This window comes from Bombina bombina, chromosome 3, assembly GCF_027579735.1.
Source record: "Bombina bombina isolate aBomBom1 chromosome 3, aBomBom1.pri, whole genome shotgun sequence".
NCBI lineage: Eukaryota > Metazoa > Chordata > Amphibia > Anura > Bombinatoridae > Bombina > Bombina bombina.
The window spans coordinates 468,221,857-468,293,945 of record NC_069501.1 but is presented as its reverse complement, the minus strand read 5'-3'; the positions used below and the strand labels follow the sequence as shown (position 1 = coordinate 468,293,945).

At 36.9% G+C, this 72,089-nt stretch overlaps 1 protein-coding gene across 1 annotated transcript; it reads right to left on the bottom strand.

Moving 5' to 3' along the window:
- Positions 1-31,331: 31,331 nt before the first annotated feature.
- Positions 31,332-51,939, bottom strand: LOC128651719 (gastricsin-like). The gene is made up of 9 exons (XM_053704705.1): positions 51,884-51,939; positions 49,613-49,769; positions 48,960-49,077; positions 48,407-48,525; positions 42,691-42,890; positions 41,281-41,388; positions 40,171-40,318; positions 37,955-38,053; positions 31,332-31,484 (listed from the first exon to the last, which is right to left on the bottom strand). The coding sequence occupies exons 1-9, from the start codon at positions 51,937-51,939 to the stop codon at positions 31,332-31,334; spliced, it is 1,158 nt and encodes a 385-aa protein (XP_053560680.1).
- Positions 51,940-72,089: the final 20,150 nt, after the last annotated feature.

Here is a 72,089-nt window from a genome sequence, read left to right as displayed (position 1 = left end):
TTATAACATTGAAAAAAAGATGACAAACCATAGTGTTCCAAAACATTTTTTGGAATGCCATAGACATAATCCTAGTTCCCTTAAGGTACAAGTTATAGATAGAGTTCCTATAACCAAACCAAATCGTCTTCTAGAATTGAGAAAGTTGGAAACAAAATGGATTTATAAACTAAAAACATTACAACCACATGGCCCAAATATAGACATAGATGTAGCTGCTTTTATATAAGTATCAACTTGGAGTAATTACATTTAGATCATTTATTAAACTGAACTAAATTAATTTTTAAATTTTTTAATTAATTAAATTTTTAATAGCATAGTATTAAAATGTTTTTAGTAAATTTTGTTTAGATCCGAACATTTTTATAAATTGAATATTTTTTAAGTTCTTATTAGAATTAGTTTAGCATAATTTCAATACCAGCATCAAATTTAGAATCAAATTCACAATCAATTTTATGACTTTATAAGATCAAGTTAATTTAAATACATTTTGCATCCTTTGAGAATACAATATGATATATACTGGACAGACATAGCACATATAGAATAAGGGATACAACCCAAGAGAGCATGTGTATACATATACATATAAAAGACAGCCAGTTTTAAAATGATGTAAGCTGCAAATATTAGCGACACTAAACCTATATTTCAATATATATGGTAATTTTAGGTATTAGAAAAATAATTGGTCACCTCCACTCTGTAAAAGAATTTTCTGTGCCCAGAGAGTAAATAGGAGATATGACATAGCTATAACGCAATTGGTTACCTTCACTCTGTAAAAGAATTGTAGTGCTCAAAGAGTTAATAAGGGATATAATATGGTTGCTAATGGAAATATAGCAATAACATGATCAATGTTTTTGTTGCAATAATATGTTTGTTCGTTTGTTTTTATAGTTAGATATATGTGCCAGAAATGTATCCCTTTTAAATATGTTGGTCGATACTACGTGATATTAAGCAAAGACATCAATAACGCTGTATGGTAAACAAACACAACGGACGGTGGCCATTGGTTCAAAATTTCACTCCCCTGATACAGGATTGGCCACCGGTCCTTAAGAATGCATAGGACACCTTGGAGTCTTTTGATAGGCCAAGTGAACACACCCACAAATATGATTGGTCATTTGCCCTTTAAAAGCAGAGGGCGGCAAGGAGAACCCAATTTATACCTTTGAAAAAGCCCAGCCGCTGACTGGGGGAAACGCGTCAGGTACCGGCTGACAGGTCTGACGCTCTGACTTCAACTTGAACAGCTCCTTCCCACTAGCAGACGGGCAGTTAACAAGGGCATCCGGAAAGCCCTGTTACAGACGCAGGTCTTGCAAACAAACACCTGGAGACACTGACTTCCTAGGCAGCAGTGTGGAGCGACTTTTCAAGCAGAGGAAAGGGAGTTGAACTCTGTCAGGGCACAGGTAAATACATATTTATATATATATATGTATGTCAATAGGACAGGGAAATATGTTTATGTATGAAACCATATTTGTATCAGATATTACTGGAATAAGGTTTAAATTCTGATGTCAGACAGAAACCTTCACAAATTAAATATACATCTCCAGGCTGAGCTACAGACAACAGGTCCCAAGAAACAAAGGAAAACATTTGCTTCTTAATTAGGAAGTGCAAATTTCATAGCACTCTGTACCCCATGTGGTGAGCAAAAGAAGAAGAGCCTGGATACACACTCATATATGAACTTCCTGCCAACAAAAGGAGCTGAAAATTGACAGCTGCCTGTTAAGTGTGTGGCTGATAACATCAGAATACACGTGACACAGACATTGTGTCTGGGGTTAGAATAACATAGAGAAGACACATGGCTTACATTATGATTTCAAAGCAACCGTAGTTAGATTTCAAATAAAATATACTAGGGAAATAAATACAAGACATGTATATTTTGAAGGCATGAATATCTTAGCCTCTGTGTGTTTAAGAACATGAATAGATGTTTATGGACCTGAAGAGAAGTGATTATTAACATTTATTTTTATTTCAGATCTACATAGACAGGATTCATGTATTAAGGAAGAAATGCACAGATATGTCACATACTATATCTGGGTGAATGCAGTATATCAGGAGTTTTAAATACTACCAATCTGGAGATATAAAAATAAGCTGTTATTTGCAAAGAAATGCCAGAATACTGATAAAATTATAATACATTTTAAGCTAATAATTAGCAGTATTAAATTACCTTAATATAATAAAATGTTAATAATATAACATATTTGGTATCATAATAATCAGAAAAAATAACCTAATATTAACCATCTGTAATTGGGGTTATATATGATTAATGCAGAGAGTGCGATCTGATTAAATAACCATTTTATGAAAAAAAAATCAACTTGCTTAAAAATGTTAGAAATAGTCTTGTTGTATTTGTTTGTACATCTGCTGCCACCTAGTGTTATGATGCGGAATTGCAACCATGAGATGATTGGTTGTTGCAAAGAATGCACTTCCTTGACAACACATTTACCAAATAAACCAATCCATGTTCAGTTGCAAAGAACCAATCCAAGACAAGGCCGTGGGCATTTCCAATATTCACCAATGACTGATAAATAATAAAAAAGGGGAGGGGTGAGATCAGATGATTTAAACCCCAGCATAGAGACTAAAAAAGGTTGTTGCTGGCTGACCCTGAAGGAAATAACTGCTGCAGTTATTATTAAAGCACACACCTACAATTGGACTCCATATGCTTTACCCCAATTTTGAATTTCTGAGGTGAATTGGACCTGTTAAGAAATATTGGAAACTGGATTGCTGTTTATTTGGTGAAGTATATTGTATTTTAAATTGGTAGTCATAAGCCTAGGTATTGTTTAAAGCTGTGTCTGATTGGCTAAGTAACTCATCTATGCAAGTTCTGATATTGTCAGTTAATTTGGTATTAGGATAAATTGCAGTTAAATAGCAGAATATATATATTATCCTATTGTTTTATAAACACTGTTTAGAATTGTATTGCTTGGATGTTAAAGGTTTTTAGTCCCATTGTGTTAAATAAATAAAAGGCTGAATTGTGAAGGTATATTTTTCTGGGTTTTGTAAGAAGGATAGCATATTTTAAGAGTTGGTTTTAACGCATATAAATTTTGTGTCATATTCTGATATTGCAAATATATTTCAATATGTTCATGGATATTAACTAAATACAAGAATTCAGGTATTTATATTAATTGTATGGTCTAGTAGATGCATGGTTGATTAGGGTTGCTATTTTTTTTATATTGTGTTTGTAACCCTGCCATAAACTGATATATTATTTGGATAGCACTACTAAGATTCTTATAAACATACTGACATAATAATTGGAGGCACTTTTCTGAGATTTATTAATATTCCATCATATTTGATATAATATATTTGTAAGTAAATATAAATTATTATAAGAAAAAAAAAAAAATAATCATTTTTCGATATTAATATTTTGAAGATATAATTTTTGAAAAGTTGAAATATTGATTTTCATATTTCAAGATTGATATTAATATCTTGAAATATTATTAAAGATTAATTTTTGAAAGATTAATAAAAATATTAATTTTTCATATTTAAAAATTAATCAAAAATATTAATTTTTCATATTTTCAAAGTTAATCAAAAATTACTTAGCTAGAGATTTTGATGAGGACTGCTCATTGGAATGGCTGATCAAAGAGAGTACAAAATTATACTCTATTCAGCAGTCCAGTGAGCAGGGGGTTAAAAAGGAATCAAAACCCAAAATTGTAGCAGAAACTAGGGTGTCACCTAAACCCCTCAATTTGGAGTCTAAAAACAGAACTTATGCAGAGGTGGCCAGTCAAAACAGGCCATCTCCACAGAGGTTTAATTCCGCCCCTCCCCCTACACAGGTTGAGGCGCAGGGAGACTATAACCAAAGTGGGGGACATAATCAGGTGAATAATTACTCACAAAGAGAATACCCACCAAATAATTGGTATCCGCGCAAGGGTAGATACAATAGACGGCGAAGATATTCTCAGGGTAACCAGACACCCCAGGTATATAATGCTCCCCAAAATACTAATGCTGAACAAGCTGAACCCCAGGGGCAACCACGCCAGAATAGAAATAACGGCCCTGATTCTGAGGGAACCCAATGGTCCAGGAATCAGTACAATGGGGCACCAGGAGGTAGGCCCAGGGGTAGAGGTAACTTGTACAATCAGGTAGATATGCTGTTTACCCAGTTAAATCGGTTGAGCGAACAAATCGCTAATATGAGTCAAAAATCTACGGCTCAGCAACCGAACAATACTTTTTTAGGGGTACAGCCAGTGGTCAGCAGTGGACCACAGGCACAGTCATAAATACTGCAGTATCACCTGAAGGGGAGGGGAGAAATATACAAAATGTAATAATAAATATCAATGATACTAATCATGTTCTCTCCCCACAGACCAAAAACGGACAATTTAACTGTGGTGACAAGCAACCTTATCCGGGAAAAGTTAACAAATCTCTTCCCTTGCAGCTCTCTCCTAACCTTATCTCCACAGATGCAGTACAAAAGAATCCAACCGACCCTGTCATAGAGGAAACAGGTAGGTATGAAGGTTCCTCTACATCGAATGACACGGCGAATTCAGGTAACACGTGGCGAAGCCCACAGATTTGTGAGAATGCCAATTTTATGTGTGAAATGGTAGAAACTGCAGGAAGATATTATGTATTAGTTGAGCTGCAAGATTCAGTCTCCAACCCTATCAGGGGATTAATTGACACTGGGTCACAGGCAACTATCTTATCCCACAGGTACTACACACAGCTAAATGAGCTAACACTCCACAAACCTAAAATAAGAGAATTTGACGGTTCTCTAATAGGTGTTGGGGGTGACTCCCTAAAAGTTTACGGTACTGCATGGTTAAAATTTAAATTGGGGAACAGGGTCATAAGACACCCTGTCATTATAGTGGATCTGCCAACTGATCGTTTAATTATTGGTAGTGATCTCCTGAAACGATTAAGCACCATAATTGATTGCATAAATAATGTAATTTGGTCACAAGTTAAACGGCCTATCAATTATGAAAAATCTGGTATATCTCACGCCCGACATAGCTGTCACGTGGTAGAAGAGAAACCAGATGCTGTGGAGATTCATTTCAGGAATAACTCTGTACCTGAAATCACTATTCTACAAATAGATGATCAGACTCCTTTTAGTGGCTCTGATGGTAATACTTTTAAAATTTCGCCTGGAAAGATAGCAAATATTTCCCTAGATGGTGATGTATTAACCATATCACTCCACAAGGGGGATCATAAAATCCCTAAGGGGGGAAGCCACACTCAATACCTCACAGGGATTGAGAGAGTTAAAGAGGATCTATTTATCCCTATACAAGTGCATGACCTTGGTAAAACCAAGTATGCTAAAATAAACTTAAAACAGGAAGCTAGCTATATAAGCGAAGGTTTATTAGCGCAAATAGCTGAACCTAAAGTGATTAAATATCTTTCTCCCCAAGACCACTGTGTCAACGGCCTGGATGACAGGTCTGAAAGCTATAACATCACAGCTAAGTGCTTATTATCTATCTCTATTGGTAATAAGTCAGTGAAGCACCTGTTTTTAGTCTTAAATACTCCCCATAATCAAATATACATTGGCAATGATATCTTACATAGATATGCCATACAAATAGATTTGATTAACTCTTGCCTCTGGAGCAGGTTAAAGGGGGACCCTGAAGTATTTCAGGATGAAAATGCAGCCCTGAAATCAAACCAGCAATTGCCATATGCTGTGAATATGCAGGTATCTAGCGATGTTATAATTCCTGCTGGGGCTGATAAATTTCTTTTACCCTTACAGGTAAAGAGAGGTCAGAAATTAAAAACTTCTGAAACACTGATTTGCCTCTCCCATAGAATACAAAATCTGGGTGTCACAGTAACCTACACTCATATGGTGAATATTGGAACTGTTCCAATACATATTGTTGTGCATAACATGACCCCACAGGATATAACATTATCCAAGGGAACTACCATAGGATATGCACTGGAATCAAGTTATTACACTTTTGGATTCCAGAATAATGTAATTGGGCTAATACCTGAAGGATACTTAACTGAAGAACAATTAATAGAACAATCCTTTGCATCTATGCCAGAGGGTCTATTTAATATTCAGTCCATTTATCCCTTCAGCTCAGAGGAAGGCATCTGTAAAATTGAAGAAGCCTCTCTAGTGTTTGATCAGCCAATCAAACAGCAAGATTACCCCAATACCCAGAGTCATGGGAGCAATGTAAATTATAATCAAGGGGATCTCACCTCTAGACTGGAAGAAGCCTATGAAATAGGACAGCCTGAAATCTTTCCAGGATTTCAGCAAATAGTCGAAGAGCAAATATCCTTAGCTAATGGCTGTTCCAGCGATGATGAACGCCAACAGCTGCGAGAACTCCTGATGGAATACAAGGATATTTTTGCTAAGGATTCTTATGACTGTGGTGCTACAGACTTGCACATTGCAAGAATACAAACAGATCCCAATGCACCACCTGTATTTGTCAAACAATACAGACTTCCCTTAGCCTCATATGATTCTCCTGCAGAGATCATAAGGAATTTGGAAGAAAGAGGTATTATCAGACAGGTGCACAGCTCTTATAATAATCCTATTCTAGGTGTCCTTAAGCCCAATGGACAATGGCGTTTGTGTGCTGACTTAAGACAGCTAAACAAACGAGTATACATGTCTGGCTGGCCTGTGCCATATATTGACCAATGCCTAGCACAAATGCAGGGATCCAAAATATTCACTGCCATTGATTGTGCGCAGGGATATTGGACCATAAAGGTACATGAAGAGGACCAATATAAGCTAGCATTCTCCTTCCAAAAGGTTCAGTATGCATTCCAGAGACTTCCATTTGGATACATAAATTCTGGACATGAATTTGCTGTATTCATGCATAAGGCTATGCCTGACGCACTGGAAAGGGGGACCTTATCTTATGTTGATGATGTTTTAATCAAAAGCACAGACTTTGGGCGGAGCTTGGCCACGTTGTGACATGGCTGCTTAAAAATTAGCTCCTATGCCCTGTGCCTGCTATATATAATATAATATGTTGGGACTTGCTTAATCCTACCCAAAAATCGGAGGGAGAGTGTACAACTGACCCCTGCACAGTATTCTTCACAGACAGAGGTTATTTGCCGTTGCTAGACGGCTCCGGAAAACTGCGGCCTAGGCGGCCCTGCAAGCCTGGACGGAGGTATATCCTACAGCCTCCGATATTTGCAACAACTAACCCTGAGAGAGGAACCCCCTCACGGACTGCCGGCGGCGGGGGCAACATACCAATACCACTAGTGTCTGGCAGCATCGGCAAATAACAGTAATACCCCGACCGCCGACGGTCGCCATACACCCACCTTACCGCGGCTGACCGGAGGAGCTGCAGGGGCTTCTGCTGTCTCACCGCTTCAAACCAGGTGACGCGTCACCCGGCGAACAGAACTACCACACGTAGGCTTGGATTACAGCTGACTCTGTGCGACCGGGGACCCTAGAAGGATAAATCAGGTAACTGCCTTCCCCCACGTGGGACACTCCCAATAGCGCTTCACCCCGGGCCTGCAGCCCCATACTAACTTTCAAGTGCCTCCCTAAATAACACAGAGGTGTTACGGCACAATAGTGATACTGTCTCACAGGTGTAATTTATGCCCCTGATATAGGGAAAACCTCTCACTCTGTTGCTTTTGACACCCCTGGGAATTAAACAGGGACCTGCATTTAGCTTGTGGAGGAAACATTTTTTGTTTAATAAAACATATCGTGCTCCAGTGTACAGAGGAACCTGAGAACACATCTGTCTGGTATTCAGCCACCTGCACTAACCAATATCCCCTAAAAGATATTAATTATGGCTAATAGGAAAAATACCAAAGGGGACAAAGGCCTTAAAAGCACCAGTATGACCAGTTTTTTAAAGCTGCCTCCCGTGGGCCCTGACCATTTAATTGCTGAGACAGCAACACTGGATCCTTTGCCACAACCCACTCCAGATTCCTTACATGACATACAACCTCAGGAACCCCTAACTAGGGATGATTTAAATGTCATATCTTCTAAGGCTGACATTAAAAATGTCTTAACAGAAATGAGGTCTTTGTTCAGTGATCTAAAGAGAGACTTTCAACAGATTAGCCAGCAGGTTAACAGCTTGGAAAAAAAACAGGATACCCTCCAGGCCCAAGTAAATTCCAATACACAGAGGGCTTATGAACAAGATGGGGACCTGCAATTTTTATTGTCCAAAGTAGAGGATCTGGATAATAGGGGGAGACGGAACAACCTACGTATCAGGGGAGTCCCAGAATCGGTGACCAACACAGCTATAGAAGGCTACCTGCAAGATTTGTTCCGCACCATCAAAGGGACGTCGAGCTCCCCTGATATCCCAATTGAACGAGCGCACCGGGCCTTGCGCCCTAAACCCTCTCCCAAGGCCCCCCCGAGAGATATCATCATCAAATTTTTGAACTATAAAGACAAGGACATTATTTCACAAAGAGCCCGTGCCATTAAGGACGTCACCCACGCGGGTATACCCATCCAGATCTTTTCTGACCTCAGTCACATAACCCTGTAGAAACGGAGAGACCTCAGGTTTATCACCAGTGTTCTCCAGCGGAATAAAATTCAATATAAATGGGGATTCCCTGTTTGCATCATTGCTTCACACAGGGGGAAACAAGCAATATACAGGTCACTAACGGATCTACAGGACTTTTGCAAAATATTGGAAGTGGACATTCCCATTCCTGATGAAGACTCTTCTCACTCAAACGCCCGCAACCCACAAGATCCAAACCTTGATAAATGACCTAGTTCCTCCTAACCGGCCTTGAGCCGCCCTTTGAACATTCCTAACGATGTCTGGACTGACTTCAGATGAGTATTATATCTGTAATCTTTAGCTATATTTGTTTCTGGTTGATATGTTTTTCCGCACACACATTATGCCAAATTTATGTTATCTGTCACTGTTAACATTGTTCATTGCCTATACATTTAGGTGTATTTGAGTTCTCCCATTTTTGACACTTATAGGGGAGGCCTACCCTACTTGATTCATATATAGTTTTGGATAGGAAAGAATTCTAACATTGTTTCAGTTGTAATTTCATACGCAATTGCCTCAGTACTCACCTATTAATTCAGTTGCAATGTGTTATATATGTGTTGCTTGTTAAAACTTGTGAGATGCCTATATACTCTCGTACAGCTTTATTCTTCCGCAGACACAAAGCTTCAAACCGCTTCTGAGCAGACTCTCAGCCCCTTTGAGAGGCCGCCTGGCCTTATGCCCCTACGGTTTGAACTACTTAAGTGAAGCCCATTCCCAGCTACCAATGTAGATTACCCTTGCTGCTGATGTCACCCTGGCTGTACTAACGCTGATTAATTGATAGCAAAACCTAACCAATTCGCCTCACAAAACTTTCCAAATTCAGTAATCCTTTTATCAATCAAGTTTATTATGTTACATTATATTATGTTATGATTGAATGTTCTAAGTTGAAATCAAGCTCTTTATCTGGACCTATTTGTTATTATGTTTGACAATTTTGATGTTCTTGCTGTTGCACTCTCTCTCCGTTAACCTTTTCTAACAGTGCTTTAATCCTCCTAACTAACCATCTCTTTCTAAGTACAACCATAGCAGGCATAGGGATACCTATCCCTCATTCTCTAGCACTCGCTTTATTTTCCTTTCTCTGATAGCGGTGTTAAATCAGATTGCACCCCAGAGTGCATCAATTCCTTCCATACCTTATCTAGACGTCTCCTAGTGATAGGATTTGGTGTCTGGATCACATCCTAAATTCTCTTTCTTTCCCTCTCATTGCCCCTTCTACCTTTCCCACTTCTGCTTGCCCATCTCACCCTCCCCTCTTACCTCTTTCTCCCCCCTCTTTCTCTTTTTTTTTTTTTTTTTTTTCTCTTCCCTCTTCTCTCCCCTTCCCACTCCACAATGCAATCACAAAGCGCACACACATTGACGCTGCTGACTATAAACACTAAAGGTCTGAATAAACCTGAAAAGAGATCACACCTGCTCAGAGACGCCATCAGAACCCATTGTAATGTTGTCTTTGTACAGGAAACACATTTTTGCAGGGGTAGAGAGCCAACCTGGGTAAACCCAAAGTTCCCGACTACATTTTTCGCGTCGGGGCCGACTAAAAAGAATGGGGTGGGAATTTTGTTTAAACACACCTCCCCTTTTTCCCCCACACACGTGGAGCGCGACCCAGACGGCAGGTTTTTGATCGTGGTGGGCCTATTACACAATAAGATGACTACCCTAGTAAACGCATATTTCCCGAATCAGGGACAGAATAAGTTCATGTCTATTCTCACCAATAAGATTCTAGACCTCCGCAAGGGGGCGCTAATACTGGGCGGTGACTTTAACCTTCCCCTGGACCCTGTCTTAGACTCGTCCAAAATGACAACATCTACTCCTAAAAAAGTAACCAGACAGTGCAACTCCAGGTTAGAGGAGCTTGCAGTTCATGACGTTTGGCGTACATTAAATCCTACCAAACGTGACTTCACCTTCTACTCCCACCCACATAGTGTGTATACCAGACTCGACTACTTTTTTACAGACCAGTCCACATTAGCGGGGGTCATGAGCTCTCAAATACTGCCCATGACGTGGTCCGATCACTCACCTGTTCTGTGCAAAATAAATTGGCCCTCTATACCAGATAGACCTTTTATCTGGAGATTTGATGATTTTCTCTTGAACAACCAACTACTTAAATCTCAAATTGAAACGAAGCTGATAGAATACTTTCGCCTTAACAACACGGAGGAGGTGTCGGACCAGGTTTTATGGGAGGCTCATAAAAGCGTAATGCGAGGTGAGTTAATAAAGCAAAAGGCGCTACACTCCAAGCAGCTTAGAATCCAGTACACTTCACTAATCATTAAGATTAGGGACCTAGAGAAAAAACACAAAGAATCACCCACAGATAAAACTATCGGCAGTGCCTTACAACAAGCTAGGAAAGAGTTACAAGACATTCACTCAATAGACCACCAGAAAAAAGCTTTACAATTACAACAAAAATACTTCGAGCTTGGTGATAAACCTGGTAGACTTCTGGCGCGGGCTCTGAGAAGAAAACAACTGAAAAGCCACATACATTCCATGATAAACCACCATAACCAAAACTGCGCTGATAGCCCTTCTATAGCCGCGCTACTTAAAACATACTACCAGAAACTATATAATTTGCACGAGATAGAAACCCCACGACATGGGTCAGAGGGTAACACTTCTCAAAACCTTATTAAGAAATACTTAGACTCCCTCTCGCTCCCCAAACTGTCAGATCAGGATAGGGAAGGGCTGGACACCCCCATATCGGTGGAAGAAGTAGCCAAAACAATAGATAACCTACAACCGGGCAAAAGCCCAGGCCCAGACGGCTTTAGCGTCAAATATTACAAGCTGTTCAAGGACGCTCTCTCACCACATTTGACAAACTTATTTAATAGCATAGGTCCCACACAAGAATTCCCTTCCACCATGCTATTAGCACACGTGGCCACCATCCCAAAACCCGGGAAATCCCCCGACCGCCCAGAAAACTTCCGACCTATATCCCTTCTTAATGTAGATCTAAAGATCTACGCAAAAATTCTAGCCACAAGAATGAACCTTTATCTCCCTCAACTGGTCTCCCCAGACCAAGTGGGATTCATACCCGGACGCGAGGCTAGAGACAATACTATTAAAGCCAACCTTTTAGTGAACTACGCCCGTCATAATAACATCCCTTCGGTACTGGTCTCAACAGACGCCGAGAAGGCCTTTGACAGGGTCAGTTGGGATTTCCTCAAAGCTGTCCTGTCAAAAATGAATTTTGGCCAGCCTTTTATGCAAAAAATATTCGCCCTATATTCAAAACCTACTGCCCAAATCAAAATCAATAACATATTATCTGACCCCTTCTCTATCACAAATGGCACTAGGCAAGGCTGCCCTTTATCGCCACTGTTGTTTGCCCTCTCAATCGAAGTCCTTGCACAAAAAATACGTATTAATCAAAATATTGCGGGAATAAAAATAAAAGATCAAGATCATAAGGTCTCGCTTTACGCGGACGATGTCCTGCTCTCTATCTCTGATCCCTTAGTCTCCCTTCCAGAAGTTCTCAGAGAATTCCATGAATACGGTGAGGTGTCCAACTTCCACTTGAACCACTCCAAGTCAGAAATATTAAATATAAACTTACCCCAAACTGATCTATGCCAACTCGCGAATATATGCAAACTCAAGATCAAAACCTCTACACTTAAGTACCTGGGTGTCAACCTGACCCCGGATCCAGGCAGCTTATTTGATGCCAATTACCCTCCTCTGCTGAAGTCAATTATTGAGGACTTATCGGCGTGGAAAAACAAAAGGATTTCTTGGCTGGGGAGGATAGGCGTAATTAAGATGAATATCCTCCCCCGTGTTCTATATCACTTACAGACTTTACCGATCCCCCTTCCGCCCAAGTTTTTACATAAACTACAGAGACACTTAGAAGACTATATCTGGGGAGGCAGGAAACCCCGCATCTCTAGACACACCCTACATCTAAATAAGGAGAGAGGTGGACTGGGTATCCCGGACCTTCTCTCCTATAGAAAGGCTATTAATCTTCAAGCTCAGGTGGAGTGGTGTGCCAATCTCCTTGATAAGGTGTGGGTCCAGATTGGACGCTCTATCATAGGGGCGCGGAATGTGGGGACTCTGGGCTGGATCTCTAGCAAGAACAGACCTAAAGTAATTTCTTACTACCCATTAATAGATGAATTCTTCAAGCAATGGGACAAAACACTTGTAGAACATCCACACATTTCCTCTGTCCCCTCACCGCTGACTCCATTCATACATAACCCCGACATTGTGTTCACACAGGCACAGCACACAAACAGCAACGCTGCTCAAATAGACCAAATTATGTTCAACAGATTAATCTCAAATAAGAAACTTAAGACACTAGAAGAAATCCATCAGTCAGGGTTACCCATCTCTTGGTTCTTTCATAGGCAGATACAACACTATCTGAACACATGTGGAGGGGCAAATAACATCAAGAGAACACCTACATTGCTGGAAACACTCTGTCTGTTACCAAGTCCCCCAAAACACTTAATCTCTATTATGTACAACCTGCTAATGTCCCACAGAAAGAGTGGTGATCTCTTATTTGTAAAACACTGGAACAGAGAGCTGGGCGGGAGCCTAGCGGAGACAGACTGGCAAACTATATTCTATAACCATAGCAAAGCGTCTGTCTCGGCTGGAGTCCTAGAGTCTAATTATAAGTTTTTGTCTCGTTGGTACCTCACCCCCAACAAAATTAAGACTTTTTATAAGAAGACTGATGGCAAATGTTGGAGAGGGTGTGGTGAGGCTGGCACTCTCCTCCATATTTGGTGGACCTGTGACCTCATACAACCTTTTTGGAGTTCGGTGATAGACACGATAGACACCAAACTAAACATTACACTAAATAGAAACCCGAACCTCCTGCTGTTTCATGGTCTTCCTAAATTAATAGAAAAGCCCAAGAAGCACCTTCTATATATAATGCTCAACAGCGCCAAAGCCCTCATTCCCAAGAACTGGAAGTCCACTCACACTCCACAACATTTAGATTGGGTAGACCGAGTTGACAGATATTTGTCATTGGAGAGATACCGTTATATGAGAGACGACAAAATTGAAATCCACGAATACATGAAGGAACTTTGGAGACCCCTGATCAGATAAGCCTGCTCTGTGTGAATGTTGGCGCCAAGGCCGTGATTGACAATTCCCTTCTGGTCCCCTCCCCTCCCTTCTTCCCCCCCCCCTTTTTTTTTTTTTTTTTTTTTTTTTTCTCTCTTCTTTCCCCCTTCTTTTTCTATCTCTCCCACCTCTTCACTGACTCATCTTCTGTTCCTAACCTTTAAATCAATGGATATAAACTGATAGTTAAACTACATGTTTCTAGTTGTAGCCCGTAGGTGCACAACAAATCACCTACACAGCATTGTTTGAAACCATTAATATGTTTAATTCATATCTTGCCACTTCTGGAGCAGAATGTTATTTTCTTTGATGCTAATGACTTTGTGTAATTTCTGTAACAAAGATGACAACCTCACTGTATCTTACTTTGCTCACTTTTTATTGCATAAATTGTATGTTTACAATCTATAAATAAAACCTTTTTGAAAACGAAAAAAAAAAAAAAAAAAAAAAAAAGCACAGACTTTGAAAAACATATCGCAGAGCTTAAACACGTCCTCAGCCAACTTAAAAGGGCAGGTGTCAAATTATCCCTGCAAAAAGCTCAATGGTGCCGCACTCGTGTAAACTTCTTGGGACATGAAGTTACCTCTGACGGATTAAATCCCCAGAAGAAAAAGGTGGAAGCGATAGTGAATTCTAAAAACCCAACTAACTTAAAGGAATTGAGATCATTCCTGGGTATGACAAATTATTCTCGCAAATTCATTGATAATTATGCGGAATTAGCTAAACCGCTACTACTTCTCCTAAAGAAAGAGGTGAAATGGCACTGGAGTGAGTCTCAAGAGACAGCCATCAGAGAGCTGAAAAGAAAACTCACTCAAGCACCTTGCTTAGCGTACCCTGAAGGTGGTAAACCTTTCTTCTTAGAAACCGGTTACACAGATGTAAGCATGAGTGCTATTTTATACCAAAAGCATGATAATTTGAACAAAGCCATTGCTTATGCGAGCAAAAATCTATCCCCAGTAGAAATAAAGTTCAACGATTGAGAAAAAGCCCTCTTATCTACCGTATGGGCTCAAAATTTCCGCAGCTATATACAGGGCGAGAAAATTATTGTAGAAACGGCCCACCAGCCTTTGCTATATTTGCAAAGTGAGAGAATAAGAGATGGGAATTTGTCTAATAGCCGCATAACAGCGTGGACTCTTTCCTTACAAGGCTGGCCATTAGAAATTCGCTACAAGCAGAATAAAAAGAATCCAGTCGCACAAGGGCTTGCTGAGCTCCACGACTGTACTGCTAGAGATCCTGGGGAAGAATTATCAGAAGATGATTTTCTGGAGGAACAATTGCTTTCCCCATATAAAATGTACAATGAGGACCATTGTCAAACATTACCTTGGGTATATGTTGATGGTTGTTCTTACCATGCCACTATTGATAATGAGCGCAGATTAGTCGCTGGCATTGGTATAACTGGGGCAAATGGATTCCCAAATATATCTATAGGTTTCAACATTGGACCAAGATCCAGTCAGGTTGCAGAACTAACTGCTGTTTTCAAAACCATTGAAATGGCTATTGAACATGGTATTCATGAATTTGTGATCATAACTGACTCAAATTATGTGCGTGACAGTTTTGTTGAATACCTGCCAACTTGGAAAAGAAATGGCATGCAGAAAAGCAATAACAAACCAGTCAAGCATGGCAAGTTGTTCTGCGAGATTGATAATCTGGTGGTATCCAATGATTTAACCATACACTGGAAAAAGACCAAGGGTCATTCCAGAATTTTAGGTCCTGATAAGGAAGGCAATGACCTTGCGGATTCATTAGCCAAACAAGGAGCCATAACTGGAGAACTCCTTAATATTGACCATTTAATGGGTGCAATTCAGGTAGAAGCCATTACCAGAAACCAGGCAAAACAACAGAGTGAGCCTAACTTGGTACAATGGAGTCAGGATTCTCCTAGTGAGGACCTGATCACTAGTCAAAAAGAAGACCCCATTGTAGGCATCTTCTATAAACACATAGAAGATCCTGAAAGCAACCCCATCTCAAAAGATGATTGTATTGGCAAAGAAGATCTGAGAATCTTAATAAAATCTAAATCACAATTCAAATTACAGGATGGTTTGTTAATTAGAACCTCCAAAACTGGCATCCAGCAGTCGGTAGTACCCACCAAGTTCCGAGGTCTAATGCTTCAACATGCCCATGATGCTCCCACATCTGGTCATCGTGGTGCCAAACTCACGTATGAAATATTGCGTGATTACGCTTTTTGGCCACACATGTTGAAAGATGTTCAAACCTACTGTCAAGGGTGTTTAATCTGCCCACAGTTCCAACCCACTGCACCAACGCATAGAGCGCCATTGCAGAAAAGGGGGATGGTAATGCCATGGTCAGATATACAAATTGATTTTATTGGCCCAGTAACAAGATCATCAAGAGGTAACAAGTACATGTTAACAGTGACATGCCTGTTCACTAAATGGGTAGAGTGCATTAGTGCACCTAACAATAATGCTGAAACATGTGCAGCATTGCTCATCAACCATGTATTTTCCAGATTTGGTTTGCCCCAAAGAATCGAATCAGATCGGGGGACCCACTTCACTAGCGAAGTGATGACAAAAATGTGGAAAATACTAGGGGTTAAAAGAAAGCTCCATATTGCTTATAGAGCTGCCTCAAGTGGTGGTGTAGAGCGTTACAACCAGTCCATTGTTAAAATCCTCAAAAAATTTGTGAGTGAAACAGGTAAAGACTGGGATGTAAAACTACCTCTAGTCTTAATGGCATTAAGAGCAACTCCAAGTAGTGCTACCAAAATGTCACCTTTTGAGCTGATGACTGGTAGAAGAATGGTTCTACCTCAACATCTGCTATACCGTACATCAGACCAAAACTTAATAAACACTGCCAATACACATCAATATGTGGAAAACCTAAGAAAGCACCTGCAATATGCCTTTGCATTTGCTCAAAGGAATTTAGAAAGAGCCGCAACTGCCACTAAGACCTATTATGATCTCAAAACATCCAAAAAGGAATATGAAATAAATGATAAAGTTTATCTTTATAACTTTGGAAGAGATCAGGTTAGGGAGAAGAAATTTCTTCCCTCATGGAAAGGTCCTTTTGTCATTACTGACAAAATATCTCCAGTGGCCTATAAAATACGGATCCCCAAAAATGAAAGTTTCATAGATAAATGGGTCCATATCAATCAATTGCGAGCGTGTCATCCAAGATCCCAACTACAAGTCATAGAGGGAGAATGAAGTGTCATATCCCCAAATGAACTAAAGACATACTGTAGTTCAAAGATGCCTAGCTGATAAACATGAAGGCTCAAAATCGACGTACTTTGTACTTAAAGGACTACCTATGATGTATACGGCCAATATCCTCACCGAGTACCACTGACTTTGATCCAATTCAAATACATGTGTCCTACATATATTTGAATTTGAAAGGGGGAATTATGTCAGGGCACAGGTAAATACATATTTATATATATATGTATGTCAATAGGACAGGGAAATATGTTTATGTATGAAACCATATTTGTATCAGATATTACTGGAATAAGGTTTAAATTCTGATGTCAGACAGAAACCTTCACAAATTGAATATACATCTCCAGGCTGAGCTACAGACAACAGGTCCCAAGAAACAAAGGAAAACATTTGCTTCTTAATTAGGAAGTGCAAATTTCATAGCACTCTGTACCCCATGTGGTGAGCAAAAGAAGAAGAGCCTGGATACACACTCATATATGAACTTCCTGCCAACAAAAGGAGCTGAAAATTGACAGCTGCCTGTTAAGTGTGTGGCTGATAACATCAGAATACACGTGACACAGACATTGTGTCTGGGGTTAGAATAACATAGAGAAGACACATGGCTTACATTATGATTTCAAAGCAACCGTAGTTAGATTTCAAATAAAATATACTAGGGAAATAAATACAAGACATGTATATTTTGAAGGCATGAATATCTTAGCCTCTGTGTGTTTAAGAACATGAATAGATGTTTATGGACCTGAAGAGAAGTGATTATTAACATTTATTTTTATTTCAGATCTACATAGACAGGATTCATGTATTAAGGAAGAAATGCACAGATATGTCACATACTATATCTGGGTGAATGCAGTATATCAGGAGTTTTAAATACTACCAATCTGGAGATATAAAAATAAGCTGTTATTTGCAAAGAAATGCCAGAATACTGATAAAATTATAATACATTTTAAGCTAATAATTAGCAGTATTAAATTACCTTAATATAATAAAATGTTAATAATATAACATATTTGGTATCAGAATAATCAGAAAAAATAACCTAATATTAACCATCTGTAATTGGGGTTACAGGGAGTGCAGAATTATTAGGCAAATGAGTATTTTGACCACATCATCCTCTTTATGCATGTTGTCTTACTCCAAGCTGTATAGGCTCGAAAGCCTACTACCAATTAAGCATATTAGGTGATGTGCATCTCTGTAATGAGAAGGGGTGTGGTCTAATGACATCAACACCCTATATCAGGTGTGCATAATTATTAGGCAACTTCCTTTCCTTTGGCAAAATGGGTCAAAAGAAGGACTTGACAGGCTCAGAAAAGTCAAAAATAGTGAGATATCTTGCAAAGGGATGCAGCACTCTTAAAATTGCAAAGCTTCTGAAGCGTGATCATCGAACAATCAAGCGTTTCATTCAAAATAGTCAACAGGGTCGCAAGAAGCGTGTGGAAAAACCAAGGCGCAAAATAGCTGCCCATGAACTGAGAAAAGTCAAGCGTGCAGCTGCCAAGATGCCACTTGCCACCAGTTTGGCCATATTTCAGAGCTGCAACATCACTGCACTGCCCAAAAGCACAAGGTGTGCAGTACTCAGAGACATGGCCAAGGTAAGAAAGGCTGAAAGACGACCACCACTGAACAAGACACACAAGCTGAAACGTCAAGACTGGGCCAAGAAATATCTCAAGACTGATTTTTCTAAGGTTTTATGGACTGATGAAATGAGAGTGAGTCTTGATGGGCCAGATGGATGGGCCCGTGGCTGGATTGGTAAAGGGCAGAGAGCTCCAGTCCAACTCAGACGCCAGCAAGGTGGAGGTGGAGTACTGGTTTGGGCTGGTATCATCAAAGATGAGCTTGTGGGGCCTTTTCGGGTTGAGGATGGAGTCAAGCTCAACTCCCAGTCCTACTGCCAGTTTCTGGAAGACACCTTCTTCAAGCAGTGGTACAGGAAGAAGTCTGCATCCTTCAAGAAAAACATGATTTTCATGCAGGACAATGCTCCATCACACATGTCCAAGTACTCCACAGCGTGGCTGGCAAGAAAGGGTATAAAAGAAGAAAATCTAATGACATGGCCTCCTTGTTCACCTGATCTGAACCCCATTGAGAACCTGTGGTCCATCATCAAATGTGAGATTTACAAGGAGGGAAAACAGTACACCTCTCTGAACAGTGTCTGGGAGGCTGTGGTTGCTGCTGCATGCAATGTTGATGGTGAACAGATCAAAACACTGACAGAATCCATGGATGGCAGGCTTTTGAGTGTCCTTGCAAAGAAAGGTGGCTATATTGGTCACTGATTTGTTTTTGTTTTGTTTTTGAATGTCAGAAATGTATATTTGTGAATGTTGAGATGTTATATTGGTTTCACTGGTAAAAATAAATAATTGAAATGGGTATATATTTGTTTTTTGTTAAGTTGCCTAATAATTATGCACAGTAATAGTCACCTGCACACACAGATATCCCCCTAAAATAGCTATAACTAAAAACAAACTAAAAACTACTTCCAAAACTATTCAGCTTTGATATTAATGAGTTTTTTGGGTTCATTGAGAACATGGTTGTTGTTCAATAATAAAATTAATCCTCAAAAATACAACTTGCCTAATAATTCTGCACTCCCTGTATATATGATTAATGCAGAGAGTGTGATCTGATTAAATAACCATTTTATGAAAAAAAAATCAACTTGCTTAAAAATGTTAGAAATGGTCTTGTTGTATTTGTTTGTACGTCTGCTGCCACCTAGTGTTATGATGCGGAATTGCAACCATGAGATGATTGGTTGTTGCAAAGAATGCACTTCCTTGACAACACATTTACCAAATAAACCAATCCATGTTCAGTTGCAAAGAACCAATCCAAGACAAGGCCTTGGGCGTTTCCAATATTCACCAATGACTGATAAATAATCAAAAAGGGGAGGGGTGAGATCAGATGATTTAAACCCCAACATAGAGACTAAAAAAGGTTGTTGCTGGCTGACCCTGAAGGAAATAACTGCTGCAGTTATTATTAAAGCACACACCTACAATTGGACTCCATATGCTTTACCCCAATTTTGAATTTCTGAGGTGAATTGGACCTGTTAAGAAATATTGGAAACTGGATTGCTGTTTATTTGATGAAGTATATTGTATTTTAAATTGGTAGTCATAAGCCTAGGTATTGTTTAAAGCTGTGTCTGATTGGCTAAGTAACTCATCTATGCAAGTTCCTATATTGTCAGTTAATTTGGTATTAGGATAAATTGCAGTTAAATAGCAGAATATATATATTATCCTATTGTTTTATAAACACTGTTTAGAATTGTATTGCTTGGATGTTAAAGGTTTTTAGTCCCATTGTGTTAAATAAATAAAAGGCTGAATTGTGAAGGTATATTTTTCTGGGTTTTGTAAGAAGGATAGCATATTTTAAGAGTTGGTTTTAACGCATATAAATTTTGTGTCATATTCTGATATTGCAAATATATTTCAATATGTTCATGGATATTAACTAAATACAAGAATTCAGGTATTTATATTAATTGTATGGTCTAGTAGATGCATGGTTGATTAGGGTTGCTATTTTTTTTATATTGTGTTTGTAACCCTGCCATAAACTGATATATTATTTGGATAGCACTACTAAGATTCTTATAAATATACTGACAACTCTGAATGCCGTTTTAAACTATACTTCTAGTAAGTGTAACTTATCTTGTGTGCAAACTCTTCTAATAAAAATCTACACTTGAGTCTGTTGTGCGCTCTCTCTTCTTATTTTTACATGTTTCATCGTTCCCACGACTGAGGTTTGGATCTACCTAGTTTGTTTGGAGCAGCATTAGAGAAGACTCGTGTTTGGATATCAAAGTAGTATTTATCTTAAAGGGACACACTACCCTGTTTTCTGAAGACTCTACATATGTGACAATATATAAGAACATATTAGAGGTACTGTTGGATTGGAAACACATACAGTGTGAAATATTTTGTTTTCCTGTTGGATTGCAAACTCAAACAGTGTGCAAAACTTTGCAATATTTTGTGTCACTTTTTAACCTTTTGCGGTTTAGTTTTTATTTTTTTGAGTTTTTTATACAATTGATTTTTAGCTTAGTTAATTACATCTGGCTACATTTATTGCTACCATTTTGAATCAAAGTGCTGCTAATTGAAGGTGCTGCTAATTTAAGGTGCTGCTATTTCTCAAGAGGTGTTAGTGTGAATTTATCATGCTGTTTTGATAATTTCAGTGAATTTTAGAATTTTAGGATTTTCTAACACTATTTTATAATATCTTTTTAGCGGATCAATCTGTGCCCATATTTATATTTAAATTTTTTACCGAAATTTTAACTTGTATATTTATGAATATAAAATAATAATCAAATTTTATATATACATATATCATTATATCATTATATTTATTTATATCGAGTACTGTATCAGTACATATAGCGCAATTTACTTTTTCTTTGTTTTTAACATTTTATTTTTATTTTATATATATATATATATATATTCCTATAGATATCTGTATATATCTATACCTGTATATCTATTCATATAGATATATAGGTATAGATATTTGTTTTACATTAACATTATCAAATATGTATAGAAATATATATTTAATAATAAAAAGTCAATGTTTTTCTATGTGAAGAACATTGGAATGTAAAATATTTTTAACACACTTCGGATCGCTTTTTTTAGGTCTAACGCAGAGTCGGATTAGCGCACATGCAGAATTAGTTATCGTAAAGCATGTTACGTAAATATTAAATATAAAATATTGATACAAATATTATTAATAATAATTAATAATAATTATAGAAACTGTAAAATATACATATATATATATTCTATGGATTTTTTAGAATATGTTATAATAATTATTTACATTAATTATTAAGCAGATTAGGGGTTCATAGGGATAACGTAGGTTGCAGCGGTGTACGGAGCGGCAGATTAGGGGTTAAAAAAATTTAATAGAGTGGCGGCGATGTGGGGGGACCTCGGTTTAGGGGTACATAGGTAGTTTATGGGTGTTAGTGTACTTTAGAGCACAGTAGTTAAGAGCTTTATAAACCGGCGTTAGCCCAGAAAGCTCTTAACTACTGACTTTTTTCTGCGGCTGGAGTTTTGTCGTTAGATTTCTAACGCTCACTTCAGCCACGACTCTAAATACCGGCGTTAGAAAGATCCCATTGAAAAGATAGGATACGCAAATGGCGTAGGGGGATCTGCGGTATGGAAAAGTTGCGGCTGGAAAGTGAGCGTTAGACCATTTCCTGACTGACTCCAAATACCAGCGGGCGGTAAAAACCAGCGTTAGGAGCCTCTAACGCTGGTTTTCACGGCTACCGCCCAACTCTAAATCTAGCCGAGAATTTGATAAGCTTTTCAAAAGAATTTGGATCAACCCCTTTGTTGTTTTGGTATCTTTCATTAAAGAGCATACCAAGATAGGCTCAGTAACGTGAACGCATATTGATTTGTATACGGCAGCAGAGTATGCAACAATGTATAACATTATTACAAATACTGTTGCAAACACAACTGCCTAGGTATGTATACAATAGACATGTGCATTCAGAAGTTTCATTCACTGCAGAATGAGGAAGATTAACAAAGATTTTAGTGCGTTGCACTTTCACAAGAAGAAATCCGGCTCTGAAAAGAGCTGAATGCCTCAAGCGGTCGCCTTCTTCCACAATTCGGCAGTGAACGAAACTACTAAATGCACAGGTCTAGTATACAATAAAGTTGTTATGTTTAAAAACAACTTACCTGTGTGGGTTGTAGCTGCCAGCTTTCTTTTCTCCTTAGACAGTCTTCTACTGGTAGTGTTGCAAACGTTTCCAAAGATTCAAAGTTTTCAATGGTACCTGGTACTTTCCCATTGGTTTGGGTCAAAAGTTATAACTTTCTCACTGGAAGGTAAAATTCAATTGAAACTGAACTGTGGGCTCCAGGAATGTTACGAATCCTTGGAAAAGTCTGTACAACTACCTTGAAATGCTCTTTAGCAAAGGATAACCAAGTAAATTTGAATAATGAAAGTTTAATATTGACAGTCATATTACATTTATCGTTAGCGTGGGGGCCATATTGCAATATTGCGCCTGCATTAAATTGCATGTGTATTACAAGTTAAAAATAAATGTGCCCCACAGAGAACAATCTAATGCCTAGATTTAGAGTTCTGCGTTAGGGTTAAAAAGCAGCGTTAAGGGGTCCTAACGCTGCATTTTAACGCCCATTTTAACGCCCGCTGTCAGGCAGGAAAGGGTCTACCGCTCACTTTCTTTTCGCGACTCGAGGCTATCGCAGATCCCCTTACGTCAATTGCGTATCCTATCTTTTCTATGGGATTTGCCTAACGCTGGTATTATGAGTCTTGGAAGAAGTGAGCGGTAGAGCCTCTACCGACAAGACTCCAACCGCCAAAAAAGTCAGTAGTTAAGAGTTTTATGGGCTAACGCCGGAACATAAAGCTCTTAACTACAGTGCTACAAAGTACACTGACACCCATAAACTACCTATTAACCCCTAAACCGAGGCCCCCCCACATTGCAAACCCTATAATACATTTTTTTAACCCATAACCTGCCGCTCCGGACACCGCCGCAACCTACATTATACCTATGAACCCCTAATCTGCTTCCTCTAACATCCCCGACACCTACATTATATTTATTAACCCCTAATCTGCCACCCCCAACATCGCCGCCACCTACCTACACTTATTAACCCCTAATCTGCCGACCGGACCTCGCTGCCACTATAATAAATGTATTAACCCCTAAACCGCCGCACTCCCGCCTCGCAAACACTATAATAAATTGTATTAACCCCTAATCTGCCCTCCCTAACATCACCGCCACCTACCTACAATTATTAACCCCTAATCTGTCGCCCCCAATGTTGCCGCTATTATAATAAAGTTATTAACCCCTAAACCTAAATCTAACACTAACCCTAACACCCCCCTAACTTAAATATAATTTAAATTAAACAAACTAAATTTACTATCATTAAATAAATTATTCCTATTTAAAACTAAATACTTACCTATAAAATAAACCCTAATATAGCTACAATATAACTAATAGTTACATTGTAGCTATTTTAGGATTTATATTTAACTAAAATACCATTAAATAAACTAAACTATAGTACAAAAAAAACTAAACACTAAATTACAAAAAAATAAAAAATATTACAAGAAGTTTAAACTAATTACACCTAATCTAAGCCCCCTAATAAAATAAAAAAAAAAACAAAATAATAAAATGCCCTACCCTATCCTAAATTACAAAGTAATCAGCTCTTTTACCAGCCCTTAAAAGGGCTTTTTGTAGGGCATTGCCCCAAAGTAATCAACTCTTTTACCTGTAAATAAAAATACAATACCCCCCCAGCATTACAACCCACCACCCACATACCCCTACTCTAAAACCCACCCGATCCCCCCTTAAAAAAAACTAACACTACCCCCCCTGAAGTTCACCTTACCTGGAGCCGTGTTCACCCAGCCAGGCACCGATGGGCCAGAAGTGGACATCCGGAGCGGCAGAAGTCTTCATCCGATCGGGGCAGAAGAGGTCCTCCAAGCGGCAGATGTCTTCATCCAAGTGGCATCTTCAATCTTCAATCAACCGGAGCGGAGCCATCTTGAATCCATCTTACGTGGAGCCATCCTCTTTGTACGATGTCCTAAGTCCGAATGAAGGTTCCTTTAAATGACTTCATCCAAGATGGCGTCCCTCAAATTCCGATTGACTGATAGGATACTATCAGCCAATCGGAATTAAGGTAGGAAAAATCTGATTGGCTGATGATCGTACGAAGAGGATGGCTCCGCGTAGGATGGATTCAAGATGGCTCCGCTCCGGTTGGATGAAGACATCTGCCGCTTGGAGGACCTCTTCTGCCCCGATCGGATGAAGACATTTTTTTAAGGGGGGATCAGGTGGGTTTTAGAGTAGGGGTATGTGGGTTGTAATGTTGGGTGGGGGTATTGTATTTTTATTTACAGGTAAAAGAGCTGATTACTTTGGGGCAATGCCCAGCAAAAAGCCCTTTTAAGGGCTGGTAAAAGAGCTGATTACTTTGTAATTTAGGATAGGGTAGGGCATTTTATTATTTTGGGGGGCTTTTTAATTTTATTAGGGGGCTTAGATTAGGTGTAATTAGTTTAAACTTCATGTAATATTTTTTTATTTTTTGTAATTTAGTTTTTTTTTTTGTACTATAGTTTAGTTAATTTAATTGTATTTTAGTTTAGCTAATTGTAGGTAATTTATTTAATTAATTTATTGATAGTGTAGTGTTAGGTGTATTTGTAACTTAGGTTAGGATTTATTTTACAGGTAATTTTGTAATCATTTTAACTAGGTAGCTATTAAATAGTTATTAACTATTTAATAGCTATTGTACCTAGTTAAAATAAATACAAAGTTGCCTGTAAAATAAATATAAATCCTAAAATAGCTACAATGTAACTATTAGTTATATTGTAGCTATATTAGGGTTTATTTTATAGGTAAGTATTTAGTTTTAAATAGGATTAATTTATTTAATGATAGTAAATTTAGTTTGTTTAATTTAAATTATATTTAAGTTAGGGGAGTGTTAGGGTTAGTGTTAGACTTATGTTTAGGGGTTAATAACTTTATTATAGTAGCGGCGACGTTGGGGGCGGGAGATTAGGGGTTAATAATTATAGGTAGGTGGCGGCGATGTTAGGGAGGGCAGATTAGGGGTTAATACAATTATAGTGTTTGCGAGGCAGGAGTGCGGCGGTTTAGGGGTTAATACATTTATTATAGTGGCGGCGAGGTCCGGTCGGCAGATTAGGGGTTAATAAGTGTAGGTAGGTGGCGGCGACGTTGGGGGGGGGGCAGATTAGGGGGTAATAAATATAATATAGGTGTCGGCGATGTTAGGGACTGCAGATTAGGGGTTCATAGGGATAATGTAGGTTGCTGCGGTGTCCGGAGTGACAGATTAGGGGTTAATAATAAAATGCAGGTGTCAGCGATGGTGGGGGCGGCAGATTAGGGGTTAATAAGTGTACGGTTAGGGGTGTTTAGACTCAGGGTTCATGTTAGGGTGTTAGGTGTAGACTTAGAAAGTGTTTCCCCATAGGAACCAATGGGGCTGCGTTAGGAGGTGAATGCTGCTTTTTTGCAGGTGGTAGGTTTTTTTCCAGCCAGCTCAGCCCCATTGTTTCCTATGGGGATATCGTGCACAAGCACGTTTTTCCAGTTTACCGCTACCGTAAGCAACGCTGGTATTGAGGGTTGAAGTGGAGCTAAATTATGCTCAAAGCTCCCTTTTCTGAGGCTAACGCAGCCATTCAGACAACTCGTAATACCACAGCGTTGTCTTAAGGGTGCGCTGGAAAAAAAAGAAGCGTTAGCACCGCAGGTCTTTACCGACAAAACTCTAAATCTAGGCGTAAATTTGCAGGTTAGCGCGACACATACAGTAAAGGCCAAAAATACTGGCACCCCTGCATTTCTGTCAGATAATGCACCACTTCGCCCAGAAAATTGTTGCAATTACAAATGTTTAGGCATTCTCATGTTTATTTATTTTGTTTGTATAGGTATGACACAAAAAAGTGGAGAAAAAAGAGCCAAATCTGACACATTCCACGCAAAACTCCAAAAATGGACTGGGTAAAATTATTGGCAGCCTAAATTTAATATTTGGTAGCACACCCCTTGGAAAAAAATAACTGAAACCAATCGCTTCCTGTAACCATCAATGAGTTTCTTACACCTCTTCTTCTACTGGAATTTGGGACCACTCTTCTTCCACCAACTGCTCCATGTCTCTTAGATTGGAAGGGTTTCTTTTCCCAACTGCTGTTTTAAGATCTCTCCACAGGTGCTCTATGGGATTGAGATCTGACTCATTGCTGGCCAGTTCAGTACTCTCCAGGACTTTGTCTTAAACTATTTCTGGGTGCTTTCTGACGTGTGCTTTCAGTCATTGTCCTGCTGTAGGACCCATGACCTCTGATGAGACCTAACTTTCTAAAAATGGGCCCTACATTGCACCACATAATTCTTTGGTAGTCTTCAGATATCATAATGCCATGCAAACAGTCAAGACATCCAGTGCCTGAAGCAGCAAAGCAACCCCAAAATATCAGTGAACCTCCACCATGTTTGACTGTAGGGACTGTATTTTTTTCTTTAAAAGCCTCATTTCCTCTTCTGAAAACAGTAGAATGATGGGCTTTACCAAAAAGCTGTAAATTTTGGCTTTCTCAGGTAAATTTTGGCAAACTCCAATCTGACTTTTTTATGTTTCTGTGTCAGCAGTGGGGTCCTCCTGGGTCTCCTACCATAGCGTCCCTTTTCATTCAGATGGCAGCGTATAGTGCAAGCTGACACATTTTTACCCTGTGCCTGAAGGTCAGCTTGATTTTGTCTGGAAGTTGATTAAGGTTCTTTATCCACCATTCGAACAATCCTTTGTTGTAATCTTTAATCAATTTATCTCTTTCGTCCACGTACAGGGAGATTAGCTACAGTGCCATGGGCTGTAAACTTCTTGACAATGTTTCACACAGTGGACACATAAACATTAAGATCTCTGGAGATGGACTTGTAACCTTAAGATTGTCAATGCTTTTAAACAATTTTTGTTCTCAAATCCTCAGACAATTCTTTGCTGCTCTTTCTCTTCTCCATGCTCAGTGTGGCACACAGAGACACAAAAACAGAAAGGTTGAGTCCATTTTTCACCATTTTAACTGGTTGTCGGTGTGATTTCTATATTGTCAGCACCTGTTAATTGATACAGGTGAGTTTAATTACAAATTACAGGACCATCACAAACTTGGAATGCAATTATTTCTTACAATTTTGAGAAGGTGCCAATAATTTTGTCCAGTCCATTTTTGGAGTTTTGCAAGTAATGTGTCAGATTTGGCTTTTTTTTCTCCACTTTTTTGAGTCATACCATTACAAACAAAAGAAATAAACATGAGAATGCCTAAACATTACTGGCCATGACTGTATATATAAGGGAAAAAGGGGCAACCAGACATGGACTCCTTGCTCAGCGTGCTTAGAGGAATATGGCTATACCTAACTGACGAGGCCTAATGAAGGCCGAAAATGTCGTCTGGGGTTGCTGTGTTCCTTGTTCAGAGTGGAATTGCCTGATATTTCAGCACTAGACTAACCTTGATAGGCGGGATCAGACTGACATACTACAGGAAAGTTCTACTCTGTAAAAAGCATTACTGGGCTAAAAAGAGGCTACACCCAAGTGGTAAGTCGCCATAGAACAGGCTAACAAGTTATTGAGCTTGTTGTTCATTCCTAAGAGTGCGCTTCTCTCTATATGTACCTTATTTTATTTTCAAGTGTGTACAGTACACTTTAGGAACAGTATTTCAAAGTTGTGTCAGTTTAGGGATGGTTATCACTACATAACATGAACATTTGAATTCACTTGATTAAGTAGTTTTTGAACCTATAAACTGAAAATGCATTTAGACCTTCAGTCTAAATAGCCAAACAGTTCTATTTGAAATATAAAAGGGAAATACATTTTAGTTTGATGTAATGCCCTTAAAACAAGTGATTCCATGTATTGTTTCCTAAAATATTTGACTTTAAACACTCAAAATGGACCAACAATCAAACAAATAAATAATTAGATAGATAATATTCTAGTTGGCAACCAATAGTTTGATAAGCTATTTTTTAGATTTGCAACAAAACACCACTTAAAGGGACACGAATGTCAAAATAAAAGTTAAAATTATTCAGATAGCCATGTTATTTTAAAAAAATGTTCAAATGTTTTCTAGCAAATTTACTTTGTTCTTTTAGTAGTTTTTGTTGAAAAGAATATATAGGCTCGGGATAAAAGCTCTGCTTCTCCTATGGGACTGAAAAGTTCTCAGCAATCAAAATCCATTTTTGAGTCACTTTTAAACACTTTTTCGAGTCCTGTTTTGCCTTTTCAAATCTAATACCTCTAGGTACCTGATAAGTCCATGAAAGGGAATTTTGGACACTTTAACACAATGTAATAGCTATTTGGAAACAGTCTATTATCTAGCTCATGCTCAAAACTGTCTGAAATGGCCACAGGGGACATTATAGAGGTATAGTAACATACATGTTATAAATTCATCCCTATTGGAGAGGCTGTATACAGTGAAAACAGCACACATTTGCATATGTATAGGTAAATATACATATGTAGATGTATTAACTATGTGATATCCTGTAAAACTAATGGGATGTGCAGGACACATCACACCAGGACTCCAACATCTACAAAGAGTGTTTTTATTTTTAATATTTGATTTTATGTCTCACTCACTTTATCATGATCGCCACTAACAGTACTGACATTATTAAAATCTTGTGTTTTTAAAGAATATCGCTTAATAGTGACTTTCTGTTAAACCATCTGATTGCATTTTTTATGTTGTTAGTATGGGTAGACTGTCCACCATTTTTCTATTGCTATATTAATGCTTTTCAACATTTACATTTTTCCCCCAATATGTAAATTTATTGTGTATTTAAGCTCCATTTCCGTAAACAAGATGGTGACTAAGAGTTTCTATGCAAAGGACTTGAGGGAACATGCTTAATGTGCCTTCCCTAGATGTAATTTGTGGAGATGGCAATTTTAGTGCAATTTCAATTAATCAATCAATGAAACTGCCAAGTATATAAAAACAAACAAACAAAAAGCCGCTAAGATGTTTTGTGATATTTCCATACTACAGTTTATTTTCCATAAAACACCTAGGAGATTTTACAGTATATTTTTCAATACTCTGTGCCTTCTGGGGCTCATCTGACCATTGTATTATGAAAACCAGAGAAAATAATTAAAAATATTCTATATTCCAATTCTACTAATGGAAGAGACAAACAATTTTTAAATAGCTGTTTTAATGTACCACTGGACAAGGAACATTATTTATATTATGCACTTTAATCTCATATACACAGATAAATAGGATAACTTTTCATATAATTGGTAAAGACAAACATGTGAAGTTCAGAATACCAGGAAATGATTGTCTGACGTTTGTAGGTAGAATGTTCAGAGTATATAGATTCAGGTTAATATCTCTACTCCAAATCTATTTTTGTGCCATAGATTTAATGGGCATAGGAGAATGTTTCACTGCATTTGTTTAAAACAAAAAAGAAAAAAAAAAAAGTTGGCCACATTTCAGCTAATTATTTAACCGTTGTTTTTACAAACAAAAAACCCCAAAAAGTTAGTTTTTGCCCTTGGAACATTTGATTATCAAATGTAAATTTTTAATATTCATTTATAAACATTTCTCAACATTTGAATAATAAAGGGACATGAAAGTACAACAAAAATAAAATTTCATGATTCCAACAGAGCTTAAGCGTTAAAAAAAGAAAAAAAAGAAAAAAAAAGAAATTAGGGAATCAATATTCAATCTTAATATTCCAATTTTAAAATTCAGTATTTGAATGTTACTTCCAGTATTCAAACCTTTGCTAACATTCATTCTACAGAAACATCTTATGGCAGAATTAATTTCATGAAGAATTGGAACTTCAAAATGTCATCAATGATATAAATGTCCAAGAGACAAAAGGAAAATGCATTTTTCTTATGGTTATCTTTATTTTATCATAGTTTAAAACATTTTATTGAGACATTTTATAGATGTCAAAAATTGTGGGCAGCTGCCTCTGGGGGAGTATGGACATTAAAGTGGTCATTAAGTTTTACTGCTAATGAAAAAAAATTAAAAATAAATTAATTACTAAAAAGTTTAAAATTAGAAAAATATTTATTCAATTTATGTTGAATGTAAAAGTCTTTGAATAAATGTGATGGTTAAGATTTTATAGATGCAGAAAATTAATATTCATTTGTCTCTGTTTAGCTAAATCTCTTAATTTAAGGACATCACTTTTTTTGGACGTAGCATATGCTTTATTATTTTATACATAATTTGTTCTATTTGCACTATTGTATGCATTATATAATTGTGTTTATTTCATTATATGGCATTTTTTTTATGATTAATGCAGTATTATATTGTTTTATTGCATGTCAAGTTAGTAAATTCTCTTTTATGGGATAGCATATTGCAAATGAAGGTATCCTTATTAAAGCTTCACTTCCACAGCTGTTTAAGCCATAGCAGCAAAGCCAACTTGGTTGTTGCCAAAGTCATAGACTGAGTAGTACTGACGAAGAAAGACATCTCCAAGAATCCACAGAGGCTGACCATTCCGAGATGGAAGATAGGTTGATTCGAACCCAACAACACAATATCCATTCATCTAAAAGAGACAAAATTATATTTTATCAGCTGCTTAAACCAAATCCCATAAATGTTTGTTGGAAAATGTCTTTTGGTGCTTTGATGAGGTTTAGTCTACAGTCTATTTTACTATAACAATTCCTAAAAATTTACAGTAGCCTATTATTACTAGTTTCATTTATTTGAGAGGCATTGTATAATTCCATAGACCCACCCATGTTTAGTGAATGTAAGCTCAGAAGCTCACTTGCTCTGTTGATCGTCTTACATAACGACCAGCGTCGTACAGGGTACGGCACTGGTGCTTAAGGTGATGAAGATGGTTTACAGCTTACATTGAGGCCACAATAAGTTCTATAGTTGTTTATACATTTCTATCAACCGTATTTCTATGTACTTAGTATTTTAAAGCTACTTAGCTATGTACCTTATTTATATTTAATTAATTTTAACCAACTATCCTTTTTAGAGGATATCAATTTTACATTTATTGATCGTTTGTGATCTATATAAAGTAACAACTTTTATTAACTACTTTGTAATAGGTATTTTATTCGCCTAGCTTTTTAGCGCTCCCCTTTTACGTGTATTGTATTTTTCTTTATATCTGAGTATTGGGAGATATCAGATTCTCTTGGGGTAGCGTATAGGCAAGTAGTGGTATATTGAAAAGACTCATTATTTTTTGTGTTTTTACAGCTTACATTGTTTCAAGTTCAGTGTCCTCTAAACTTTATGATTTACGTAAATGTCTTCTGATTGTTATACAGAATTGTATACTTAATGTTACAGCACTGCTTCATATGTTGGCACTTCTTAAATAATAATAACAATAGTAACATAATGACATAACATAATGACAGTGACTCATTATATAATAATATAGATACTTATAGCAAACTAATGAATTCAGTAGCAAGGCCATTAGTTTGAGACTTTTTATGCAATATGTCTCACATATTTCACTAAACCGTGTTTTTGTACATCAATTGCCCCAATCCAAACCATCAAAATTAGACCACATCTTATAGCTTTTTGCAGTTTTTTTTTTAAAGTAGAAGCCATTTCAATCCATTATAACCACCCACAATACTTCCCCTGAAAGCCTGATATATTTTACTGCATGTTTAATTAGATTTTCCTGTCATTTAATTTACAAATTGAAGCAGTTTTACTCATTTATACTAACTAATAATACTAATAAACATTCTTCTAATAACCTGGAATGGGTTAGAAACAGAAGCAAAACAAATTCCTAACTTACACATTATGTTTTCACATGGGAATTCTTACGGATTGGACTCAGGGGCTGATGATATAAAGGTCTCTAGGCTGGCGAGATTATTAAAGAATGCTCGCCAGTACTTCTATTTACCTGGTGGAATGATCTAAAGCCATTTTTTACTCTGAAAACTGGGTGTCTCCCTAAGGGGCGTATACTGCATTTTCGTGTACAATAAAATTTGTATTTTAAACATCATACAAAATGAATAATTGAACCATTAACACAAAAATAAGTAGGGAGAAATTGTATTGTTAAAGTGCATCAAAAATCGTAATTAAATTGTTCACCAAAAATCGTATTTTATAAAAAAACTTAACATTTGTTGGTACAGAGGAATAAATCATTTTACAATGCACAGCATAAATTGTAATTTAAGTACACTGGATATGTAAAAAAAGCAGCAAGAAATTTGTACATACAAGTACAAAATACAAAGCGTAATTGTTATTTTTTCGTAAAATGAGCTGAACATGGGTGTTTAATGGACTTATATGAGATTGTCTCTCTTATCCCAGTGTAATTCTGTAAAGATTTTCGCACTACAGATCTCACAGATTTTTATCACCAACTAAAAGGTGACAAGTTTTTCTCAAAACACTCAAAATACTTATAACCCTAATAGACAAGCAGATGCATACGGAAATGTAAGCAAGGGTTACTGTGAGGGCCGGTGTGAAAAAACATGTCTGAAATTGCGAGGCTTAGATCATCAGGTCCTTAGTGCCAGTATCAGCTAAGCTAAAAAATCCATTAAAAAATTAAAGGATATGGTCTTTATAACATTTCAGCATTGAAAATTAAAAGCAAAGTTAATCAATGACTTGCAAATCAAGTTAAATTTGTGTTAGTTTTAAACTGAAGCACTTTAGGTCTGGCACATTTTAAAATAAAATCAGAGATTTATCTTTCTTGTCTCGCAAATTCTTTTTTTTGTGATTTTTTCCCCCTGTTATTTTTTAGTTTTTAAAATAATTTTAACTTTTTTAAAGTTTTGCATAATGATCAGTTTAGCCTATATTAGCTATCTATATATTAGAGCCTCAAGTCATTGACCTAGACTTCAGTCTTTTAGAGTTTGCCGTGTTAAAATGAAAGACTCAGTTGGCATATTTTTTTCTTTCTTAACAACAGAATTATTTTTTATTTAGACATCCCACCCAAGTCATGTAGACAGTATATTCAAGTCACCTGTATTTCCTGTATTTAGATAAACAAACTAAAACGTTTATGAAACAGAAGTTTTGCAGGCTCTTTGCACACAAAACACAGAACCCAAAAAAATAAGTAGCCAATGGGACATAAGAAAGTCTTGCAAATGTTGATTATTGATGACTACCTTCTGTGTTTGAAATTTGAACATGAACATGCCCTCTGAAAATTCTGAAAATTGCAATTGGTCTCAAAAAAATAGATAAATAAAAAAACATCATGTGAAAATAGGTGTGAAAAAGTTTTTTTGTGAATTTAAAGTGATGAGGTTTCTTAATGTATCTGATTAATTAGTCTATGATGGAAAGTCATATGAAAATCACTGATTCTATTGCAAAATCCTATTTGAAAAAAATGTTTAGCAGATTATTAAAGAGCCCATGAGCAGAATTGGTTTTCCCATTATCATCTCTTAAACTTTATATATAGATTCTAGACTGTGGCAAACCTAGCCACTTCTGGACTATAACGTGAGAAAGGTTGTCTATAGGCTGTATATTGTGCTATGTAGATGTGACAGACCCTTCTGTCAGCACTGAAAGAGTTAACTGTGTTCAGCTTTAGCCTCAGCTATGGTGCACTGTCATTAATGTTATTGATACACAGTCCATTGTTTAATCAACCTCAGAGAGCAGACCCTAGATGATAAGGAAAGCCAAGTGTGTGTCTGTGTTTAAATTGTTATCAGCTTGAGCAAGGTATTCTATTGTATCATGTAAAAGGGCGTGTTCCCTCCATCTAATGTACAACATTCTTTCAACCCCCCTTCTGGGGGGGTCAGACCTGCATAAATACTGGGCATATGAGCCTTAATAAAATTCATTCTGTTTAAAACCTGAAAACTGGCTGGGTTGTGAATTGCTGATTCCCTATGCAGGAAATTGTTCCCTGGTGTTAACCCTTGGTATCCGGTTGGTACCGTTACAATTGGTGGCAAGCGACGGAATGAACCTTATCGCCCAGAAGAGCAACTACACAAGCCAGTAACCTCAGGAAGAGGGGGATTACTACAATACTGACTAAGATGGAAGGAGTACCAGGGACCGAAGTGAATGGAGATGGATTATTCTAAGCTAAAGAGACAAACGTAAAAGGAACTGCTAGAAGCCAGGGGAAAGATAGGCAGCAGCAAACCCAAGGCTATATTAATTGCTGAGCTGATGGAGGGAGACAGAGCTCGCAGCGCTACGCCTCCAGCAGCCATGGAGGAGACCCTATACCAGAGGGAAATGAGGACCAGGCTGGAATTTTTACCCCAACCTGTACCACGGGATATGCTATCCGTGGTAATGGCAGATGTGCAGGAGTACGTGATGGCACACAGTCCGCGGAATGCATCCTCCCGAGCAGAATCCATTTTGGACGCACTCAGCAACCCAGTAAGACCCAAAATCCCATACCATGCATTTAAAATGTTTTGTGAGGAGAAGGATGAGATTGATGGGTATTTACAGGATTTTGAGAGACTGTGCGAGTTACATGATTTGGAGCAGTCCGTATGGGTGCCGGTGCTAGCAGGCAAGCTAGCCGGTAGGGCAGCGGAAGCGTATCGCGCTGTACCCAGGGAGGACAGCAAGGATTACGCTAAAGTGAAGAGAGCGATCTTGGAAAGATATGCCATTACCTCAGAGGCATACCGGCGCAAGTTTAGAGGCCTGCGCAAGCCAGAAAGAGATTCCCATGCAGAGTGGGCCCACAAGCTGGATCAAGCATCTCAGGGGTGGATACAGGCCAGCCAAGCTACCACCATGGAAGAATTGCGACAACTGATGCTGTTGGAGCAATTCTTTAACGGCTTGTCCCCAGAAGCCCAAGAATGGGTGAGAGATCGAAAACCCCTCACCTTAACCGAAGCAGCCAGATTAGCAGACCAGCATTTTGATGCCAGGAGGCGCCATGGACTACAGCCTAACAACGGACGGGCTAATATACAATGCCACACCTGCAAGCAGTGGGGACATATGGCACGTGAGTGCACCCAAAATCGGAGCAGACAAGCTTGGAACCAGGTCAGACAGAACCTGGCCCCAAGGGCGGCTGCTCACCATTACCAAACGGAGCCAGCCGCTCATGAGGTGTTGAGCACCCAAGCCGAGGAACCCCTGGGAATTCTGCATGAGGTGATGTCGGTCCAGGGACTTCGGGATTCAGGAGCTACTTTAACCCTGATAGCTCCCCATTTGGTGCCGGATACAGCACCCACTGGCGGATCCGTGGCAGTACGAGGGGCAGGGGGAGCAGTATACCGATTGCCCACTGCTAGAGTGGAGTACAGACCCCCAGTCACCCCAGCAGCTGCCAGTTACCAACCCCCGGCGCACCGCTATACCACACGGCCTCCGGCCACGAACTACCCTCAGAGAGCCCGGTTCAATTTGCGGGGCTACTCACAACCTATTCGGTGCTTTGGATGTAAGCAACTAGGGCACAAAAGACCAGAGTGTCCCCTAAACGCAGCGAATCAAGCACAGTCCTGGAGAAGACCCGCTGGCGGAATCCCACATAATCCTCAGCCTGTGGCCCGCTACGTAGAGGCGCCAGAATGCTGGGGCAGCCTACATGAAGCAGACCCCGTGCAAGCTGCCCACCGGAATAACCGGCAACGGGTTAAAGTGAATGGGAAGGAGGTCAGTTGTCTACGGGATACTGGTGCTACCATGACCTTGCTTCAAGAGAACTTGGTGCCTGAGAAACAGCACACTGGAGACACTGTGGCTGTGAGGGTAGCAGGGGGCACTGTGTTCCGCCTACCTGTTGCCAGGGTACATTTGGATTGGGGAGTGGGCGCTAGACTTGTGAATGTGGGGGTCAAGAAGGACTTACCTGCTGATGTTCTCCTTGGAAATGACTTGGCCCCCCTTGTTTCTGCCTATGCTCCCATGGATCCCGCTGATGTTAACCCTGTGACTACCCAAGCCCAGTCCCTCCGGGAAGAGACGCTTCCATGTTTGGGGTGGGGGCAGTACTGAGCCAAGTTGGAGCAGATGGCGGAGAACACCCCGTAGCTTACTTGAGCCGAAAGTTGTTGCCCCGGACATCCCCAAGCCGATCCGTTGGGATCAGACTGTGTATGCCGGCTTGGTTCTGGGGGAGCATTGTGGCAAACCTAGCCACTTCTGGACTATAACGTGAGAAAGGTTGTCTATAGGCTGTATATTGTGCTATGTAGATGTGACAGACCCTTCTGTCAGCACTGAAAGAGTTAACTGTGTTCAGCTTTAGCCTCAGCTATGGTGCACTGTCATTAATGTTATTGATACACAGTCCATTGTTTAATCAACCTCAGAGAGCAGACCCTAGATGATAAGGAAAGCCAAGTGTGTGTCTGTGTTTAAATTGTTATCAGCTTGAGCAAGGTATTCTATTGTATCATGTAAAAGGGCGTGTTCCCTCCATCTAATGTACAACATTCTTTCAACCCCCCTTCTGGGGGGGTCAGACCTGCATAAATACTGGGCATATGAGCCTTAATAAAATTCATTCTGTTTAAAACCTGAAAACGGCTGGGTTGTGAATTGCTGATTCCCTATGCAGGAAATTGTTCCCTGGTGTTAACCCTTGGTATCCGGTTGGTACCGTTACATAGACGATCCTTAAAGTTCAATTTAGTAATCTATGGTGGCCATATTTCAATGATATGTACAGGTATTTCTTTCCTAAATCATCAAATACATCTTGCTATTATGTCATGGATTGAAGAAGCGTTTTAATGTAAACAAAAGGATGAGACCTCAAAAGCTATAATATATTCAATTACAAAGATTAAGGCACCTCTAGAAATAAATTACTGCATTGTAACAATTCTTGAAAGCTCAGATTGTTTTAATTTGAGACAGATAAATAGATAGATACTGTAGATAGTTGATAGATGGATAGATAGAAAGAAAGAAAGAAAGAAAGAAAGATAGATGATAGATAGAAAGATTGATTATAGATAGATAAATAAAACACTATTTACCAGATAATAAGTAATACATTATGGTTATGATAAATACCTGAAGGATGTATCCAGAAGGAGGAATAGAAAACTGAACTCCGCTGATAGTAAAACTGATGGTTGGAAGGTTCTGTACATTGTTACAGTTCACCACAAACTGTATGGGAAGAAGGAAACATATAAATAACATTAATACATATATAACAAAACAATATCTAAACCATTCACTTTCATCCAGGTATACTAACATATCATTGCCAAAGCAATTTTGATAGAACAACCTTAACTAAGTTAAGAAAATTTTCTTAAAGGGATACTGAACCCAAATTTTTTCTTTTGTGATTCAGATAGAGCATGCAATTTTATTCAACTTTCTAATTCACTTATATTATCAATTTTTCTTTGTTCTCTAGCTATCTTTATTTGAAAAAGTCCAGTACCCTGGACAGCACTTGTTTATTGGTGGATGAATTTATCCACCAATCAGCAAGAACAACCCAGGTTGTTCATAAAAAATGGGTCGGCTTCTAAACTTACATTCTTGCTTTTCAAATAAAAATACCAAGAGAATGAAGAAGATTTGATAATAGGAGTAAATTATAAAGTTGATTAAAATTGCATGCTCTATCTGAATCACAAAAGAAAAAATTTGGGTTCAGTGTCCCTTTAACTACCTCTCATAGATGGAGATAAAACTATTGGTACAGTGGACTAACATTTATTTTAATTTATTACCAAAATAATGGTTTTAGTGTATGTATCTTATACTAACACAGGTATATGGTAGATCTTAAAATAGAAACATTTTACTATATTAGCTAATATACCTTATGTTATGGGAATTAAGAAAATATTAAGTTAAGTTTCATTTACTTTAAAAGTCTACAAATTTGGTTTTATTAGAGCTTTTATTTCAAAGTAGACCAGTATATAGATGGGAAAAAATAAAATAAAAATGTAAAACATTTTTTGCAGTAAAAATACTGAATACAATTTCAGAAATTCTTATGAATTGTCTTTTCATGACTGTAACATTTGTACATGAGATAATTGTTCATTAAAACTAACATCCTATGAAAGAAGCAAATATCAAATACTAAAATATCTGATACTGGATATTAAAAATCAAATTAAAATCCCTATAAAATCACCAATTATGAATTGTAAAAAATAAAACTATGCAATGCACTTTCATTATTTATGTTGCCTGCTTTTATATTATTTTAACTTTTTTTTAAATTGTGTGTTTTTGTACTATCATCAAGCTGGAGTACATCCTGCAGAAACCTTCAGAACTCCTTTACGTGACAGTATACTTCCATGAACTGAATTTAAAGAACCACTCAATGCAGTAGAATTGCATAACTAACAAGTGCATAATAAAAAAACAATGATTTACCAGCTACTCTGAATTTCAAATAAGCAGTAGATTTATATTTTTCTGACAAATTTATTTTTTCTACCATGTGCTGGCCCCCTGTATCATGTGACAGACATCAGCCAGTCACAGACTAGTATACATATACACTGTGACCTTGTGCGCATACTCAGTAGGATCTTGTTCCCCAGAAAGTGTGTATATAAAAAGACTGTGCAGAATGTGTTTATGGAAGTAAATTGGATAGTGTCTTAAAACTGCATGCTCTATCTGAATCATAACAGTTATTTTGACTTGAGTGTCACTTTAACTGCACTCAAATCATATTTACAATTCTATGCATGCATACAACCTTGACTTCAATAAAATAAACTTTAATGCCCATTTAAAGGGACACTGAACCAATTTTTTTTATTTCGTAATTCCCATAGAGCATGCAATTTTTAAGCAACTTTCTAATTTACTCCTATTATAAAGTTTTCTTCGTTCTCTTGCTATCTTTATTTGAAATAGAAGGGATCTAAGCTTTTTTTGGGGTTCAGACCTCTGCACAGCACTTTTTTATTGGTGGGTGAATTTATCCACCAATCAGCAAGAACAACCAAGGTTGTTCACCAAAAATGGGCCGGCATCTAAACTTACATTCTTGCATTTCAAATAAAGATACCAAGAGAATGAAGAAAATTAATAATAGGAGTAAATTAGAAAGTTGCTTAAAATGTCATGCTCTATCTGAATCACAAAAGAAAAAAACTGGGTTCAGTGTCCCTTTAAATTGGCTACAAAACATTTTCTTTTAATGGTCAGTATAATACACTGACAATATTTGAGAAAGAAACCCATTTTGAGAATATAGAGATTGTAACAAGCTGGTTCAAAACACTACTGAAAATTACCTCGCCGTTCTGTGTTTCCTGAGCCCCCAGATTTTGCAGGAGAGTGCTCAGGTATTGCTTAGGGATGGTGAGAAGGGGGGTCCCTGTGTCCACAATGCCCTGACATCCTTGACTGCACCAGCCACTGGCCTGACCATTGACGGAAAACCTGGGGAAATGACACAAAAACATCAAATCTTTTCAATTTTGAGACAGTTAAAAATGGAAATATATGGATTAACCATCAACACAAAAAATGCAAGGCACATCTTAAAGGGATATGAAACCCCAACAAATTCTATTACGATTCAGACATTGGGGCCTATTTATCATAGGTCTTGCGGACCTGATCCGACAGTGCGGATCAGGTCTGCAAGACCTCACTGAATGTAGAGAGCAATACGCTCTCTGTATTCAGCATTGCACCAGCAGCTCACAAGAGCCAATCGGCCGCCAGCAGGGAGGTGTCAATCAACCTGATCGTACTTGATCGGGTTGAATTGCTGCAATTCCTGTCCGCCTCATCAGAGCAGGCGGACAGGGTTATGGAGCAGCGGTATTTAAACTCGGCCCTTCAAGCTCCATACGGAGCTTGATAAATGGGCCTCATAGCATAGAATTTTTAAAAAGTTTCCAATTTACTTCTATAATCAAATTTGCTTCATTCCTATGGTAGGATATAGTGCTGCCATCTAGTGCTCTTGCAAATGGATAACATTCTTGCAAAACTGCTGCCATATAGTGCTCCAGACACGTGCATTCTCCTGAGCTTATGTCCCTGCTTTTTAATAAATTTAATAATAGAAGTAAATTAGAAAGTTGTGTAAAATTGCATGCTCTATCCGAATCATGAAAGAAAAAAATGGGGGTTTTCTGCACAGTTTTAGTAAGGTCAGCATTAGATCAACATTTTAATTAATTTTATTTAAAGGAAAAATAATAATAAAACCCAGTGTGGAGCATTAGAGCATTTCATTTTTCTATAATTTATTTAAAGCGACAGTAAAAATAAAATCATTAGATAAAGTTTTCTAAATGATTGTCATCAACCCCAGTCTTAGATATTAGTTGTACCTGTTGGCCAGAATGTTTGCATCCTACATATTATTATGACACAGGTGTGCAACTCACTCATCAATTGCAATCTGCCAGTAAATCTGCTCCGTGACTGGAGTCCAGTAGATCTGACCAGAATACAGGCTGTTGTCCACACCTCCAAGTATCACTTCTCCAGACTGACTGCGGAGAAAACAACAGAAATGTATTATTTGATTATGAGAGAGCAAAGCCTCTACAAGAGAAAAACAACAAGTCTGATTTTAACCCTTTAAGGACACAGCTTTCAGTTTGCTAAATTGTTTTATGATGGAAAAATTCTGTCATATGTCCTTAAGAGGTTAAACAGCTTAAAATGATGCACCGTGATAGGTATTACGTCACTTTAATTAGTGGTTCACTTTGACCAGACGTTCATTATTTCTCTGCTTCTTGCTTAAATTGTCCAAACAGATTAATTTATCTACATGTAAGAGATTCTGGATTGTATAAATGACCCTGAACTATGGGGTTAGGACACCTCTACAACAGGGGCGTCTCTATTTAGCAATTTACTTTGGAAACTAAGGCTAGCATCAAGGGGACTATTTATGTAAGTGCGAGAGGACATGATACGATGTAGCGTATAATGTCCGCTGCACATCGATAAATGCCCGACAGCATACGCTGTCGGACTTTATCATTGCACAAGCAGTTCACCATAACTGCTTGTGCAATACCGCCCCCTGCAGATCTGCTGCCAATCAGCCGATAGCAGGGGGTGTCAATCAACCCAATCGTATTCGATCGGGTTAATTTCTGTTCGCCACCTCAGAGCAGGCGGACAAGTTATGGAGCAGCGGTCTTTAGACCTCTGCTTCATAACTTCTGTTTCTGGCGAGCCTAATAATTCGGCCCCCAAGTGTCTAACCTGGGCTTCAGATTTCCCAAATATCAATTTTTTTGCTGCTGGGGTATAGGGGATGTTACCTGTTAGTTGTTAATGGATAATGTTGCTTCAGTGCCATACGAAAGAGAATGTGGCACTAGTAAGTTAAGTTATAGGTTGACTTTAAAAGGTACAGTAAATTGCACGTTTTATCTGAATCATTAAAGTTTAATTTTGACTTTACTGCCCCTTAAACGTTTTCTTTATTCATTTTTATAATTGGAAAAGCCTTCATAGATACAGGAGTATTTATGATTTTGTGTTTGTTAAGAGTTAAGACTTTGCTGTTTTTTTCCATTCTTAGGAACTGCGATAGACAGTACAAACAATGCTTCTGTGTGTAAATAAAAAAAATATTATTGCCCCAAAAAGTTATTTTAAAACTATGAAAGTCAGATGGATGTTTTATGTTCTGTACAGCATTACAGTACAATGACATTTCGCTATATTTATTGATATTTTATCCCACTTTAAATTGTGTTGCTGTACCGAACTCTACATTTAATAAATCAGAGATTGCTTTTTACTTTGCTTTAAAAAAAAAAAAAAATCCTCACCCTGTGAGGTAAAAGCTGAACAGGGGCTGTGGAATGAGGTTTTGTTGTATTAGGCCCTGCACTGCTGTAGTGGCACCACCAGCAGATAGTGACTGATAAGCCATTCCGAATATCCCGTCAAACTTAGAGTAGTAGAAGAAGCTGCTTGGTTCGGTGACACTCAGACCAAACTCTTGGTTTTGGATGGACAGACCTTGTACCTAGAGAATACAGAACAAACAGAAATGTCATTTAGAGAAGACTCACGTAACAAAACGCGTCAGTGGGGAGTGCTAATGTATGTATAGAGTATTTCAAAGGACATTCTAGACAAAATTGGAATCCACATGGATACGCTTCAGTTTTGAACAGAAGCATTTTTGTAATATACATGTATTAGCAAAAATGCTTCGAATATAAGCTACAGCTGTTTCAAGAGTGTATTTAAGCATGCACCGTGCACCAGCATTTTAAACACAGCACTTGCTCAGAGAGCTTAAGGTGCTTGTGCCATCTAGAAATTACTCAATTTTCAATTTATTAATTGTTGACATGATTACAACCCCCACAGGCTTTTCAGCGTTAAAAGACGAACGCACAACTCGTAATCTACCTGACTGTTAATTGCCAACATGATACCAGCTTAGCTGGTGCTCTGAGCAGCTGCAGTATTTAAAATTCTGGTGCACTGAGAATATCTAGCAATGCTTCACATGCACAGGAAAATGTTAACACTAAAACAGTGATAACCTTTACTAGAAGCATTTTTCCCAATAATATTGCAAATATGTTTCTATTCAAAGGTGTAATTCATCTATGTGCAATTCAATTTTGACTGGACTGTCCCTTTAACTAAAGCTCTATCAGTGATTATAGACGAATGTGTGTGATGGCTGTTACAACTACATTAATTGGATTGATCATTTGATATTTGATATAGCTTTGTTAAATCACTCATAGGGGTAAATTTTCCAAGCAGCGGATGCTGCAATCTGACCCCGTAGTTTCTGACTCACCGGAAACTTAAGTTAAGAAGCAGCGGTCATAAGACCGCTGCTCCTTAACTTGTTCGCCACCTTTTAGGCGGACTGCAATCATCCCGATCCGATCCAGATGATTGACACCCCCTGCTAGCGGCCGATTGGCCGTGAATGTGCAACGGGCGGTATTGCACAAACATTTCACCAGAAATGCTTGTGCAATGTTAAATGCCGACAGTGTATGCTGTCGCCATTTAGCAATGCTGGGCGGACCTGATTGGCTACAGCAAATCATGTCTGACAGGCACCTAATAAATTGGCCCCATATTGTTGGTGAACTGAATGAAGGAATTTTTAGCCAGAATCAGCTGATGGGTCTCTGCCCTGGATGCTTGCAGGTAGGAGACTGCCTTTGAGCACCAAGGTGAAGCTAATGTGAAATTAGGAATTCCCTTCCTTACACCCTTTAGTGAATGTATTGATGTGTGCAACCGACACAGTTTGGATGATAATGTATAAAAGCATTACAGAGCCTAATGGTGTTTTTAATTTGTTGCTGGTAGCCTGGTTATGGAATATAAGTGAGGAGGACTGATATAAACCCACCACTACCAGACACTAGCATTTTGTTCTTAAATGGGATTCATTTTTCTAATAAAGGTATAATATTTTAAGGGATATAATAGTTTATTTAGCTATTTGTTTAAATTTTGTATTTAGAGAAGAATACTGTGACTAAATACCTTTTGTGCACAAAAAGTTATGGAAGCCCTCACTATTCTATTTTAGGGCAAGATTACAAGTGGCACTATTTTTTTCAGTCGCAGGCAAACTTTGCTAGAAATAAGCTTTTAACGTGGGCAGGTTAGCAAACATATTAAAAGTAAAAATTTTGCGTGTGAGTGAAAATCGATGTGCGATAACTTAAGGGCTTTGGATATCATGGAAGAAGACAGACGGCACTCCAGAAATTCAGGGTAAAAAACAGTCCATCATGTTAAAAACAACAACACTCATAGTGCAAACATGGTTGGAAGAGGAGGATATCATGACCGCGTTAACTTCTTCTGCTCATTTACTTTAATGGAGCAAACTATTCAAACCCCCCCAAAAAAACTCTTATCACTTGCATTCTAACCTGACATTGCATCAGACTAATTGCGCTAAAGCTGAAGGTAGTTATGAATATTTAACATTCCAATGTTCTTCTCATAGAAGAAAAATTTCTTTTATTTTTAAATATATCTTTTTTATTTTTTTGTAAAATATATATCTATATATGAATATATACAGGAATATATATATATATATATATATATATATATATATATATATATATATATATATATATACAGTATATATATATATATATATATATATATATATATATATATATATATAAACAGATATATAGAAAAAAATATTTAAAAAATACAAAGAACATTTCCTTCTAAATGATGAACAAAATGAAATGTTAAATATTTCAATTTAAAGCACAGTTAAACACATTACAATATAAAAATATAATAAAAAAATATTTTTTATGTTTAAAGCTATTTGAGTGGAAAGGGCTCCAACGTGTGTATACTGTATGTATATATATCTATATATATCTATATCTATATATATACAGTATATATATATGTATATATATATATATATATATATATATATAAATATATAAATATACAGTATATATTTAAATACATACTTACACATATTGAGACATATGTGTATATATTATAGCACTTCCCAGTCAAAAACTTGTCATATACCATATCCGTTTAACCCTTCTAAAACATTTTTATTAATATTTATATAAAATGTTTTTATCAGAAAGTGTATATATGAGTGTAATACTATATTTTAATGTATTTATATTGTGTTAGGTGAACTCTTTTTGAACCCTTACACTTTACGCTAGGTCTTCAGGCGGGCTAATCGATTGAGCAAAGTTTTTGTTTTTATTTTCAAATTATAATATGCGTGCTAGTAAGCGTGCTCACAATATTGATTGCTTATTGTGTCCTGCGCTCACAATAGTACACCACTTGTGACCTAGCCCTTAAAGGGACAGTCTACAGCAAAAAATGTATTGTTTAAGACATAGATAATCCCTTTATTACCCATTCCCCAGGTTTGCATAACTAACACGGTTATATTAATATACTTTTTACCTCTGTGATTACCTTGTATCTAAGCCTCTACAAACTGCCCCCTTCTTTCAGTTCTTTTTACAGACTTGCATTTTAGCCAATCAGTATTAACTCATAAATAACTCCACAGGAGTGAGCAGAATATTATCTATATGACATACATGAACTAGCAGTATCTAAGTGTCAAAAAGTGTCAAAATGCACTAAGAAAAGAGGCGGCCTTCAAGAGCTTAGAAATGAGCAAATCAGGCTACCTAGGTTTAGTTTTCAACAAAGAATATTAAGAGAACAAAGAAAATGTGATGATAAAAGTAAAATGGAAAGTTGTTTAAAATTGCATGCCCTGTTAAATGAAAGTTAAACATGAAAGTTTAATTTTGACTTGACTGTCCCTTTAATGTTTAAATAAAGTTTATTTTCTTACATTGGCTTTGTGTAATCTTTTTTTTAATGTTGGATTATCCGGAGTCTGGCTACTTTTGGCTGGCACAAGTATCGAGCACCAAATTATTAAGCAATTTGTGGGGGTCAGTGCAAGATTTTAGCAGATTTGTGGAGCTGACACCTATTTGGTAGGCCTATATCTGTGCCAAATACCAGTAGGACTACTTTCCTCTTTTTATCTATTTTTATATATTATATCTGAATCATGAAAACTGAATTGTGACTTTCATGTCCCTTTTATGTATATTCTGGCTGCATCAACACACAAAAAGGGAAGACAGGAATGCTTTAGTATAATATAATTCAGCTGTCCAATAAAAACATACAGGGAGTGCAGAATTATTAGGCAAGTTGTATTTTTGAGGATTAATTTTATTATTGAACAACAACCATGTTCTCAATGAACCCAAAAAACTCATTAATATCAAAGCTGAATATTTTTGGAAGTAGTTTTTAGTTTGTTTTTAGTTTTAGATATTTTAGGGGGATATATGTGTGTGCAGGTGACTATTACTGTGCATAATTATTAGGCAACTTAACAAAAAACAAATATATACCCATTTCAATTATTTATTTTTACCAGTGAAACCAATATAACATCTCAACATTCACAAATATACATTTCTGACATTCAAAAACAAAACAAAAACAAATCAGTGACCAATATAGCCACCTTTCTTTGCAAGGACACTCAAAAGCCTGCCATCCATGGATTCTGTCAGTGTTTTGATCTGTTCACCATCAACATTGCGTGCAGCAGCAACCACAGCCTCCCAGACACTGTTCAGAGAGGTGTACTGTTTTCCCTCCTTGTAAATCTCACATTTGATGATGGACCACAGGTTCTCAATGGGGTTCAGATCAGGTGAACAAGGAGGCCATGTCATTAGATTTTCTTCTTTTATACCCTTTCTTGCCAGCCACGCTGTGGAGTACTTGGACGCGTGTGATGGAGCATTGTCCTGCATGAAAATCATGTTTTTCTTGAAGGATGCAGACTTCTTCCTGTACCACTGCTTGAAGAAGGTGTCTTCCAGAAACTGGCAGTAGGACTGGGAGTTGAGCTTGACTCCATACTCAACCCGAAAAGGCCCCACAAGCTCATCTTTGATGATACCAGCCCAAACCAGTACTCCACCTCCACCTTGCTGGCGTCTGAGTCGGACTGGAGCTCTCTGCCCTTTACCAATCCAGCCACGGGCCCATCCATCTGGCCCATCAAGACTCACTCTCATTTTATCAGTCCATAAAACCTTAGAAAAATCAGTCTTGAGATATTTCTTGGCCCAGTCTTGACGTTTCAGCTTGTGTGTCTTGTTCAGTGGTGGTCGTCTTTCAGCCTTTCTTACCTTGGCCATGTCTCTGAGTATTGCACACCTTGTGCTTTTGGGCACTCCAGTGATGTTGCAGCTCTGAAATATGGCCAAACTGGTGGCAAGTGGCATCTTGGCAGCTGCACGCTTGACTTTTCTCAGTTCATGGGCAGTTATTTTGCGCCTTGGTTTTTCCACACGCTTCTTGCGACCCTGTTGACTATTTTGAATGAAACGCTTGATTGTTCGATGATCACGCTTCAGAAGCTTTGCAATTTTAAGAGTGCTGCATCCCTCTGCAAGATATCTCACTATTTTTGACTTTTCTGAGCCTGTCAAGTCCTTCTTTTGACCCATTTTGCCAAAGGAAAGGAAGTTGCCTAATAATTATGCACACCTGATATAGGGTGTTGATGTCATTAGACCACACCCCTTCTCATTACAGAGATGCACATCACCTAATATGCTTAATTGGTAGTAGGCTTTCGAGCCTATACAGCTTGGAGTAAGACAACATGCATAAAGAGGATGATGTGGTCAAAATACTCATTTGCCTAATAATTCTGCACTCCCTGTATTATAAAAAGTATATTTATTTCATTTCAGTATAATCAAGCTAACATTTATACCAGTTCTTGACCATAATCTTTTTGTCTGAAGTACCAATCTTTTAGGTTCAATCAAACATTATCAATGAGGTCAAAGTGAAATCAGGATGAGATTTTTAGGCAAGTGGTCCTTTAAAGAGGGAGTAGCATTTGCATTTATGATAAAGTATTTTCCAAAAGCAATAGTCAGTATAATGTGCCCTTTTATTTTTGATTTGATACCCTTGGTTACTTACAGTCACTGTGTCATATCCCAGCACACCAGTCATACTTCCACTGCCGTACCACATATTAAACTGCTGGTTATTGGTAGTGAAGGTGGAAGATTGTTGAGGATTAAACAGTGGATGGTTGGCTAGAAAAGAAGAGTAATCCAACACATAGATTGTAATTACTTATTTACTACTGACTTATAGATACTTATTTACATATTGCCATAGCACATACCACTCATTATGGTTTATTATAGTGAATAGACAAAGTCATTTTCTCTGACTAGTTTTATAAAACATTTTATCATTTTTTTTCACACCATTGGATCAAAGTCCAAAAGGACAATGTCATTATTTTTTATTATTTTTTTATGTGGTGGAAATTTATATAAAAAGTTACATCAACTATATATTTTTATAATTAGATTTGATTATACCAAATCCAGGTAACAAATGAAGGATAATTCCATAATCTCAAAAAGCTTGTATTTATTTGCCAACGTATGTATTGAAAGGAAATAATGGGAAATGTTCTAACCTTGCTCACTGTCACTAGATATCCACCCACACTACTTACTGCAAGCTTGACTCTGGCAATAGGTGGAAGCAACCCAAAGATTAGAGGATCCGGTATCAAAGGCAACCAGGAAGTTTTGAGGTGGGGTTCCAATGCTGATTTCTCCAAAATAATATGTCTAGAAGAAATAAAATGTATATATGTGTATACACAAGCATGCAGTACTCCCAAGTACATTATATATACTCAATAGTCAAACCTATGTATATGTAGCAAGGGTGTATTTATGCAAAGGTTAACTAAGGTCTCATTCCCAGTGTGTCACCTAATGCATAAATATATATATATATATATATATATATATATATATATTACTCAAACTTGATAACATGCATTACTCTCGCAAGTTTATACAGTCATAAAATACTCAAAACTAATTTCCCTGTACAATATTCTCTCAACTGGATATATATCCATTTGCTACAAAATATATATAATAAAAAAATACTCAAATCCAAGTACAGACAGGCGAATAATGTCCATGACCACAAATAAACTCAAACTCATGTTCATGATACAATACTCATGCCTGGTAGATGTACTGTATACATATAGTTTTCACACACACCTACACATAGACATACAATACTTACACTCAGTACAAACCAGCAGGCAATACTCATGTGTCAGTCAAATGCTCTTATCATACTCACTGCTAGGTACATGGGCTCATAGGCCACAGCATAGCTGCTTGGCCTATTGAAGTTGTATTTTATGGCTGGATCTCTTATGTGCGTTTTCACAAATTCTTCCAGGATTCCTTTTTCTTTCATGGTCTCTCTCACAGATTTTAATCTTTTCAGTGGGACCCTTGAAGAAAGAAGAGAGTTTTACATTGTCTAGAGAATATTTTCGCATTAGTAGTATTTAATTAAAGGTAAGTGTTGATCAAAGGACGGGTTGCATCATATCTCATAGGTTGTCCATACATCCTCATGTGAATACAGTTTAGGCAAAAGTGTCTCATCTTGAGAGATAAACTCCTAGAATGCATAATGTTTATGGTTTTTATTAATGTTCATTAATGTTTATATATGTTTTATTATTACCTACAATGCACTTAATTATTGTACGTTTAAGATTCATCAATACCCATGATAGCCCTAAGTGCATCCCTTTTATCACTACTACTTTATTTATCGTTATCACTTCAACTTGATGGCTATTACAGCTTTCTACAAATTGTTTGTCAAGTAATATCTAAACAATTTAATTGTGAACATGAGCTTCCGTCCCAAAAATAAGGATAGCAGGATAGATCTGTTTGCACACATGAGCTCCACATTATTAAAAAAGGTGGCTCACTGGCATCATAAAAGTGACTCAAGTGCTTAAAAGAAGCAATATATAGGAGAAGGCATTTTCCCCCTTTTCCCCTTGGCTCTTCTCTAGACTCAGATGATTGTATATTATACTCCCTTTACTTCTTGTTCTAGTATTATTTTATAGGATATATTTTCCCTTTGTTTTTTTAAAGGGACATTGTACACTAGATTTTTCTTTGCATAAATGTTTTGTAGATAAGTAGATGAGTGTTTTTGTAAAAATGTATAGTTTTGCTTATTTTTAAATAACATTGTGCTGATTTTCAGACTCCTAGCCAAGTCCCAATGTTTTAAATGTATACTGATGTCTACAGATTCCTATTTGTCTTATGGGTCTTTTCATATGCAGGGGAGGGGAGGAGTGTCTGCTCTTTCTGCTTTCTCAGCCCATTTCATTGGGTGTCCGAGCCTCACCTTATCAACAGTGCTAAATTGGGAGCTTCTTAGTGAGTTTTTAAATGGTGTTATACTGGATTTTTATATCAGTATCTTTGCATATTCTTCTTTAAAGTAGTCTCTATTACATGCAGTTATATAAAAATTGGTGTATAGCGTCCCTTTATTTATTATTATTTTTTTTTAATCTGATTATTACATTTGAAAGTATATATTATGTTTCCTGCTCATTCTCTTCTCCAGGTTATGCATATTAAAATAGAGGCATATTTTTGTCCAGGTCTAACAAGTAGGCACCAAGGCTAAGAAAGCTTGGGGTCCTCATCTAATTTTTGTAGGGATCACAATATATTTGCCAAAAAATTGACACAGTCACAATATGGGTAGGAATATTGCAATAAGATGAAAATACTTCTGGTTGTCAATGGGTCAATAGCCTAACTTTCTGTCCAACGTCTAATATAAATGAATCATAACCATAAACCCCAAACCAGTTTTTTGCTTTCACCTCAATACCCTTTCTGAAACCCACTCCCTAACTTTAACCATATTCACATTCATAATACTTAACCTCAATGCATAACCCAAAACCCTGCAATAATCCAAATGCCTAAACTTGAAACTTAACCCTAAACCTAATCCCAATAACTAACCCGAACCTTATTCCCTGAACTGAAAGGAAATTCTTAACCCTTTACTTGTTAAACTGAGATATTGTTACCATTGGGATGATTATACAGTGTTATTCCTACAGAGAGATTTTGGGTAACAAGATTATAACAGACATGAGGGTTGTGTAGGGGACAAAGCAGACACTTTGTGATCCTCATTTTGCCTCAGCAAAAATCTTGCTACTCCAACTGCACAGTCTTGTTTTCCACTAAGCAAACATCTTTAACAGCTTGGTCATTTTTTTTCTTTTTTTAATGTGTAGCAACCAAGGGGTTATTTATCTCAGCTGTGTGTGCAAAAGAAAAGTGTTATTTGCCGTTATTTATAGTGTGAAAAAGTTATGTATGTTTGGCAGAATGGGATGGGATAAATCACATTGTATGGTAGGAAAGGAATATTCACCACTGTGCCTGGCATGAAGGAGCTTATTACTGTTTTATGTCTTGTAGAAACAAATAACACAAGCTCATAAATTATGAATGAGGCAAACATATGTTTCCTTGTAAGTTTTTAAAAATATGATTTACTTACCTCACCAGCCCCTCAGAGAGATGGAGGCACACAAATACAAAGATTACCCACTTCATGATGCCAGAGTCAAGCTCACCACTGGTAAGTGAGAGATGATATGAGAATGCTCGCTTCTTATAGTCATACGACCACCCTTTTTTTCCACAACCAGCACCTGCTTAGGTTTCACCTAAACACCTTGTGCTTATCTCTTTTTTATCCAGACCAATACTTGTGCCAGAGAAGTCATAGAGATAAGAAGGGCCGAGTGACCAGGAAAATCAAACAGCTAATTGTGTTTTCTTCTTTATTTAATTAGCACATTTTACATAACACAACAGTTGTGTTGGTAAGATTAAAAAAAGGAAAAGACAACATGGGAAGAGAAAATAAAGAGCCCCCCCCCAAAAAAAATCATCTAGATTTTATAACACAATGAAAGAGATTACAAGTGGTGTGCTTATTGCGCACATATTACAAGTAAACTAAATTTGCGCGCGTCGGGTTAGCGCAAGTGGAGACATAGGGGTAGATTTACTAAGTGTCGGGTGGACATACGCTGTAGCAATTTAACATTGCACAAGCATTTCTGGTGAAATGCTTGTGCAATGCAGAGGTTTAAATGTTACAAAGTATATTAATCTAGCAATGTTGGTTGTGCAAAGCTGGGGAATTGATAGTAAATGCATTTTCTATCTTTTTAAACAATAACAATTTTAGTGTCGACTGTCCCTTTAATTTATGGCAGAGAAAGCAGCATCCGCTGCTTATTAAATCTCCCCCATAGCGTAAAGAGTAAGAGTTAAACAAAATGTGCACCAAACACAACATAAATACATTACAATAAAGTGTTGCACTCATATATACACTATCTGATAAAAATTATTTATATAAATATCAATACTTTTATAAGGGGTTAAAAGGTAAATGATATATGACAAGGTATTTGAATGGAAAGGGCTACATTGTATAAATAACTAGCATAGGAGAGAGAAAGTTATAATATTTTATTATTATTATTATTTTTAAAATGTACTGATTAGCAGACCTTATAAGAAAATTGGTGCAGACTCTTATCAAATATAATCAAAAAAGGAAAAAATGAAGAGGGTACATTACCCCTCCTCTAAAGAAAGGGAATTCAGCAGTTTTTTTAATACATGTGTAGTGAATGAATACACAATTAGAGTGGGACTACCGACTCCCTTCCTCAATATATACAGTATGCATAGCATATTATAACATAAATCAGACAGTTTATATTTATTAAGGGCCAGATTACGAGTGAAGCGCAAACGTTTGTGCACGAGCAATAAGTGGTTTATCGCAGGTGTTTGGGCTCGTCTGGTTTTTCCGCTCGTATTACAAGTTGAAAGTAAGGGGGATATTTATAAAAAAAAGTGTCAATCTCGGTGCATTTGCCGGCGTCAATATGCTTGCCAGACATCGCAAGGCATCCCTGCCGCGGATGCATATACGATGCCCTTATTTATAAAAAAAAAACATCAAAAACACGCGCGTCAAGTACTGCGCAATGAGCATCGGACTGTTGTTAAATAATAGTCATCGATGTTGCGGTTATTCAGGTTTTTTCCAACTTTATTTATACCATTTCATTACTGTCCATGAACAAGCACAGTTCTCTAAAGCTAATCTTTTATTTTTTATAATGTCCAAGAAATAGCTACATTTATAACTCAACAAACAATATCTCATAGAAAGTTATTTTTATATTTATTAGTTATATGACACTTTCACATAAATGAATGTGTATTTGTATTTCTAGAAGTCATGATATGCTTTAATCTCTTGTTTTTTTATAAATGATTATTAATGCTAGAATTTGTGCAGATATCTTCGCACATACTTGTATATTTATATTTATATATATATTCACAGAGGTTGGTGCACTCGCACAAACAGGTGTCCAGTTGCCAAGGTGCTGAATGCAGGTAGAGATAAAGGTAATAAAAGACAGCACTCGCTGGACATAAGGATTAGCAATAGAAGCTTTTAATTACATGACATTTCGGGTACAGCTCCCCTTCATCAGACCCGGTCGGATGAAGGGGAGCTGCCCCCGAAACGTCACGAAATTAAAATCTTCTATTGCTAATCCTTAAAGGGACATGAAACCCAAAAAATTTCTTTCATGATTTAGATAGAGAATACAATTTTAAACAACTTTCTAATTTACTTCTATTATCTAATTTGTTTCATTCTCTTTGTATCATTTGTTGAATGAGCAGCAATGCACTAATGGTTTCTAACTGAACACATGTGTGAGCCAATGACAATCTGTATATATATGCATCCACCAATCAGCAGCGAGAATCTAGGTTCTTTGCTGCTTCTGAGCTTGCCTAGATAAATATTTCAGCAAAGGATAACAAGAAAAGGGAGCAAATTAAATAATAGCAGTAATTTGGAAAGTTGTTTAAAATTGCATCATCTGTCTGAATCATGAAAGAAAATGTTTGGGTTTCATGTCCCTTTAAGTCCAGCGAGTGCTGTCTTCTATTACTTTTGATCCAGTCCACACCACACCCACTAACCCTCCCCTCTCTTTGCATATGTCTAGTCAATGTAAAACACCATATTGTATATATATATATATATATATATATATATATATATATATATATATATATATATATATGTGTGTGTTATGTCAGAAATCTTTTGCAAACATATTTACATGTCCCTAAATTCCTTTTTTTGTTCTAAACAATGTTGTCTTTCATATCTCTGTGTTTATTTATACCAATATATGTATATAGTGTAAATTTATTATTATTCTGAGCAGGAATAAATGTGAATATAGAGTGTAATCAGGGTATCATATGTATTAATGTGCAATCAATTGATATTTTAAGAGCCGGGCAATTTTTCTCTCTGTACCTGTGTAACCCCTGCAGGTGTTATAAAATGGGCTGGCATATAAGATGACATTTCTTACTGAAAAAGAAATTCAAGAGAAGGAAGAAATACACTGAAAATAGTATGACAGTAAAGAGGTGATTTTAATTTCTGCTGTATCTGATTCATGACAGTTTAATGTTAGGTGGGCTATCCATTTGAGCTATCAGCTTAAGATTATATTGAATCAAACATCAATTTTGAATTAAAATATTACACTGTGTGTCCTAATGTCAGCATCAATGTTTATCTTTAATACTAATTTCACATATACATACTTTCAAAGTATAATACACAATGTAACAAATGGCACTTACAAGTTCTGATGAGTGATCAATGACACAAATATCGAGCAATTTGATTAGTGTGTGATAGTTTAAAATGTATATTTGAATCAGATTGGCTGATGTCATAAATCATGTGTTTATGCAAATTCCAATCAAAAGTGGTTGAAAAATTCACTAGTGTGTGGGTTTTTTAGGAGTTTGCGTCATAATTGGTACAAAAAGTGTTGCGTCAAATTTTGTGCGAAGTGGAGAGTGGGACTTGTATTACATGGCTTAAACATGGTGCAAATATATTTTTCCAAAAAAATAAAAAGGAAGTTAGCTATATTATGTTGTGTATTTATTTTATTTTTATCTCTATATCTATCTAGTGCAACAAGTTTAGGGCAAAACTTTGCAACAAATTTGGAGAAATAATATTGTCCCCTTGCTTTGTAATGAGAGACAAAGTTGTAACATAATCTATAAGTAGTAATGTATTTTTCATTTTTATCCCTATATCTACTAGTGCACCAAATGTGGGGCAATAATATTGTTTGATTTAGAAAGGGTATACAATTTTAATAAAGTTTCTAATTTACTTTTATTATGTAATATACTTCATTCTCTTGCAGCATCGAACATAAGCTTTCAGTGTTTTCAGACTCCCATTAATTTCTATGGCATCAGCGGCCTCAAGGGTGGCAAATTGAAAAATAGGTATGCTGCGTCGGAATAGACACGAGCATACCTGTTAAATGTTTGATAAATTGGGAAAAGGGTCAAATAGAGTCGAATGTGAATTTGAAACATCTGTAATGGCTCATGCATTGATCTTCATCGGAGTGAGATCACGGGAGCATATATTACATCACAAATTTCAACATTTGATGCTTTGATAACTACGGAGGATCTACTCGTGACAAATACGACGCAGGATTCAAGTGTGTTTTCAGTTGACGCTTTGATAAATATCCCACTTAATGTGATTTACGCTAGATTGATTGCTGTGTCCTCAGAGCTCTGGTTAACTGTTTTGCGAAACATAAAAGTTGCATAAAACACATCAAATATACATTACTAAGTACAGTTACACTAATTATAACATCATCTTGTACACAAAAGTTATAAGGGCTTAAATATATGAGGTCTCAGGTGTTAGAAAAAAAAAGGCAGGTAAAGCGCTTTATCATTGAGATATATACACATACATTTATAACTATGTAAATGTATGCATATGTATATATATATATATATATATATATATATATATATATACACACAGAGAAGTGCTCTCACAGGAACAAACAACCAGCTCAATACAATTGTTATCCTCTTCTATGGCGATTTACCACCTGGGTGCAATTTCTTTTTGCCCATTAATGCTTTTCATAGAGTAGAACTTTCCTGTAGTATATCAGTCTGATCCCGCCTATTACAGTCAGTCCAGCTCCGAAATACCAGGCAATTCCTCTCTGAACAAGGAACACAGTAACCCCAGTCGATTGTTTCGGCCTTCATTGGGCCTCGTCAGTGAGGTGTAGCCATATTGCTCTAAGCACACTGAGCAAGGAGTCCACTTCTGGTTACAGTTTTCTCAGATACAGTAATACCATCCAATTTTTTCAACAGATCACCTGTGTCATTTACATAAGAAGGTGGGTTAATAAATCTACATATTCAACAATCTTTTCTGTCTCACTACCTATTCCGGAAACAACCGGTCTTCCTGGAGGGCATGTCATACTTTTGTGTAATTAAACGAAGGAATGGATACAGCGCCAAAAGGCCTAAGGACAGATATACAGAACTGCCACTGCGTTAAAAGTACAGATTTATTACAATCAGATAAAACAATAATAAATTACATAAATGTTAAAATAAGATAAAATCAAATAGTATATTCGCACTGTGTCTAAGGCAAACAATGTAGACCAAATATTTGGAAATACAATAGTTGGAAATATTAAAAACATAAATTACTCACAAACGCAGAAATAAGCTAATAATCAACGAGGTCTGAGATATGTCTAGGGTTAACCAAGCTAGCTAAGAACTCAGATGGTGGAGAGCTGATAGTTAGATGTGTCAGTTATGGATCCATAGTGTGGTATGCGCCGTGGTGAATTGTCAAGGAGGTGCGTGTAGGGTAATGTGAATGACCCAATCCCAGAACAAGCCTTGGTATAAATGCTTAGAAGCAACCAATGGACAGATACAATAATGAAAATACAATACAATAGAAAAAAAAAAAAAAAATCACAATATAAATGCAAAAATAGTAAAGGGAGAGAATAGTGTCCCAAAAAAGTGCAGAGTGGTGGCTGATGACTCTGACACCGAAAAAAAGTCTAAAGCTGCTCCAAATAACAGAAATTTAAAAATTACTAGTGTGACAATCCAAAAAATGTGATAAATCCCAAAAAATATAGTAAAAAAATCAAGTTAAAAATCGAAAAAATGGTGTTCAACAAAGGGTGATGGAGAACAATGTTAGTGAAAATGTGAAAAAAAGGTGAAAACAAAAAGTTAATTTGTAATCCAAATGTTGCCAATGAAAGGTAATCCAAATAATATCACATCAGAGAACAAAACCCAAGTCTTATCACATCAAAGCGAAGAAGAAGAAAAAATTGAAAAGAAAAAATGGAAAAATGGAATCCTAAGTGTTAGACAAATGGAATCCTAAGTGTTAGAAAAAAAGACACAGGTGAGCCAAAAACAGGTGTACAAGCAAATTCCAGGGATTCCAATGTTACTTTAGGCAATCAGCGGCTCTTTGTATCGTCCCTAGTAGATTCCAAAGGGTCTACGCGTTTCAGTCCTCAATAGACCTTTCTCAAGACTGAGTCTCACCTGTGTCTTTTTTTCTAACACTTAGGATTCCATTTGTCTAACACTTAGGATTCCATTTTTCCATTTTTTCTTTTCAATTTTTTCTTCTTCTTCGCTTTGATGTGATAAGACTTGGGTTTTGTTCTCTGATGTGATATTATTTGGATTACCTTTCATTGGCAACATTTGGATTACAAATTAACTTTTTGTTTTCACCTTTTTTTTCACATTTTCACTAACATTGTTCTCCATCACCCTTTGTTGAACACCATTTTTTCGATTTTTAACTTGATTTTTTTACTATATTTTTTGGGATTTATCACATTTTTTGGATTGTCACACTAGTAATTTTTAAATTTCTGTTATTTGGAGCAGCTTTAGACTTTTTTTTCGGTGTCAGAGTCATCAGCCACCACTCTGCACTTTTTTGGGACACTATTCTCTCCCTTTACTATTTTTGCATTTATATTGTGATTTTTTTTTTTTTTTTCTATTGTATTGTATTTTCATTATTGTATCTGTCCATTGGTTGCTTCTAAGCATTTATACCAAGGCTTGTTCTGGGATTGGGTCATTCACATTACCCTACACGCACCTCCTTGACAATTCACCACGGCGCATACCACACTATGGATCCATAACTGACACATCTAACTATCAGCTCTCCACCATCTGAGTTCTTAGCTAGCTTGGTTAACCCTAGACATATCTCAGACCTCGTTGATTATTAGCTTATTTCTGCGTTTGTGAGTAATTTATGTTTTTAATATTTCCAACTATTGTATTTCCAAATATTTGGTCTACATTGTTTGCCTTAGACACAGTGCGAATATACTATTTGATTTTATCTTATTTTAACATTTATGTAATTTATTATTGTTTTATCTGATTGTAATAAATCTGTACTTTTAACGCAGTGGCAGTTCTGTATATCTGTCCTTAGGCCTTTTGGCGCTGTATCCATTCCTTCGTTTAACTACTCTAATTTTCTCTGGGGGAGGTTAGACCCCATTTTTTGGTTACAGCTTAGGGCACTCTTAGCGCTAGATTACCACACCTCTTACCTATACTTTTGTGTAATTTCAGAATAACATAAAAAAATTATGATTCTAATAGAGGGGATACATCAGGATAAACTTAATTTTGCTTGTCTGTTTATGATGTTACAAAATGTGATTTGGTAATGCAGGTGTGTAATCACCAAAAAATTGACCAGAAGGTAAGTGCCGTGATGCACACATTGAAAGACAATGCGATTGATAGCTCTGTAATGTTGTATTATTTGCAAATTGTTACTGTCTCTTTAAATGGCGGTTACTTTGAAACAATAGAAGAGGAACAAGGAAGAGCAAAATTATTTAAATAACGTAAATGGACGATGCCGAGCCATGTGGGTGCAATAACAAATAAGTAATTTTCATTGTTTATTGGCAGCATGTTTTTACTTATTGATCTAGTGAAAATTGGACCTAGGACCGTTAAATACAGTAAAATTGCGTAATAATGCCTCATAAAAAACACAATGCGTGTCGAATAAAAAATGTGGGAAGGTTTTCTATGTTTCTCTCTCAGCCAAATAAATGTATACACCCATGTGACCACTCATTTAAAATAGGAAAATCTGTTTCAAAAGTTGATTCAATTGACGAGTCAGTGTAAAATTGATAGCTGAGTGCTAACACTGCGCAAGTTAAATCAATAGCAAGTTGAAAGGCCGCTAGCAGGGGGTGTCAATCAACCCAATCGTACACGATCGGGCGGATTGATGTCCGCAGCCTCAGAGCCTCTTAAGACCGCTGCTTCATAATTGCTGTTTCCGGTGAGCCTGAAGGCTCATGCGGAAACATGGGCATCAGGCGCCATTCGGCCCTTGATAAATCGGCCCCCAAGTGTAAACAGCAATATCGTCATTTAGGCAATAGTTGCATGCAATAAAACAACTAATACATGCAACCTAAAGGTAGTTTTATATATTTTTAAATATATTTTGTATACATAGTAGCATCAGAAATATTTTATAGTATTGTATAGTTGTTTGACATAAAGACTAGCATGTGCATTTTACAGCACAAAACTCAAACCAAAGATGTAGGAAGAGAAGATTTCAACTTACTGGTAAGGAAAATGTCAGTCTTTTTTATAATTTTCACTTTCATATATTTATATTTGTAATATATTTTATGTAAAGTTTTCTATTTAACTTCTTTTTTTGCAGCCCATAAATTATTTTCTGGATTATAGTTTTAATAACCAGCAGTGTGCAAGACAAGGTGGTTTTGGATCATGGAAATTAAATGAGCTGGTGATCTAGCTGTTCTGTCTACATACATTTAGCAAGATGGATTATATACTGGCTAGTTCAGGTTTTTGACTAAAGAAGCTCATGTCTGAAAGAGGGAGAGGAAGGAATCAGACTAAGATGTGATGGACAAGATTAAGGTGTAAACGGGCGCTTGTTAGAAAACACTGATATTACAAGTTGGAAATAAATGTGACCGTGAGAGCGCAATCGCATTGTACTCACAAGTAAACACCGTAACCTCAGAGCTCTGGTAAAGTGAAAAAAAGTGTCACAAAACACATGAAAATACATTGTACAGTACAGTAACACTCATATTAACACTGTTTGAAATACTTTTTCAATAAAAAATATTGCACAGTTACGAGATGTCAAATGCTAGAAAAGAAAATGGCCAAAAGTGCTTTTACATAGGGATCCATTGAAACACATTTATTCATAATTTGTACCCCAACTGTAATCTAGCCCTAAGTCAGGGAGGCAATTGTGTGGAGTGTTGTCAGGAAGGGTCGGAGGTAAAATTGTGGGTGTTCTGTGGATAGCTGAGGGTGTGAATAGGTGGTTCAGGCTGTAGGTAGGAAAGCTGATGGCTTGAATAGGCATGAAGGGATAGTTCCAAGAAGGGGCGATTTACAACCTCCTTCTCAGTTCAGCCAGTGGATGGAGTTTGTTCTATGATTGATAAGACTTACTTGATTTATGCGGGCCGATTTATCAAAGCGTCAATCTAGGCGCATTCCCTGGAGTCAATACGCTCGCCAGACATCGCTGCCGCGTATCTACATTCGACAGCCTTATTTATTAAAAAGACTGTCATAAACACGTGCATCAAATCTGGCGCGATGAGCATCGGACTGTTGAAAAATAAGAGTCATCGATGTCGCGGATCTTCGTTTTTTTCCAACTTTATTTATTTCCTTATTTACTTATTACCATTACTGTCCATGAACAAGCACGTTTCTCTAAAGCTAATCTTTTATTTTTCATCTGTTAATGTCCAAGAAATAGCTAGATTTATACCTGAACAAACAATAATATCTCATAGAAAGTTATTTTCTATTTATTTTTGTTATACAAAAAATCTGATATATGATATTTTCGCATAAATTAATGTGTATTTGTATTTCTAGAAATCATGATATGCCTATCTCATGTTTTTCTTTTTTAAATGCTAGAATTTGCACATTTATCTTTGCACATACTTGTATATATATATATATATATATATATATATATATATATATATATATATGTGTGTGTGTGTGTGTGTTATGTCAGAAATCTTTTGCAAACATATTTACATGTCCCTAAATTCTATTTTTTTGTTCTAAACCTGAGCTTTCCAAACTTTTCATGTTAGTGACACACTTTTTAGACCTACATCATTTCGCGACACACTAATTCAGATGTACTAGCAAAAAGGAGGTTAAACCAAGAGATACGGACACATACATAAATGATATAATAACGAAATGTATTTACAAGTAACAGTATGTAAGTATGTGCAAGAATTAAAAAAAAGTTTAATATCACCAATAGCTACTTACTATTTTAATAGGATTTATGAGGCTGATGGGATGAACACAGTTTCTGAATATTTTGTATAATATTAGATAAAGACACTTGCATTTCATCATCAAGCATTTTTAAGCTTCCACTTCCTATCCATATATCAAGAGCAGGAGCAGCAATGCACTACTGGGAGCTAGCTGAAAATCCCAAAAAACACTTTGACTTCTGACTTAAGCTCAGCGTTTAAGCTGCCACACTCAGAGCTCTGCGAGTCCGACTGACTACTGCCTGCGCTGCAAACACACTGCTGTCCCACTCACTGACTACACATGCAGTCAGGAGCCACTGTGCCGCCAATGGGAATAGTTTCAGTTCTCGCTGAGCAGCACCAATAGGTTAAGATAATCTGTGACCCACTAGGTATCAATCATGTGTAAACCATGTGATATGCATAGCAGGCAGACGGAAAGTCGAAAACCAAAAAAAAATTTAAATGAAAAAAAATGTAAATTAAAAAAAGATTGTGCTGTAGCAGGGACACACCTACACACTGCTGCTGACACAGTAATGTGTCACGACACACAGTTTGGAAAGCACTGTTATAAATAATGTTGTCTTTCATATCTCTGTGTTTATTTATACCACTATATAGTGTAAATATATTATTATTCTGAGCAAGAATAATTGTGAATATAACATGTAATCAGGGTATCATATGTATTTATTTGCAAACAATGGATACTTTAAGAGCTGGGCCAGTTTTCTTTCTGCACCTGTGTATCACTTCCTGATTGCAGTCTGGTTTTAAACACCACTCCTACACAGGTGTTAAAAAAATAGGCTGGCATATAAAATGACATTTCTTAATGAAAATGAAATTCAAGAGATGGAAGAAAAACACTTAAAATAGCATGACAGTAAAGAGGTGATTTTAATCTCTGCTGTATCTGATTCATGACAGTTTAATGTTAGGTAGACTATCCCTTTGAACTATCAGTTTAAGATCATATTGAATCAAACATCATTCGATTATTAAAATCATTGTCAAAAATATTACACTGTGTGTCCTAATGCCATCATCAATGTTTATCTTTAATACTAATTTCACATATACATACTTTCAAAGTATAATACACAATGTAACATGTGGCACTTACAAGCTCTGATGAGTGATCAATGAAACAAGTATCGAGCAATTTAATTCATTAGTGATAGTAGAACATGTATATTTAAATCAGATTGGCTGATTTCATTAATCATGTGATTATGCATTTCCCAATTAATAGTGTTGGAAGATTTTAATAGTTTGTGGGTTGTTTAGGAATTTGAGTATTGTGTCCAATTTGGTGCGAAGTATTGCGTCCAATTTGGTGCGAAGTCCAGAGTGGGAATTGGTATTCCATGCATTAAACATGGTGCAAATATATGTATCCTAAAAAGGATGTTAGCTATATTATGTAAAGTATTTATTTCATTATATCCCTATATCTACTAGTGCTGCTGCCAGACAGGCATTACCTGTCATTGTAGGTATTTTAGTCATTACAAAACTTACATGGCAGGCTAAAATGATGGAAAAACAAATAAGAATAAATAAGAATAAACCAAAGATTTCTAAACATGCTTTTAAAATTAATCCGTCCCTTGAAATTACATGTGATTATAATATTGTTATTTAACGTAATATTTAGATACTGAACATGCATCTTTTTTGGCTGTGTTTTTTTTTTTTTTAAATATTTATTTTTCACATTTTCAGTCAATACATACAGAAAAGAAAGTAATTAGCAAAATAGACATAAATTATAGAGACGCAGCTCCAGATTGTTCTGTCATTGTCTTGGAGACACAGCTCCGAATTTGAAAATAAACAATTTCTGAACATTGTATGATATCAATTCATAAACCGTTAAACATTATATATCTAGTTTTTGTTTCTTATCAGTTTAAAAGATCGATCAGAAAATAAAAAAAGGATTGATTCTTCCTCGACTGATACTTTCTCTCTTTATTTTCCTATTGAGCCCTAGAAGAAAAATTTTCCTCTTTCTCCTCCTCTTGCCTCTTCCCGTCTTCGTCCCTCCTCCTTCTACACTCCCCTCCTCTCCCTCTCACTCTCTCTCATCCTCTCTCTCTCCTCATGGTGTTCCCACTTCCCTTTTTTAAACTAAACAATTTGTAAACAAGTATGAAGAAGTACGACAACAACAGATGGGGGAACAAAAAAAAAAAAAAAAAAAAAAAAAAAGGGAATTAATTCATCCCCTCTCTTCCCTCTTCCCCTCCCTCCTCTCTCTCTCCGTCGGATTACCATATCCCTAGTAGCACTAACTCTGTGTTTCTGAACGGATAGATTAGGTATTCAATTTCACTTAAAGAGAAGGATTTAATAAAGATTGACCATTTTCTGAAAAATCTTGTTACGCTATTTTCATTATTTAAATCCGTATCTATCTGCTCAAGTATGCACTGCTTTTTAAGACAATTTTTAACCTCTTGGATACTGGGGGGTGTCCTATTTTTCCATTTTTTAAGAATTAAGTATCTTGCTGCCAAGATAGCTAAGTTTACAATCTTAGTATTCATGAGCCTCTCCTGCGGGTCTTTCCAAAGAAATATTATGTGTAATGGTGATAGTGTTGGAGGGGAGGCTCCTATTGCCCCAAGCCAGTATTGTATTTTTAGCCAAAATTGCTGAATGATAGGGCATTCCCACATCATATGTATAGTATTTGCTAAAGGCAGGGAGCATCTCGGACATCTAGTAAAGTCAGGGCTCCCACATTTAAAACCTTTCTCAGGGGTAAAGAATGTTTCTAATAACAATTTTACATGGGTCTCTCTCCATGTAGATGAAAGAGTAATTCTTGAGACCTCTGATATTGAAAATCGAAGTACTCCAATGTCTCTGCAGTTTTGTGGAAGTGTCGGTGCCCATTTGATAAGTATATTTTCCAGATTTGTATCTCCCTTTAAGGAAACTAAATCTAGGTAACTAGCCGATATAGACAATATGCCATTTTTGGCTAAAATTAACCATTTTTCTATGGGTCCAAGTGTCCAATTCCATCCTATTTTGTGTACTAGACTTAAGGCTAAGTTTCTTGCCTGCAGATAAGCGAAGAACTCCTTATGTGGGATATTAAACTCCTCTCTTAAAGAACAAAAGGTTTTTATACATTTCCTATCAAAGTCAAGTAGTTGAGAGATTTTATTAAGACCCAATGCTTCCCATCTTTGAAAGAGAGGTGATTGAATGCCAGCTTGGAATTGTGGATTCCCTGTTATTGGGGTAATTCTAGACCCAGTATATTCTATGTTTAATAGTTTACAGACTTTCCACCAGATCTTAAGTGGGTTAAACAAGGAACTCATTTTTTTCACCTCTTTAGGTACGGTGCATGGGGTACAGTGGATAATTGCCACCGGATTATATGGAAATATTGCATTTTTTTCGAGTTCATAGTCAGTGACATAGTTTCTCTCTGCAATCCAATCTAAAATCAAACGAATCTGATATGCATAATTGTATATTTTGATATCAGGAAGAGCTAGTCCCGCATATTCCCTGGGAAAGGATAATTTAGTTAGGGAGATCCTGGGTTTTTTATCTTGCCAAATGAATTTTCTTAATGCTATATTAAACATCAAAATATCTTTTCCTTTAATAATCAAAGGAGTATTTTGTAAAATGTATAATATTTTAGGGAGGCTGATCATTTTAAACAGAGCTATTCGACCCGAAAGGGAGAGCGGGAGATTCTGCCAATTTTTCAAGTTATCTTTAATTCTGTTCAAAACTGGTAATATGTTAAGATTATACCATTCATTAGGATTTGAGGAAACTGAGATACCCAAGTATTTGAATGAATTAGTCACTATTTTAAATGGAATATTCACCAATGAATCTTTAGTTTTTTTGATCCATAGTATTTCAGTTTTAGAAGTGTTTACCCTATATCCCGAGAAGGAGCCAAATTTTTTAATAATAGAGACTAGTTTAGGTATATTTATAGAAGTATTTGAAATGTATATTAGAATGTCATCAGCGTATAGTGCAATTCTCATTTCTTTCTTACCCACTTTAATACCATTAAGATGTTGCCTAATAAATATAGCTAATGGTTCGATAGAAATATTAAAGAGCAGAGGGGAGAGAGGACACCCCTGACGAGTTCCTCTTTTGAGAAAGATGTTTGAGGAAATTAGTCCATTGACTAAGAGTTTAGTAGAAGCATTTTTATATAAATTATGGATGATGTTAAGAAAATTTCCATGAAAACCAAATTGCTGAAGAGAGTTTAACAAGTGGTCAAAATGGACTGAATCGAAAGCTTTCTCTGCATCGATTGATATAATTGCAGAGTCAGGAGTGTCTCCCTCTCTATCCCTCTCGACCTCTTCTTTGGCCCAGTGATAATCTATGGTTAGAAAGAGTTCTCTTATCTTTGCTGATGAATTTCGTTTAGACATAAACCCTGCCTGATCTTTATGAATAATTTTAGGAAGTAGTATTTGTAACCTAGAAGCTAAGATTGATGACATAATTTTATAGTCTACATTTAACAATGCGATTGGCCTATAAGATTCTTTCTTATCTGGTTCCTTCCCGGGTTTGAGTATTAGAGTAGTATATGAGGCCGTAAAACTCGATGGTGGGGTATTGTTCTTTATGTAAATATCATTATATAATAAGGATAGGTATGGTAGCAGATTTGGTGAAAGTATTTTATAAAATTCATTCGGTAGCCCATCCGGACCTGGAGATTTATTAAGGGAAAGATTTTGTATTGCCTTAGATATTTCAGTTTCCATTATGGGAGAGTTGAGAGAATCAATTAGCTCTGGGGACATGACTTCAGTTGTAATTTTACTCCAAAAATTTTCCTGTTCCTTGGAATTTGAACTTTTTAAGGAATATAAATCTTGATAGTAATCGGAAAAATATTGTAAAAGTTCATCTGGTGCTGTTATAATTCTATCGTCTTTCTTTAATGAGTCAATATTTGGGGATTGTTTCTCCCTTTTTACTAAGTTGGCAAGAAGTTTTCCCGTTTTACTCCCGTATCTATAGAGTCGGGATTGGAATTTTAAATCTCTCTGAGTGGTCTTATATAGCAAAGAGGAGTCTCTTACTTTTAGTGCTTGTACGTATCGTGACCAGTTTCTTGCTGTTTTTTCTAGGAGATACGAATTATATGTGTTAGATATGGATTTCAACATTTCCCTTTCCTGAGTCTTAAATTTCTTTGTTCTATTTATTGTATAGGCTAGGGTTTCTCCTCTTAATACTGCTTTTGCAGTTTCCCATAGGATAATGGGTCGGTTTATATATTCTTTATTAAAAGAAATAAATTCTTGGAATTTATTATTAAGCCAATTCTTAAATTTGAGGTCTGCCGCTAAATAATTGGGAAAAAAAAATCTTGAATATTATTAATAGCATTAAATTCTAACAAAATTGGAGCATGATCCGAGATACAAATAGAAAGGATTTCTGCAGTAGGTCTACATTTACAAAGTCTTTCATCTATAAGAAATAGGTCAATCCTTGAGAGTGACTTATGAGCTTTGGACAAGCACGTAAAGTTTCTGGCGTCTGGATTTTGTGATCTCCAGATATCCCTGACCCTAAGATTTCGAAAGAGTTTTAAGAACATTTTAGTTTCTAAGTTATCCCTTTTAGTTCTAAGGGAGGGGCTTTTATGTCTTAACCTGTCTAAAGGGTATTGAGGCGACATGTTAAAGTCCCCTCCTAATATTAAAAATCCTTCTGTATAGGTCATTATATTAGCTTGAAGAGTGTCCCAGAAGGAAGAACTAAAGACATTAGGAGCATATATATTGCATAACGTATATAATGTTGTATCTATTTTAATTTTTGCCATTAGAAACCTCCCCTCCGGGTCTGAATTTATATGGTTAATTTGATATTTTAATTTTTTCCCTAGTAATATTGCCACTCCCCCCTTGCGTTGAATGCTGGGTGAGGCCAAAACTTCTTTAACCCAGGAACTTTTTAATTTAGAGACTTCTTCTACTTTTAAATGAGTTTCCTGTATGAAAGCAATGTCTATATTTTTCTTTTTTAAGTAAGTGATTATAGTTTTACGTTAAATAGGTGATGTTAAGACCCCAATATTCCAAGAAGCCATCCTAAAGCCATGTGCCATGTTAGCCATCATCTATAATAGGAAGGGAGCAAGAAGAAGAAAAAAAAAAAACAAACAAAAAAAAAAAACCCCTTTTACCTTCCCCCTCTTTTATGGGATTATTAATATACTTCAAAGTTTTTATCCCAGCTAGGGCCATTACATTTTTTGTGATTCTAGCCATAATCTAAATCATATTCCATTGTTATGTATTGGAATAGGCATTGAGTTTAAGTCCTGTCCTGTTCTGTTGTTAACTGCTGGGTGACATATTTCTCTGCTTCTCTCGCAGAGTCAAAAAATTGTGTCTCATTATTCATTGTTATTCTCAGTCTTGCTGGGTATACAATAGTGGCGCGATGCCCCTGATTTATCAATTTAGTGCATAAAGGGGCCAATTCCCTTCTTTTAGCAGAGGTCTCTGCAGAAAAATCCTGAAAAATCATAATTTTTGTCTCCCCCAGCATTATAGGCTGATTTTTTTTAAAGTGTTGTAATATTAGCAATTTGTCTTGATAATTTAATACTTTAGCTATTATTGGCCTGGGTCTGGCCTCTTCTCTGTCTGGTTTTTGCCATCCTATTCTATGAGCTCTCTCGAGTACTATCCTTGGGTGTGTTTGTGGGATTTGTAGCAATTGTGGCAATGTTATAGTTAACAGTTTATCTAGATCTTCGTATTGCTTCAGTTCGGGCACTCCTATTACTCTGAAATTGCTACGTCTAGCACGATTCTCTAAATCTTCTAACTTTGTCTGTATTTTTATAAGTTTATCGTTCATTGTGTCTATTTTGGTATTATGGATTGATGTATTATCTTCTAAGTCTGAAATCCTTTGTTCTGCTTCTGTTAATCTGTTAGAGAACTGACGGATTTCTGCTGTGAGTGTGTTTATGTCCTGTTTGATTTCACTTCTTAAAAGATCAAATTTTGGAGTCAGGGCCTCCGATATACTTGTGACTAATGCTTGTAAATTTAATGGTTCATTGATCTGTGGAGCATTTGGGCTAACAGTGGGGGTGTCTACTGTGGTCTCTGCTGTGGTTTTATTTCTTTTGTCTCTCTGCCTCCCAGCCATATTGGTGGGGGGAGTTTTGGTGTTTGTGGAAAAAAAATTATCCATATGTTAATAATTGTGCATAAATTATAAAAGGGGAAAGAGGGAAGTGCGTGTTGTGTGGGAAAGAGGTGTGCCAAAAATAATAAATAATAATGTGAAAAAGTGAATATGTTAAATGCTCCTTATCTTGCTTTCCCTTTTTTTTTTTTTTTCCCTTTCTCCTACTTTCCTCTCTATAAATCTGTGTTAAATTAGTTAGTTTCTCTCTGATCTAATGTTGAGGCCTTCCTTATCCCTATTTAGGTTCTGTTGAGTATAAAATTTCTATACCGAGTGTGAGAAATATATTCCTGTAATGCAAATTATGTTATTTCTCTGAATGAGGTCTAGAAAATATAGAAACCTCTTTATATAGATTAATCCATGCTAGATAGGTTTTACTTATAATTAGCTGAGGTAGGACAGTTAAATAGGGGATATCAGTTGTAAAAAATTATGTTGATTCTCTTAGTACATATTATGTTATATCTCTGTAAATAGTCAGATGGCAAAGTCAGTATGTGCATATAAATACAGGTGGTTTTGCTTGAGATTGGTTACAGTTATAGACATTGATTTATTATCTTATCCCTTCTAATTCTTTCAGCTAGCCATATATGTTACTACCAGAGCGCTAGTCTAATTAGAATATTTTTCACGAGCTGAAAATGTAGTGTCTCTGTACCAAATCCTAAGGTTATATGTTTAGCTGAAGGAGTTTGTGGAGTAATCTAGGAGATATTGAGTTAGTTTTTTCTTTTTGTAAAAACTCTTATAACAATGACAACTTGATAAGCAAACATTTATGTGATAAGCAGACTATTATATCTCTATAAATAGTCAGGTGGCAAACTCAGTATGTGCATATAAATACAGGTGGTTTTACTTGAGATTGGTTACAGTTATAGACTTGATTTATTATCTTATCCCTTCTAATTCCTTCAGCTAGCCATATATCTTACTACCAGGGTGCTTGTCTAATTTGAATATTTTTCACAAGCTGAAAAAATAGCGTCTCTGTACCAAGTCCTAAGGTTATATGTTTAGCTGAAGGAGTTTGTGGAGTAATCTAGGAGATATTGAGTTAGTTTTTTCTTTTTGTAAAAACTCTTATAACCATGATACTTTAATAAGCAAACATTTATGTGATAGGCAGACTATGTTTGCTTATTATTAGTTAACTTATATTTGTTAAACACAAAATGCCAGTTAATGAAACATTTGTCTGTTCTCATGATATTGAGTATTTCTCTGTTTGCATAAAAAAAGAATAAAAAAAAACCCAAGACAAAAACAAAACAAAACAGCCGTCAAATTCATGTAACAAAGTCCATGTGTCCGGGGGATAGCTTTTACTTAGATTTAACTAATATCTCCAGTCTTGCTATCTCTATTTTTCTTTTCCTTTCCCCCTTCTTCCCTTCTTTCACTATATTAGTAAAAAAGAAAGTACCTGACCCCTGTCCGTGGGGAACTTTATGATGAAAAGTTCTTTGCTTCAAGAAGGGGGAAGCAGGATTCCAAGTGGGTTAAATAGCCGGGTCCCCCTCTCGCAGCATCGGTGGGGGGGGGGGGGAACACCGGAGGCAAGAGTAAGCAGAGTCCCTGCTTTTCGATCTCCGGAGTGGAGGGTTAAAGTATATCCACCCTTTCACCAGGTGAATCCTGCTGGTATATGAAGAAAGCTTTGGCTTCGGTCAGGAGCCTGAGAGGCGTTTGTAGATGTTGCTGTTTTAGACTCCGCGGTTGCTACCCTCCTCTCCCTCCAAGCGTACTCATCCGCCAGAGTGCTTGTTTGCTGCCGCTTGTGTCTCCGGCTCTTACATGGTCGTCACCACCATTTTCTCTCATCTGATGGATCCAGGCCGCCAGAGAAAAGAAATACCGTTTGCGTCTGCAGGCTTGGGGACTACCGTCTATCTTGTCTCTGCACCTCCGCTAGCAGCCGTTCGCTCCGGTCCGCTCCCAGTCAGTCTCTCAGCCTCCGCTAACAGCGGTCAGCCCCGGTCCGCTCCCGGCCTACTCTCAGCGCTTAAACCTGGTTGCCTGACCGCATCCAGACAGGCTCCAGGTTAATCACGCCAGGTGTAGCTTGAGGGCGGGGTCCTGGCGGCGGTGTCTTCCTCTGTGTTTGTTCTTTGCTGATGCCGGTATGAGAGAAAAAAAGGATAGGGCTAATTGATATAGCCGTTTTTACTCAGTTCTTGTCTTGTTTCATTCGTCCCATGTAATCTTGCTTTTAGACTTTTAAATCTCAGGGAGTGTTTCTCTGTACCCTGGGATGTTATGTAAAACAAAGCCAATTGTTTAAATCTCTTTCTCCGCTTTGTCAAGTTTGTGGCTTAATCTTCAACCAAATGGCCCTTGTACTTGATGTGGGTTCAGTGTGTTGTTTTAACACTGTTAGGAGAACCGGTAGCCGCATGTAACTTGCTTTGACAAGCTGCCCAAGGTCTAGGGTATTCGGCACAAATTCCCTCTGCCAATAGCTTGTTCAGGTAATGTGGAGCAGGTGTCTACCTGACCTTACACCTGTGCTCCTCCCACCGGATCTCCAGCTAGCTTTTTGGCTGTGTTTTAATCAACTTTCTAATTTACTTTTATTATCTAATATGCTTCATTTTCTTGCAGCATCGAACATAACCTTTCTGTGTTTTTAAACTCCCATTTATTTCTATGGTATTTGTGGCCTCAAGGGTGGTGGTTTGAACGATAGGTACACTGCGTCGGAATAGACGCAAACATATCTGTTGAATGTTTGATAAATTGGCAAGAGGGTCAAATAGTGTCGAATGTGATGGCGGATGATCAGTAATAACACAAGCATTGATCTGCGTCGGATTGATATCGCGGGAGCGTATATTACGTCACACATTTCAACATTTGAAGATCTTGACTCTTTGTTAAAAGGACACTGAACCCAAAAATTTTCTTTTGTGATTCAGATAGAGCATGCCATTTTAAGCAACTTTCTAATTTACTCCTATTATAATTTTTTGCTCTCTTGCTATCTTTATTTGAAAAAGAAGGCATCTAAGCTAAGAAGCCAGACAATTCTTGGTTCAGACCCTGGACACCATTTATTTGTTGGTGGGTGAATTTATCCACCAATCAGCAAGAACAACCCAGGTTGTTAACTAAAAA

Bases quoted from the DNA above. Each gene is read 5' to 3' on its own strand.
- LOC128651719 (XM_053704705.1), bottom strand. From the start codon at position 51,939: ATGAAGTGGGTAATCTTTGTATTTGTGTGCCTCCATCTCTCTGAGGGG. The intron at 49,078-49,612 runs GTGAGTATGATA...TATTTCTTCTAG, and splicing joins ATGAGCCCATGTACCTAGCA to ACATATTATTTTGGAGAAAT. The intron at 42,891-48,406 runs GTAAGTAACCAA...TGTATTCTCTAG, and splicing joins TGGGATATGACACAGTGACT to GTACAAGGTCTGTCCATCCA.